At 50.7% G+C, this 62,156-nt stretch overlaps 3 protein-coding genes across 3 annotated transcripts; 2 read left to right on the plus strand and 1 right to left on the minus strand.

The window, feature by feature from the left end:
• Positions 1–3,425: 3,425 nt before the first annotated feature.
• On the minus strand, positions 3,426–16,471 carry LOC119113595 (exocyst complex component 7). The gene is made up of 17 exons (XM_037237886.1): positions 16,204–16,471; positions 15,340–15,433; positions 13,982–14,147; positions 12,841–12,924; positions 12,081–12,209; positions 11,227–11,331; positions 10,204–10,345; positions 9,852–9,942; positions 9,307–9,478; positions 8,594–8,778; positions 7,991–8,170; positions 7,465–7,584; positions 6,293–6,456; positions 5,248–5,409; positions 4,904–5,015; positions 4,292–4,425; positions 3,426–3,723 (listed from the first exon to the last, which is right to left on the minus strand). Exons 2-17 carry the CDS (start codon positions 15,397–15,399, stop codon positions 3,621–3,623), a joined length of 2,109 nt encoding a protein of 702 aa, XP_037093781.1. The 5' UTR covers positions 15,400–15,433; positions 16,204–16,471; the 3' UTR covers positions 3,426–3,620.
• A 7,623-nt stretch (positions 16,472–24,094) lies between these two features.
• On the plus strand, positions 24,095–41,641 carry orb (polyadenylation element binding protein orb). The gene is made up of 9 exons (XM_037237887.1): positions 24,095–24,118; positions 25,587–25,749; positions 34,618–34,712; positions 35,287–35,462; positions 37,264–37,453; positions 37,750–37,998; positions 38,498–38,663; positions 39,213–39,340; positions 41,396–41,641. The coding sequence occupies exons 1-9, from the start codon at positions 24,095–24,097 to the stop codon at positions 41,591–41,593; spliced, it is 1,389 nt and encodes a 462-aa protein (XP_037093782.1). The 3' UTR covers positions 41,594–41,641.
• Positions 41,642–43,837: 2,196 nt separating this feature from the next.
• Positions 43,838–50,852, plus strand: LOC119113598 (uncharacterized). The gene is made up of 8 exons (XM_037237888.1): positions 43,838–44,047; positions 46,140–46,278; positions 46,642–47,354; positions 47,829–48,010; positions 48,459–48,647; positions 49,087–50,350; positions 50,481–50,505; positions 50,754–50,852. The coding sequence occupies exons 2-8, from the start codon at positions 46,147–46,149 to the stop codon at positions 50,850–50,852; spliced, it is 2,604 nt and encodes an 867-aa protein (XP_037093783.1). The 5' UTR covers positions 43,838–44,047; positions 46,140–46,146.
• Positions 50,853–62,156: the final 11,304 nt, after the last annotated feature.

Genomic DNA, 62,156 nt, shown 5'->3' on the forward strand with positions numbered 1-62,156 from the left:
CCTCAGGGATTTGGGCACAGTGACATGTGTGGCAATCTCAACGGACAAAAAAGTATCTTTTTCCTGCTGGCAGTGGTAAGAACAAAACATTTCTATTTTTTGCCTTTTATTTTTTAGATAGTCATGAGAACCGGGTTTGGTATTTCACTTTTGTCTGAGGCGAAGCGGTCGGCTGGGCTTTCCGAGCAGTTACACGCCGTGTATGCCAAGAGCCGAGTTCCCTGCCGGTCAGCCCAAACACAGGAGTGATGCCAGTAAATGAGAGCATTTTTCAACGGATTTCAGTACCCGTACCTGGTCAGGGAGCCAGGAGATGCTTCAGCGCAGACGATGCTCTTGATGCTGACCCGGGTCAGAGACGCCGGTGGGTCGCGGCCGCCTCTAATGCCTCGGTCTTGTTCATGCAAGAGGGACGGGTCTAACACCAGGTTCTTCTGCAGCGCCCAGCCACTGCCAAGAGGTCCAAGGAACGGGAGGCCAGGATGACTGTCGGGCGTTGAGAGATTGAATGAGTGATGATGAGTTGGAGTTTTAGGGCGCACAACGGTAAATGGTCATGCAGCGCCCATAGCTGGAGGAGGGGTGTGCGGGGGGGAGGGGCAGATTGAAGGCCTCGGACACGCCCGTCTCAGTTCGTATTCACCTGCAGGTGATCTCCGTACCCAAACATACAGGTTCAAAGAGCGTTACTCCAATATAACCCTTTGCCATGCGCTGATCTTAATGAAGCATTGTGCGTGTATGGCGAAGATGCCGCAGTGATGAAGTCGACAACAGCTGGATTGTGAGCGCGCTCGCAGAGCCGGTTTCGAACTGCAAATTCAAGCCAAAATAACCAGCAACAAGACCAAAACTGTCTTGTGGCAAAAGGGGGCGATGACCTTACCGCCAATGCAGCGGTGACAGCATCAATAACGCTCGCATCGTGAATTGCATTGAACACCAACCGCCCGCGACGCCACGTAGTTGCTGTCGCTTTGCCAGCGTTGATCTGCCGCGACAGCCGCAGCCCCAGCCGGTCCTTTCTCCCAGCCCTGCAGATGACCTTGAGCTACACTGACTGAAGCGCTGCAGCGGTGACCCACTGCAATGTTGCAGCAGGACCTCGCCCGTGCTCTCGATGCATACCACGCCCAAAGGGCAGCGACGCTTCCAAGGTTCGAACACACGATCGCGGGAGGTAAGCTGCTTCACTGGTCATGTTGCGCAACAGCCTGCTGCTCGGGTTTGGCAGATCAGCTTCTGCTCGGCTTTGGCAGATCAGCTTCTGTTCGGCTTTGGCAGATCAGCTTCCACCCGACTTCGGCAGATCAGCTTCCGCCCAACTTTGGCAGATCAGCTTCTGCTCGGCTTTGGCAGATCAGCTTCCGCCCGGCTTTGGCGGATCGGCTGCTGGCCGGCTTTGACAGACCAGCTGCAGCTCTCAATGTCTCAGCTTCATCTGAAGTAACGCTCTGCTCTATGCGGTAGGCTGCGGACCGTTCAGTCGGTTGGGAGAAGCACCTGCCTCTTTCGCTAGGAAAGCAAAGTGCGCGCCTTTCCCTCTCGTGCTGGTTGTCTTTCACGTTGCACTAGGTTTTGACTTTCGTTTACATTGACCACGTCTATGGATCTATGGCATTTTGAACTCTCCTTTAGTTCAGATGACCATATTGCCGGTCGACTTGAGGCTCCGCTGATGCTTTGCTATCGCTCCAAGCGAAACTGATTGTTGTTGTCACTGCGTGGTCTAAGATCAAGTTTCGGGTAAACCTGTTTTATGCCATGCAGATTCGTTAACTACGTCGTTAATAGGCCATCGGGCCACGCTCACGCCTGTGGACTATGCGTGACCGGGAACTTCAGTCGGAGTTTCACGCAATTGCGTGGAATGTGCGCAGTACTTCCCACAGGATACGGATACGCGCCGGTTTAACAGAATAAACCACCATCCTTGAAGTACGTCTTTCTCTTAGAGGTGCTGTTTCTCCGTGTCAAACACCTGGCAGAGCAAACATTTCGGAGGAAACAATACAGAAGCGTTATGGTCAAGTGGTCAGCTTGCCTTCCGTTCCCAAGTGGGACCCGGGTTGGAAACTCGGTGACACCACGGCCCCAAAACACCATTTGGACTTTGCAGCCGCTGGTGCCCCAAGAACGGGGCGCAACGGCGTGCGTTGCGTCACTTTGAAGCCAGGAAGTAACATCCGAAGAACGTGGTAGCTTCATTCTGCTTGCCTGCATGATACGTTATTAAGACAAAAGCAAAAGAAATGAGCGGTGTCGCCGCCGGCGCCAAGACCACTGATGCTGAAACCTGAACAGCTAAACTATTTCAGAGACGCCACATGCTTGAAGAAGCCGTCCAATGTTAACTGGGATGGTTGCACGTCTTTCGTTGAGCCTCTGATATCAGCCATCTCCTTTCAACGTAATTCTAATGCGATTCTTAAAACATGAGGGGCAGTTTTACCCAATCCAAAACGACACCGACAAACCTACCAGCGCATTTTATCTACCTTGGACTACATGCAAGACGTACGCTGCTTACAAACGTTTTTCATAACATTCTCAAAGTCGTGGCGAGAGCACAACGTGTTTGAAACGATGCCGAACGCTGCCACACGCTTCTTCTCTCCTATACGTTGTCAACAGGAAACAAAACAAAAATATGGTCGAACTCCTATGCCGATGCACCATAACAGTGCGTGGAATACGTACCCGGCCGTAAACAGCGGACAACGAACATACAATGCTGCTTCGTAAACTACGCTTCACTGTCAAAGACGGTAACAAATCGCTCATCTCCACCAGCAGATGCCATAAGAAACACAGAGAAGGCAACATCGTTAAATATAAATAACGGAAGGTCGCATGATGACGTCACAATCCAGCCGAGTCTCGCCAGAGCGACAGCGGACGAACTGCAGGTTTCGTCCACACTTTTGCCAAAGCGTCCACATTCAGCGGGATCCAAACGCAGCAGTCCCGGTACTGAGACGTCTGCGCTCGGCTGGCTGCCGGCGGACCTGGTGAGCAGAGACGCCGCCAGCGGAGGAGCCCGGAGCGCGGCCACACGCAGGACAAGACGCGACACCCGGCTCTCCGGCACGCTCAGCGCCGCCGGCCGCGTTACACTGGCCGGCGGACAGGCCGCAGCCGACTGTGGTACGCCGATTCCAGTGCACCGAGCCTCCGGGTCACACCGCCTGCCGCGGCGCTCGGCACCGGCCGGCCGCCGACTCCAGCGCACGCGGGTGGGCTCCTGACAGCCGGACGCCGACTCGAGCTGACCCCAGCGCACGCAGGTGGACTCCTGACAGCCGGCGGCCGACTCGAGCCGACCCCAGCGCACGCAGGTGGGCTCCTGACAGCTGGCGACCGACTCGAGCCGACTCCAGCGCACGCAGATGGACTCCTGACAGCCGGCGGCCGACTCGAGCCGACCCCAGCGCACGCAGGTGGGCTCCTGACAGCCGGCGGCCGACTCGAGCCGACTCCAGCGCACGCAGATGGACTCCTGACAGCCGGCGGCCGACTCGAGCCGACTCCAGCGCACGCAGGTGGGCTCCTGACAGCCGGCGGCCGACTCGAGCCGACTCCAGCGCACGCAGGTGGACTCCTGGCAGCTGGCGACCGACTTAGGCAGCTGTGTCAAAGAAGCTATCGATCATGGCTGAGATTTGCGCCGGCGTGTAGCGCACGTACTTGTCCTTGTTCTTGGAAAACGTCACGCTGCCGTATCTGGGGACGAACGGCATATATCAAAATCAGCACCAGCTCCGCCGTAATTTTTAGCAGGCAGTACTGTAACAGCTTGAATATGGATCTTACGGGCCACCCCACTGTCTCAAACTGTAGCACTTATGAGCACCCGACGACGGGCTGAAGAGATTAGCAATCATATCATTTTTGAGTGTTCTGAAAGAGCGCGAGAATTAAGAGCTTTGCTCCTGGTTGACTAGTTAAAATATACACAGGAGCAAGGGGCAAAACCGTCCCTTTTATCGAAAGGACACGTCCATCTGGAAGTGGCACAAAGGTCAGACTGTCCACCAAAGGCCACATTTTTGGGGAGGGGGAGGCCGCTATGCCCTTGCCGTGTACACACAGAACGGAAAAAGACGCAACCACCCGTTAGATTCTAGGTTTTGTAGCGTATGCGAATATCGCTTTTCGTAAACATTATGCAATATTTTGGGAACCAAGGCGTCATATAGTAAGCACGACACCGCACAGATAGTAAACGCGTCATAAGAACTCATCCCTGCGAATTTAGTTCGTGGGCATATGGTTCAGCCGTGGACCTCACCTGTCGTAAAAGCTGGCGTACTTCGGCAGCACGAACTCCTTGTTGTCACGCTTGAGCGACTCGCGCAGCTGAACGTCGGGTATGGAGTACTCGCGCTGCAGTCGACACAGCTCCTCCATCTCACGGTTAAACGCCTGCGGACAGGCGGCGGCGGCCTGTGCACTGCTGCAACAGCGACGGCTGGCGTGCGCGGCTCAGGGGGCGGCCGCGTTACCGATCGTTAAAGAGCATCGTCGTCAACGCTCACTTCGCGCTCGGATTTCTATAACAAAACGTTCTGCGCATTAACTGGCTTTCACCTAGATCCTACGCGATCCTATTAAACAGCCACGCAGCGGCCGCGCTGCTTAGCTCTCCGCTACGCCCTTTCACTTGTCACTCGTGACGGCTACTCAGGATATTGCAGAACTTGCTGCACAAAGCCAGCCCGCCGTTAAGCCCCTGTGTGGCAGAAGATCCCACGGTAATCTGCGCCGTTTCGCGTTAGAGTCGTATGCGGTATAGACTGCGGAATGAACGTGCCGTGGAGTGGCATGCGGTAGGGGGTAGTACGCGAGGTCGTGTCGCGAGGTCGTTCTCTATCACAGTTGTATGGCGACGTGTCAAACTCACGGCAAACTTCTCCTTGATAGCTTGCTTCTCTTTGTCCGAGAGTTTGTCGATGTCCAGACGGAAGGACGGGATGTCCTCGGTAAACGTCATGGCCTGCAGCACGCGGCTCCAGCTGCCGACACGGAGGTCACGAGGTCAGTCGGAGGTTACGGGGTCAAAGTGGGCCATGAGGTCAGACAGAGTCGAGGGACAAGCCATCCCACTTGCGTGACGCGGTGCCTTTCTGAATGGAGTCTGAAATTGTGTACTTTAGCTGTACCCCAACCCAAATGACACATTTTAACCGACCACTTGCACCCCGCAAACACGCCACAGGATGTCGCTGGGCCTCTCGAGCGCCCCACCTCTGGGAGTAGAGCCGCTTCTGTTCCATAATCAGCGTGCTGTAGGCGCCTTCAGCACCAGGCTCAGAGAGCGAGACCAGCTCGAGCAGGCCCGAGTGCTGCGTACACCGCAGGATGTAGTGGTAGTTGTTCAGCCGGAAGACCGCCCGCAGATACGGGTCACTGTCGGCACGGTCAGGTCAGGTCAGCACTGAGAATCTGCGGCCAGGCCATGACACGGAGCTGTGGGCGGACCAGATGACACAAGGTCGATTAAGGCGGGGTGAGGTCAAGTTACGGCCACTGAAACCAACGCGGGTCAGACTGACTTCGATCAAGGTTAAGTGACTGGTCAGTTGAGCTGTCTTTCATCCACATAGTATACACACAGCACAAACCATTCGTCAAATATCAGAATATCATACCTTCAGTGATTCGCCAGAGGGCCATGTCAACATTCCCAGAAAGAGCATTCAGCGCGGCACAGAGGAGTTAAACGGGGCGTACGTCACACCTTGGAAGCGAATCCTAACTCAAAAGTGAGTAGTGGCACAAACATCGTCACATCGGAGACCCGGGTTTCAATGCTGCCCGTGACTAAATTTTGACCGATCACCTCGGTGCGAGTTAGTCACGCTACCCGTCCCGGCATTGGCGTAATAATTGAGGATGGGTGCAGCATGTTGTGAACATTGCAAGCTATGACTTTTGGAGGTTGCGAGCTTGGATGTCATGGACTGCGCCAATGGGTAAAGAAGTGAACGCATTTTGGATGTCATCAACGCTGGATGCTGCGATTTGGGATGACATGAGAACTGGGCGCCACGATCTTGAACGTTTTCATGGTTCCCCGAAATGATCATTAATTGCACTTAACTTATTGGATAATTAATTCCCCATCCATTCAATTCGATATTACAGCGTTATTGGATTTGTCGATCAACAGCCGCGGGGCCATACCACGGCGATCCATCGGGGACGACCGCGCCGCCTGTGCCCGTCCCACGAAGACACACGCCTGTCATGGACACCAACGTTCACGAGCCAAGACCGTGTGCGGACCCACCTGTACTGTTCGGAGGCGTTCGCCAAGGACTGGCCCAGCGCCGAGAGCACCTTCTTGATGTAGACGCCGAGCAGCGCCTTGTTCTTGTCGACGCGCGACGTGGTGACGATGTCGTAGTTGGCGTGCTGGCACAGCATCCAGCCCACCGTGTCCGTGTATTCCACCTGACACACCAGCCGGTCAGTATCACAGCCAGGGTCGAGGGCACAGCTAGGGGCAGGATCAGAGATGCAGCTGGTCAGGTCAGGGTCACTAATGGCCAGATCTCAGTAGTGACAAGTCTGATCAGTGCCCGGGTCGAGGCCACGCCTGGGGCGAGGGTCCGGGCCAGGTCCGATCAGAGCAGAAGTCGGGGACGCGGATGGGGTAAGGGTCCGGATCAGGTCTGATTAGAGCCCAGGTCGGAGCCACGGCTGTGTTAGGGGTCCGAGTCAGGTCTGATCAGAGCCTGGGTCCGGGTCAGGTCTGATCAGAGCCCAGGTCGGAATCACGTCTGGGGTGAGGGTCCGAGACAGGTCTGATCAAAGCCCAGGTCTGGGTCACGTCTGGGGCGGGGGTCCAAGTCAGGTCTGAGCAGAACCTGAGTCGGGGACACGGCTGGATCGAGGGTCCGAGTCAGGCCTGATCAGAGCCCAGGTCGAGATCACGGCAGGGGTGAGGGCCCAGGTCAGGTTCAGATTATCGGCAGCGCCCGTGACAACACAAGTACAGTCAGTCTGCCCGCCCCTGATCGGCACATGTTGCGCAGGGCATCAAACACAGCCCGACCAGCCAGGCCGCCAGCCAAATCAGACTCATAATGTCTCCTCGGGCGTCATACACTGGCTGGATGATACGCCGAAGACCTCTGGGCAAAGGAAACAGTTTTGCTTAGCAATGACTTACAGTCAGGGTCACACCCGGCATGGTAACTGTGACATTTATAAACAAAGAAGAAAAAAACGACCAGATAATAACTGTATCACCAGCACACCGCTGCTGTCCTTCACTGCTGTGAAATGTTCACTTAGTCAGTCACTGTTGGCAAATGTCGACTTAGTCAGTCACTACTTCACATGTTAATGCTGTCAGTCAACCCGTTGTCAGACATCATAATTGAAATCTCCCGCCGTCACAGCCCGGCGTCAGCGGTGACGATCGAACATCAGCCGCCGCCGCCGCCCGCCGCGCACCAGCTGGTCGCAGAACATGACGACGTTGGAGGCGCGCTGGTGGACGGTGCCGTCGCGGGGCAGCTGCCGATCCGGGTCGTTCATCACCCACTCCATGAAGTCGTCCAGCGACTTGACGCACTGCGCAGGAGGGGCGTCCGGTGAGGCGGAACACACGCCAACAGACAGAGGGGCTGCAGCCGGCTATCCGCAGGCCAGGTTGGTACGCACGGGTGGTGAATCACAACGTCCTCCCGGTGTACCCCACCACGGTACCCAGCCGTGCAGGGCATCCATCTCTCGCTATATAAGACGACTCCTCAGACTGATTACACATCCCCATATAATGGTCCGCCTGGAATTATGATGATTACATCGGTCACTCCTCATGAGCCTCTCACCGAGGTTATCACAGAAACTAAAAGCTCCGCCGCCAGTCGGACTCGACCTCATGACATCAAGCCGCAGCGCAGATTTCCAGCCAGTTGAGTCGTGCCGGTTGCCCTAGCCCTTTTCGAGCCCGGCTCCGACCTGCACCGGCCCTCACCGTCTGGTGGAGGACGTCCACGATGCCTGAGATGCGGTTGCGCACGGTGGGATCGCAGCCCTGCAGGGTGCGTTCAAAGTCGCCCCGCATCGCCATCAGGTGCGACACCAACGGGAAGAGGTTGAGCACCGGCGCGAAGTCCTGGCGCGCGATGCTGCGCCGCGCCCGGCCCGCCATCGCCTGCGGGCATCCCCGGTCACCGGGTCAGCTGAGGGCGTCACGTGTGTGGCGCTCATGGGAACACGGTCGGCCGAAGGGGTTAAGTACGCACCAGTTACAGGTCACAGCGTCACCTGAGGGGGTCACGTGTGCGGCGGTCACGGGTCGCCGTGCCAGTTCATAGCTTAGCAGTGCTCAGCCAGTACAGGAAACAGCTTTAAAACACCGCTGGTGGCCTAAGGCGTGATGACGCCGAAAATCTGGCGTCGCGTCTGAAGCCATGACCACCCGTTTCTCCTGCCCGATGTCTGCTGATACCCGAGGAATACATCCGCACCCGTCTCTGCCTCTCTAAAGGATCTTTGGCCTCACAAACGCCCCACTAACGGTGGTCTACGACAGCTACACTGTCGCCGCCGCGGGGCGACACCAGACCGGACCCACCTCCCCATCGCGGACCACCAGATCGAGCGCGTCCTGGATGATGGCCTGGAAGACGCGCTTCAGCTGGTGCTGCGGCACCAGCGGCGTCAGCTGCGCCAGCTCGTAGCTGAAGAGGCGCAACAGCGCCGACGTCGTGGTCAGGTACGCGTCCACCTCGTGCTCGTCAATCAGGTCTTCCAAGTGGTCTGTCGGGGCGAAGGGGCCACGCTATTTTTGGGCACTATCTAACTGTTAATATCATAAGTCACCTCACACCATGGTGGCAAACGTCTGTGAAAATTAATCGAGCCGCGGAACTTCCGATCCAAAGCCAACAGCCTGCCCGCTCGGCCACTCACGCCGCCGTCTGCGCGCGGAGAAGCCAAGTTAAGACATGATTATGTGGGAGGACGTCTGCAAACAGACCCAAGGACAAGAAATAACACGCAGGGTCACCTCCAATTCGCCTATTACAGCGCTTTACGCTTATTACGCTGAGCATTGCAGCTGGCCTCGCAGTCCACGTAACCTCGCCCCGGCCCGCTGCGGATGTCACTCCCCCCCTTCCCGCGACACTGACCCTGCTGGGTGCGGGACGGAGCGGTGCTCAGCTGCACACCGGCCTGCTGTGGGTGCCCCTTTCCTCCGATACTGGCCCTGCTGGGTGCGGGACGGAGCGGTGCTCAGCTGCACACCGGCCTGCTGTGGGTGCCACCCCCTCCCCCGACGCTGACCCTGCTGGGTGCGGGATGGAGCGGTGCCCAGCTGCACCCCAGCCTGCGACAGTGACTTGTGTGCCCGCTGCAGCATCCGGTTGGCCTTCTTCTCCAGCCGGCTGGCGATCCTGCGCGGCGCGCGCGGCCGGCCCCCGCCCAGCGGCGTCAGGTCCGCGCGCGACCGCGACATCTGTGACAGGCCACCCGGGCCGGTCATCACTCATGACGTCAGGTCCGCGCGTGACCGCGACATCTGTGACAGGCTACCCGGGCCGGTCATCACTCATGACGTCATCCTGTTGTCAGTCTAACCCCTGCCAATGCTGGGTCAGGTCACATCGGGACACCTGCAGAGCGACACCGATTCCCGACACGCGGAGACATGCACCTCTTCCGCTTGGTCTGCACCGCTCGAGCTACGAGTCTGTACCGTCACGGAAAGACCGGCTAAACCGTACCGGGTCGTGTGACGTCACAAGCTCAGGGCCAAGGTCCGACGGTCGGCCGCGGCTAGGCCACCGAGGCTGACCGTGTGACTGCGCTACATGTGACCCCGGACTGACCTGGCCGAGACCGGCCGGCGACTGCGTGTCGCTCGACTTGGCGCTGGTGTTGCTGCGGGACTTGTGGTGCTTCTTTAGCGCTTGGATCGTCCTGCCGGCCGGGCCGGGGCAGGGCGGCAGCGGTCACAAGCGGGGTCGTGGCAGGGGGCAGGGGACGGCGCCGGTCGAGGTCAAGCAGCGTGGCAGCGCATGGCAGAGCGGCGACACGGAGCCGGCCCATTTACATAGCCCCTCTCCCCCCCCCCCCCCGACGTAATGCGAGACACTGAGATGAACAACCCATCAACCGAAGAAAACGAATTCGTCAGAGCTGATGGGGCGGCCGGCTGCTCGGCCGAACCACGTGACCCACCGGACGATGATGCCGGCACGCAGGCGGGCGTACGAGCTCATGTAGGCGTCGCTGTTGTGGCTGGAGAGCCAGTTGGCGATCAGCCGCACGTCCAGCATCACGTTCTCGGGGATGTCGAACACGTAGCTCTCCGACGGCGGTCCTGCCGGCCGGTCGGGCTCGGTTGACGGCCGGGTTGGGCCAGGGCGGCCGCGCCAGCCGCGCGGTCCTGGCGCACGCGCCCCGCCGCTGCGGTCAGGCGGCGCCACTGTCTCGGCTTCTGGTACCGGGCCGCGGGGTCACGTGAGCGCATGAGGTCGGTCGCACGTGGCCATTGCGCAGAGGGAAGTCCCACGCCCGCCACAGCACGACGCTTCATCGGCCTGGCGTTCGCGATTGCCGCCAGCAGCAGACCGGCCGCGACTCAGTCCTCTTCACGCGCAACACATCCCTGATCAAGGCGGCGGGGCAGTACTCCACCGCACCTGCCAGTTTGTCGCACATCACTACACATAGCGCCCACCTCTACAGCGGCCAAGCGAGTGCGTGGCCGACTTCTGCCAGCACCCAGCGCAGTGTGACAATATTTCACCACTCTGCAGCAGGGCGTTGATGTCTTTCATACTACTGGACCCCCGGCTCGGCGTTTATGCTTATTGCTCCTCCCCTTGCTCAGGATAGGCCAATTACAGCTCGTGGCCCACTGCCTCTTTGTCCTCCCTCGCTGAGGACTGGCCAATCACATCTTGGGGTTCACTGCCTTTTTCTCCTCCCCTCGCTGAGGATTGGCCAATCAGCATCGAGCCGGACAGCGGTTAACCCGGCATCTAACAGCCTCGAACTTGACAAAACGGACGGAAATTTCAGAATGCCAGGGATCAGGGCAAGACAATGGAGCAAACCACACGTTGTGCGGGGAGGGGGCATAATAGGCGTCGGAAGCGTCAGGACAGGACATTATATCACATTCTTGACACCCAACAGGACGGGTTTTGGGCCCTTGACCTTCGACCCGGCCGACCCCTGGCCATACCGAGGTCCTACCTTGACCGTCGTCCTTCTCCAGCAGGTCCAGAACTGCCACCGGCTGCAGCTGCTTGCTGTACTTGGACACCAGGTCGTTGAACTCCTTGTTCAGCAGCTCCATACCTGTACATGATCTCAGCATGAGGAGGCTCGTGCGGCGTCGAGCACTGGACACGGCATTTCGGACGTGCCATACATTGGCGAAGGGTGCCCGGTAATGAGGCACACATGCAGCTGGTTGCTCTTCAGCGCACGCCAAGCCATTCCCGCCCCCACGCTCGAGTGAACCGAAGTGACACCGCCCTTTCCTGAGCACCCTGCCATCGCGCCACATAAGCAATGAGCACGTAAAGGAAGAAAAATACAGAAGAAACAACATATCAGTTGCTTTCACCGCCAGCAGAGTGCAGAGGTACCCCAAAGCCGGTGATGCCAGCGCCCTTGGCCGGTCGTGATACGCAGCTGTCTTCACTTTACAGCGCCTTCAACCACCTATCATGGACCTTTGCGTCCCAATTTTTCATGGCGACTGCGGCGTAGGACGCATGAGAAAACATTCCACCGCAAGTCCCGAAGTCAACAGCTGGCGGCCATCAGTAATGCGTTGTACTACAAACCGACGCCGTCTGGATCAATAGGGAAAGATAGCGACTGAGCGAGAAAGTGCCGCAAAGTGGCAATGCAGGATGCAAATAAATCTGCTTTCTTTATCTGTTCTGCTCCTTAACGTGCTTGTACAAGACACTTGGGGCAAAGAGACATTCTGGACACACCACGCGCATTTAACGGTGGTGGTAACGCCGATGAGAACTATTGACATCACTAACGACACCCGTGACAACGGCAGGGTACGGAGAAGGGGAGGGACCGACCCGTGGTGAAGAGCAGCATGACGTTCTCCAGCTCCACCGACTGCGAGTTGTTGGACTGGAAGAACGTGAGCGCGTCCTGCAGCCGCGCCATGGCCATCAGGTACGTCTCCGTGTTGGTCGCGGCCGGACCTGCCCGTCAGGTCACGCGTCAGGTCAGCGCGAGGTCAAACCACGGGTCTGGTCAGGGGTTATATAAACTATCTTGTAATGGGCCAGGACAGTGATCAAGTAAGGGCTGGCTAGGGGACTAGGGACTAGACTGATTGGAGACTAGGTCAAGGCTAGGTTATGGATGAGGCTCCACCAGGGGATCAGCACAAGAGACAGAGCAAGCTGGGTCAGTGGTGCACGTGGGGGTCAGGGAAGCTGTCTGGTGACTGGGACTAGGGAGCTCACAGACACAACACAAAAGAGGTCAGACTTAGGGCAGGGTTAGGCTCACATCATAAGTTAGTGCACAGGTCAGCTCAGGGGTCGGGTCAAGGGCCAGGTCAAGGTCAGGGCAGGAGCCAGTCAGGTCAGGGGGTCAGACCATGCTCGGGTCAGGAGTCCGGTCAGGGGTCAGCACATCAGATCATTGGTGTGGTCGCGACCCAAACCAGTGGCAATGATTCACCCTCCCACCGAGGTAGCTGGGGTGCATGGTCGGACACAGCACCTCGACAGACGCCGTGAGGCGCCAGTGCTGCCGCCGGGCGTCCGCACACAACAAAACGAGCCCCGACACGTCATAAAACACTTGCACGCTGCCAACTGTTACCATTGCGGATGATCGGGTCCACTTCTTTGCTGACGTTGTAGTACGATATGACGTGATCGAAACGACTCAGCGTTTTCTCAACGTCTGAAACAGGACAACAGTTACATGCGCACGCGTCGATAGCTCTGTCGGTTAGAGCGTCGCCTCTCGATTCCATGACGGGGCGAGCGCCAGTCGCTTTAGGCGCTCGCTATTGGCCCCTGAGTGGTAGGGCCTCTGGCAGGTGGCAGCCCCACCCTGAAGGTAAGGTGGTGGAAGCGCTGGACAGACCATACCAAACATCGCGAAATGCTCAATTTTCGCCGTAACATTCCGTCCTTGGCACGGAATTTCATAACTAAATAGTGGGGATCGAGCACGACAGCCAATGCTTAGCGTCGACTTTGATCTCAGAAACTCATCCAATCAAAGGGTTCGGATTATTATATAATGCGCTTGCTACCATCGGCCATGCGCTGCTTACAGTGTTTGCGCAGCAAGCACTGCGTCAACGCTGATTCTAGAAATCCATCCAGCTAAAACGTTCAAACCTCTTTAAAAAACAAAAACAAAACATGCACATTCATGCAGGAAAGGAGCCATCTTTTAAGACGATCCCCATGATTACCTTATAAAAATGACACACCTGTCAGTGCAAGCCAATGCCAATTCCACGACAGTGATCCCATTTGATGTACTGAATTGTATGCATTTCCCAAACACACCTTTTGTGCACATATGTCAATGTCATGGCTGTACAGCGTCACAATCCCCCTCACGCACATACACACACAGTGCATCCTCGGATGTCCCCTCTGCAACCTGCCCTGTCCTGCCCTGCCCTGCCCTGTCCTGTCCTGTCCTGTCCTGTCCTGTCCTGCCCTGTCCTGCCCTGCCCTGCCCTGCCCTGCCCTGCCCTGTCCTGTCCTGTCCTGTCCTGTCCTGCCCTGCCCTGCCCTGCCCTGCCCTGCCCTGCCCTGCCCTGCCACCCACCCCAGACAGTGCCACCTACTCTGCTTGCGTTGCTGCAGGTTGCCTGTCCCATGGTAGATGGACAGCACACCCCACCCCGGACAGCGCCACCTACTTTGCTTGCGTCGCTGCAGGCTGCCCGTCTCATGGTAGACAGGCAGCACCCCCCAGCCCGCACAGCGCCACCTACTCTGCTTGCGTCGCTGCAGGTTGCCCGTCTCGTGGTAGACGGGCAGCACGGTCTGCTCGAGGCTGGCCAGCCGCCGCTCGAACGAGTCCAGAATGCCAGTCATGCCCTGCGTCAGCTGGTCGCTGGCGCGCAGCACCTCACGCACCTTCTCCATCCGCTCCAGCTCCTGACGGCGGCCACGACCGTGGCGTGGTGACGCGGCGACGCGGAGACACCAGCACTTCCCAGCACGTCCTTAGATGGTATGGTGAGGCCGTGACATGGTGACAGAATGATCGACAGAGGTACCTGCTTTGTTGTAACATTGTAAATGATGGAAATATGTCCAACACATGCACTCTGTTGTATGCAAACCCTGCCACTCACAGAGGCACCAATCCACACTTAACCACAACCAGGTTTCTATGAAAATGCCTTTGGTACAAGGATTTCTGGAATAAGTTTTTAGAGGTCAAAGACCTGAATAACACCATTGCTTTATTGGAAAAAGAACATACTGCCACATTGTCCCATGGGCGACAAGATGCCACAGTGTAGGCTGACTGTTGTCCCCCCTCACAGCAGCATATTCTGGATATGTCCACAGATGGGGTAAGCCCTATGTAAGGTGTAGGATTTTCCCAACAAAGATGGGGGATCCACAATGAGCAGTTGCAATGTGGCCTTGTATGACACTGACAGCATTTGATTTCAGAAGTTGGAGCATTTCAGGAAAACTGTCCAGCTACCAAACCAGAATAGAGCTTACAAATTAAGCCATTTGGACAGAGTGTAGTCTATGCTTGACAAGAGCTTGGATCGCAATGTTCAAGCGAGTGCCTTATGTATCAAACTTAATAAACAAACATAATATTTTTAGAGAAATAAAAAACTCCTTTACAGGAGGGCTCATGAGGAATATTGAAACAAAATGCTGCTATTTAATTCTTATTTAATAATTAATTGGCTGAAACACAGAAACATCTGACAGAAAGACAAATGCAAAAAGAGCACAGGCACAATGCAATGTGCCCACAATTGGGTGTGCATGCATCCAAAATGCTAATTGTTTCACGTTTGGAAAGGATGTGTTATGATGGAAAAAGGTGAGACTACCAAATCTGAACATTGTTCACATTCTTCCTATGGAAAAGATGAGTAAAAAGTAAGCAATGTCTTTTATAGGCTAATACTGAAGCTGCAATGTAAAAATTATGCTGCCACAAGTTCAATCCTCATAACAGCTAGAACTGTAAATCTTGCAGCGCTTATAAATCCATACCACGTCAATGCAATGACAGAACAAAACTGTGGGGCCATGCTTTTCATTAAGAGTTGTGGATGTAACATATTGAGCATTCTCCCCCAACCACACAAACCTTTTGCAGTTTGACTGCATGGAGATTGGCTGATATTGCTGTCTCTGATGTCTCCATCATTGCCACAATTTCTGGTGAGCTTCAGAAATACAATCTGCAATAAATGAGCAAATGTGACTTCACACTTTACCTCACCTGTAATGATAACAGGAAGTCAATGTTTTCATTACATGATGGGAAATTGACATGGATGAAATTGACATGGATGATTTGTTTGAGAACTGGGTGGGCACTGTCTAGTGCCCTGTTGGTGGGATACTTATAAGTGACAAGGCTACCTGACAAACATAAATGAGTCAAGCAGCCTGAATACCAAGGGAACCAACAGACCTGGCTACTGGCCATTGACTGCAAAAATCACTGCAGTCCCTCTAGCTTTTTGAATGAGCTTTTGTGCATGCACATCCACATATTAGCTTGCTTAGTTGAATTTTGAGCAAATTTCAGATTCTGTCAGGTGCAAGTCCATTGGTCTATACTGATATCCCAGTTAATTTGAAATTTGTTCATCAGATGAATTTTGATTATATTCTATTCCCTTTTGGTCCCAAATATATGGGACTTGCAGCACAAGGAACCTTCAATGATAAAACTGCTTAGGTACACAAATAGAAAAACTACTGAAGAATAAAAATGCATTAACTGATAGCTGTCTGTGACTGGCCCCAATGGGCATGCCCTACAGAACCAGATAAGTACACCATTACATGCACTCCCCCACATCATTTAGATTTTGTAAGCATATCACCACAAGTGACCATCCAAGAACAATGCTTTGAGAAGTTCAGAGTTCTATAGCCAAAAAGGGTTCCCAGCCAAAGATCTATATTATGCAAGTAACACAATTAAGCTTCAAGGAGTTACCTTTGTCCTGTGAATTACTGGGCACAGATGTTTGGTAACTATGTTCCATCCATGTCTTTATTGTTATATGCAATGTCACATAGTCCTATAAATTATGACCAAAATGCCTCAAAGAAATTCATTTGGACCTCGCCCCAACAACCAGGCTGGGTTGATGCAACGTCCACTGCCGCGTAAAAATGATTCGCCTATCTAAATCCTCCTGGAATAAGTGGGCATTCGGCCCAAGGTTGTGCCCTCCCTAGAAACGAACCTAGGTATTAAACACCAATGTGTGTGCTCACAATACCATATACATATCGCCCCACCGCCCTCCCAACCCACACCACCTCTGCGTTGACTCCTCTGACTCCACCCAGCCTTGCTTGTGCATGGGTCGAGATGAACAACATTGGTTCGTCACAGTTGCGCCAGTGATGATACGAAGTTGTAATGGACAAAATTACAAAATAGGTCATCAATTTAAGCTAATTAAATGCTTTGTAAAGCAGCAGTCAGGAAGATGGCGTCACAGATGATTTCCACAATACCAAACATGCATTGTCCGCGTATAGCACACGCACAATAACCGTTTGAACCGACTCGTGAACGTGCCCGGCTGACGGACACGATATAGATTGTCTTGATTTATAGGGATGCAGGATTATCGCTCTCTTAAATCGGTTGGTGAGAGCCGATAAACTTGAACTGGCCTTCCCGAAAGCTGATTTATTCCCGGATTCCGATTCCTTTAATCTGCGTCTCGAAGTCGACTTCATCTTCAGATAAAAATGTTCAGTGCATTCTACTTTTTGTCATGCCGAGGGTTCCGTGCCCATGTTTGAAACCGATGTGAAGCTGCATTTTCAACAATAGCTTAGAATATGATGCATTCAAAGAACAAAATCTTAGAAAGCCGACCGGCTGTGATTGACGTAAGTAGGTGTCGTGTTTCGTGCATAAATGTTGGCCCCAGATGTAAAAAGGCGGTTTTATACAGAATGACATGACCTGACATGTTCACGTGAGAGGCTATCAAAATACGCATACACTGTCAGGATGAACCTGGCTGTATGCCGCTGAAAATGGGCTGCGCGCCGTTCTCAATAGAAATAAAGGTAATTGAAAAACAAAGAAGGTTAAGGCTGATGACTGCACGGCCACCCGAAACTTGAAGAGGTAGCGCACCCAACGTTTTGACCCGTGTTAAAAGTAAGTTCAACGAGAAAGGTCTTGAATTCCTGGTGTTTTGACGCAATGAGGAGGGAGTTTTAAGGTTAAAAAATCGACCTTCATTATAACAGGAGGTTGCGGTTGACGACGTTATAGATAAGACATTTGCTGTACTGAGAAAGCCCGGGGCTTGGAAGCTGAGCTGATGGTCACATTTCTTCGGAAAAAGGTCGACACCATGCCATTATTTCTTACGCTCTGGGGCACACCGCACAAGATGTAATTACATTGCTCGACACCATTTTTTGCTACAACCAGGCGGAAGATGTACGGCCGCAACGAGACCACTTCAGGCGATCGAGGGACATCCCTGAATGGGATGTCCCACGGCCGTTGGCACAGACCGCTTCAGGCGATCGAGGGACATCCCTGACTGGGATGTCCCACGGCCGTTGGCACAGACCACTTCAGGCGATCGAGGGACATCCCTGACTGGGATGGCCCGCGGCCGTTGGCACAGACCACTTCAGGCGATCGAGGGACATCCCAGTCAAGGATGGCCCGCGGCCGTTGGCACCGACCACTTCAGGCGATCGAGAGACATCCCTGACTGGGATGGCCCGCGGCCGTTGGCACAGACCGCTTCAGGCGATCGAGGGGCATCCCTGACTGGGGTGGCCCGCGGCCGTTGGCACAGACCACTTCAGGCGATCGAGGGACATCCCTGACTGGGATGTCTCACGGCCGTTGGCACAGACCGCTTCAGGCGATCGAGGGACACCCCTGACTGGGATGGCCCGCGGCTGGTGGCTCAGACCGCTTCAGACGATCGGGGGACACCCCTGACCGGGATGGCCCGCGGCCGGTGGCAGAGGCCGCGCTGATGGCGAGCTGACGCGACAGAGCAGGGTGTGCCGTGCCGTGCATTGCGACACACTATGCTTTTCCCTGCAACATGCGGCCGTTCACAAGGCATTTTACGATCAGATAGAGAGGACAGGGCTTTCGCCACAAGTCGTACTTCGTGTGGACGCTCATTCCAGAAATACATACAATCAAAAGGCTAGGAATAAATCTTTTAAAATGATATGACTGCCTCCACCATGACGCATTACAATTCGGTACACACCAGGTCTGTACTTAAACACCAGACGAGAACAATAGCCCAACAATTAATCTCCGCGTGGTACAAAATCCTGGTATTTATTAGCGGCGCTGCCGGCACCAGGTAGTTTTGTGGTGTCTTGCTTGGGCCTTGCGAGTTTCGCGTGTAACCATCACCGGCATTCAGGCTTTCGATGATTTAAATGCGGGTCCAAATGCTCTGACATGAGCAAAGTGCCATAAATACCGTGCAGGCAGGTATCACCCCATTAGTCCGTCTAGGACTGATTCGGTACCAGCTGTCGTTAGGCGCCGTTGCGCCGAAATCTTGCAAACCCGTTAGCCACATGTGGACGTTAGAATGACCACAATTTAAGCCGAATGAAAAGCTGTGGTGTTTAAGTGCTGAAATCACCACGCCGAGTCTAAATGCTGAAACACGGGTGCTGGAAAGCTTAGCTTATTCTTTTCTCGTCAGCAACGCATTTCAGTGCGTTGATTTCATTGCGTTTTGGGCAATGGGCCATATGTTAGGAGAGAAGGACACAACTCTATTCAAATTTCCAGGTCCGGACAAAATCCGTAAGAGACAGATGGTAAAAATGGTCATGAGACCGGAAACTGTCATGGTTCTAGAAAGTGCGAGGCATGAAATAGCCGGTGTACATACCACACGACAGGCATGTCAAGATAAGCTATCTTCGTCACGCAACTTTAGCTGTTACTTGCGACACAACCACGCGTAACGGTACACACATCGTGACAAGGAAAATATGCAGCCAGCTGGGGTTATCCAGATCATCGTATGTCTTCAAACCACAAAACACCATCTTCTGCTTCTTCCTGCACTGGTGCACACTAACTCCCCCCCCCACGTGTTCGACTGCCCGAGCCAAAATTGGAACACTGCACTGCCGCTATGCGAAAATTTGAGAAAATTAGAATGGTAGCTATGTCTTAATGAATTCGCCTTCCAGGGAATCTGTAATTAAAGCTGCGATTTCATTGGTTCATTGGCAATGGAATCTCAGTTATTTCGTTTTCAAAGGGGGTTTGCACAATTCCACGTTCACCACCGAAAGTTGTTTTGGTCACCGGAGTGGTTAAAATTGGCATGTGGATTCTCACCATCAGGTCCAGCGCGCATCCAGGCGCACACTCGCGGACGTAACAGATCGAATAGTCCATGTGCAGAGGCGATGGGTCACCGTTCAATGGCAGAAGGCATCCGGGCTGGGTCGTCGCTCCGAACGCAGAAAACCAAACAACCGCGTAACAACCGGATTGACCAACCGAGCCGCAGGCAAAATATCAAATCGGCCTTCTGGTAGTCGACTTTCATTCAATGGATGGGTTGAACTGGCTCGGGCGATCCAGCCGAAATGAGAAGTCTAAACGACGACAATGACAAGTTCGCGGATGTTGCGCAAGAGCAATCTGTCTCGCCGACCAGGACGGATGACAGCTGTTGACGAGGTGTCCGGTTGAATGATTGGCGGAGTTTCTGTCTACATTTTCGAGTTCTGTGATCCCGAAGGAATCGTATGTGTGATGTCATGGATGCTTTGTTGGTTGTTTGTAGGATGGTAAGCAATGTATCGGCTGAGTTTGATTACCAGGGTTTTGAAAAAAGTTCATATGGAAAAGTAATTATGCATTGAGCACGTAAACAATGCTCGTGAGCTTATGTACGTCAGGTATGAAGTTCGCATGTCAGGAGCACTTACGTAAAGGCTCATATGGCAGGAGTACGTATGTAAAAGTTTGTATGGCAGAAGCATATGTGAAAATATTATGTATATATATATATATATATATATATATATATAACATATAGTTTTCCATAGGTTGTGTGCAAAAGTTGATAAGCATATTATTGTATGTTATTAAATACGCACGTAAGGTATTGATATTAAGAAGACTGCCAGGAGGAAAAAAGACTGAAGCATCGCACATGCCCATAAACAACTGTATGTAGTAAAGGTCCGTAATGGATAAAATTATCCCCACAAAAGCGCATATTTACAAGTTTGTAAGCACAGGTAATAAAGTAGCAAGTGTGTACAAATATTACTTCTATAAGGAGGGTCCACAGACGGATCGACCATCCGGGTACCAAATGACATACCGTGAGTTCTCAGATTTAGCTATAAAATGATCTCTACGAGATGACTTAAGGCACAGGTTTCACTGTGTAATTTCTAGCTCTATACGGCGTGTATTTAAAAGTGATGGCCTCTGGGCAATATTTGGTCGGTTGCAGACGGAGTCCTAACCACAGCGGGAAAATTTAATCAGGTAAAGCAAGCGTCTTGTCCTACCTAGATCATGGTTAACTTTACATAAGGGATCGTTTCCTATGTGTCACTTACACTACTGCCCGTCGTATTCCACAATGCAGCTGACACCTGCCGCGACCGTCAGCTCGCGTCAGTGGCGTGGTCAGCTGGCGTCAGGGGCGAGGTCAGGCGGCGGCAGGCGGAGTGCTCAGCAGAGGCGTCGTCAGGGTGAGAGGTAGAATGAAAGCATGTTTTTGCTTTTTAACACGCGCCCAGCTGGCCAGTTGAATACCACTCCCTCAGGTGTGGGGGGGGGGGGGGGGGGGGAGGGGGAGGGAGGCACACTAACACACCGAGATCTCAGACACTAAGAAAGCTGGAGACACTTATTTTACAGGGTGTATTGATTTTTACGTAAACTTACTTGTGTCAAAATTTGAGGGTTTTAAGTAATGGTCTTCGGGTCAATTGAGGTCAAACAGGTCAAACTCTAGATATGTGCTGAAAGTGATAAAAAAAGCCTTTGGAAGAGGCGAAATTGTCCCCCACCAGAGCACATGCTAAGCTTCGAATAGCCCTGGTAGGGAGAAATTTAACACCACAATTATCCATAACAGAATTCCCTTGCTTATAAGCAGCAAACCGCCGTTGTACCATACTTACGTATTTTTAAACACTTTTTAACACCCGCGCGAGCAACCGGTTACTTACCACGCGCTCCGGCGCGGGCGGGAGGTGGGGGCCAATTGGACTCCAGTGATCTAAGAATAAAACGAGCTGTATACAACATTCGCAAGGTTGGTTGGCCTGCGTGTGAACTCCCTTTTATGTAAATTTTAAGTTCCTTCATTGCGACATTTGGGTCAAATAAGATAACACAATGTCGAAATTCAGATTGGTGCACGAAGTGCCCCTACACTTCCTCATGCAGCCGCCTAGAGCCTAAATACCTGTTGTTAGCAAAATGTCACTATTGGTTATTTCAGATCAATGATATTGCTTGACCTTTAGAAGGGCATGGCAACCAAAATCTGCGGATTTTGTTTTGTTTTGTTTTGTTTTGATAAGCATCAAGGATTGCGCTAAGCAGTTTATTGCCAAAAACAAGATGTTGATCTGGGTCATTTGGGGTCAGAGACGTACTCTGACCTTTGATAAACCCACGAGAGGTGCCTGCTGCAGTCTCTGCTTTAAACATTTGAAACGAGCGTCATAGACTATCCCATAAAGCCCAATACCCCATACTCCAGTACAAAGCCGCTTGGTTTTGACCTTAGACTGACCTTCATATCTGTCCCAAGGTCAATAGTTTTTTGTTGCAACCCTGAATTAAATTGCCTAATTGTCTTAGAAGCTATATCAGAGATGCACGGCTTGGTCGTATTTCGTTGAAGTATCAGCTCGAACGATTCCCCAGAAATTGCCCCCACTGTTAGCCACGGCCTGGTTTTGACCTGCCCTAAGTCAGCGACCTTACAGGGTATATCTGAATTTGCATACCAAAAGTTCTGCTCTTCAATTGCTACAGCTACGTAAAGTTTGGCGTGACTTATCCGTTATCCCTATTTATAATCCATTCGGAAATTGTTCTAGGAAACCTTAGGGGTGGACTCAAATTATCCCCACTCTCCACCTAAGCGCATGTCAAATCTCTGTAGGGCATTGTTTGCAGAAAATCGCTCATAAGAGGTAAGCCGCTAGGAAAGAAACGTTTAAGACTTTTAAAAAGTTTTGAAAAGTCTCGCACGGTGATCCTTTGTGAAAACGGCTATCACGAGCTTTTTGACGTTACGAGGTTAAGACCCTAACGTACTTTATCGTGACAATCTTAAGGCATACGAAACTCAAGCCGGCGAAAATTGTCATGCGGGCTTTTCCATACCTACCTTTGTCCTCAACTCGACTATCAACGTTCCGGTTGCAAACCTGTTGCCAAAAATTGTTTTACCGGGCGATATACCACGCGGCGTCGGCAGGACGTTGCCTGAACAAGCCAGCGCCGTGTAACTAGCTGCTCTACTCTGAAGGTGCAGGGACATTACGGCACACGACGATGACGCACCTCAGGCCCTGTCCCTGTTCACTGGGCAACACACCTTACGGGCGAGTGTGCCGCAGTGTGATGAAAATGGTGCTGCCACTGGCATCCAATTGTGGACCCAGCAGGTCCAGACGACACCTGACGCACGCGTGGCGGCTAGGCGACCGTCACGCAGCTGGTTGATTCGGAGACACACCAAAAACACGCGAGGACTTGCGGGAACGCATGCGAAATGATGGTCTACTGCGTATCACTTGGGTACGATTAGATTACCGTGCATCTGCTTACGAGTTCAACATGATATCTAAACAATTAAATAATTCACATATGTGCTCTCTATATTGAGCTTTACCTAATAAATATAAGATCAAGTCCAACTGTAAGCGGTCTATCTTTTCTTTCTGCACCAGGTGCAAGTCATTTTGGCACGAAGCCGATTTGTGTGCGTTAAACTTCCACGCGCATCCCTAGGTGTCCCGCGGGGCCAGTTAAAAGTAAAACAGAATTGAAATTCACGTAAAAGGGACGACAGACTTATTTTTCCGTGCAGAGTGATCTGCTTTTTACCATATGCGTAGAATCAGCACGGAAGAAAGTCGTCTAATCATGAGAGATTTACACGTTACCGCAATCTTTGCCTGATATCCAACTGCCATTGCATAATGAATGTATTTGTCGCCAGCCTCGCAGACAAATATGGATATAAATACAGCGGGACTCAAACGAGCCATGGACAATTGGAAGCATGCCGCCAAGCCGTTGCACGCAAATGATGGCAGCAGGTACCTGCAGTTGAATCTGAAACCCACATTGCAGGCATACACGCTTCACAAGCACGCTATATATGCACACAAAGAACGACCATGGCGGGTCTTTTGGGAGCAGGTTATTGTATGTATGCCGCACGATACCAAGTACAGCTGATCACTGAATGAACACTGATACCAGGCTTTCATCGGAATTGCCAATCTCTATCGATGCCTTGGTATTTATTCATGTAGGTAACAACCACGGTCCTAGCGGATGCCGCCGCAAAACCCGCCTCAGCTAACGTTTGTTACTAGTCAGCTGGCTAACACATGGCCGCGGGTTCCTAACAACCAATCACGTCCGTTTCCGTCGGGCCGTGTCTAGCCGCAGCGTCGGTAAGGTGACCGCCCCCGGCAATGAGACGACCCCAGGTCAGGGGTCAACAAGGGCGCCCGGTCAGTTGTGACTTGGGCCTGGTGGAGGGTGGTTTATCATGCTTCAGTGAAATTTTAAGCTTGCAATACCGTATTATTGTTTTTAATCGTTCTTAAGCAGATAATCAAGCATGAACGCTATGGAGCAACTGCGGGTAAGTTACCTGCAGTCTTGCGTGATTCGATGCCACGAATTTGCTTACATCCAAGTTAGGTTAGAAGGACCATGCAATTTTTATGACACGATGTTCATCGAAAACGTATATAATCCACGGCTACCATAGCAGGCCTGCTTCCTAGTTATGGTTAGTGTCATTATAATTTCCTTGCGTACATCGAACAGACTGAAAACGGCGTGAGCTCTGCCCACGTACCTTTTTGAAGGCTAGGCATGGAGGATGGAATTTCCGCGAAAATTTTATTGAGAATGTTTCACTGTGCAAGGCCCCAGACTCGTTGCTCTTTTATGATGACGTTTATTTCTGTGCTGGTGCTGTTGCTGCGGCTGATGAACATCTCTGAAACTGCATCCTAGTAAGGTCTAGCTGAGGGTTGTCCCTTTGCTTATGTCACAATTCTTTGTTTTAAAGGCCAACCGTGTCAAATGTTTTTCTGCATTCCGCCGGATCAATCCGGAGATGATGCCAACTAGTTTCTTTTGCACTCTTGGTTCCCACACGTGGACGACTTTAAGCCTCATATACGACCGTGGGTTTTTGACAGCTACGTTCGATCTTCACGGCCACGTCAGCTTAGCTGTCGTCGAATGTTATACACTGCCATCGAAATTGGAAAACTGCCCTGGCCCCTCGCAAGGCGAAAATGATGTGTAATTTACCAGCCGTTTAGACTTGTTATCTGCGTCTGGTCGGGACACCTGGAAACGTCAGATCAATCACTCTCGTTCCTCTGACGCATGGGCCTAGATCATAAATAACGTTGCGCATTTTGGCAGCCTTTCATCCCTTGGTTAGGCACTGGTTACGTGCAGCAATCTCCTCCACTGTTTCCTCTGTTAGAACTTTCTCCTTTAGATTATTTCATACTTATTCGCGGTCCGCATCAGGGTTTAGTTACGCCGTACAACCGTGTTACGCTCCGATTACGCTACATCAAGGCCCCTTCTCACTTACACGCGTAGTGCAATTCATGGACGGCTCCTATAAAGGCCGTCCACTGGTTGTGTAAGAATTTGGTGGCTGACTCGCTGTCGCCTTTTCGAGCCTCTGTGTGCCATTGCTTTTGGATCTGAGCTGACGTGCTGAGCAGCTGGGTATTGCCAGACTTTTCACCATGCTTTTGCGAGCCATGGGAATGTAAAGCAACGAATGCACTCGGTAGCAAAGTGCTACTGAGATAGTTTTCAAAATTCACACAACTGACGTTGTAACGTTGCATTTTAGAATACCTCTAAAAACTATAACGCACCGTTAAAGTCACAAAACTACGCAGAGCTACAACACATGCCTTCGTGAGCGTTGTTTGTGACCAATGCCTTCCATTACTATCGTCTTACTCGGTTTCAATCGCTCAACACATTTTACGTTGACATCTGTCTTTGCGCTCATGTAAATGCAAGTATTCTGGAGCTTGCAGAAGCCATATCTGTTTGGTATTCCGCAGAGCAACTACCTGTTCCCTGAGTCGCAAGATGGCCGCTCCACCGTCAGCGATATCAGCAATAGCAACAATTTGGAGACCTTTCAGAAGATAAACCAGATGCTGGAGAACTCTCTGGATCTCAGCAACCTGGGGGGTGACATCCGGCGACGAGGGATTTCCAACGGTAAGGTTTTAAACCTACTAGACATCCACCTTCAAACCTCTGGTTTTATGCAGCGAAATCCCGCGATCAGTCTACACAGCTATTTGGTGCGGTCTGCAGCTTAGATAAACTGAATAAATAACGACAATCTTGTTCATATTTATTGGCTGTTTGTGGGTCGGTATGCTCGGTATTTGCTGGCTGCGTTCGGATCATTTATGTAGTATGTGCCGGCTGTTGGCAGGTTCATCTTTTCATTGCGTTATTACTTTTGTAGCATTCCGCCAAGCATGGTATTTCGCCGCAGCACTATGAGAAACAATTATTCCAGATGAGTTATGCAATATCTAACTTACAAATACGTAGGCGATTGACACTAAGTCGTAGGAATGTTCACCGTAACTAGTGATGTGCTCGCGGCGCTTCGATCAACGAGCTGGGTGACAAAGTGACAGACACAGAGCAACCCGGCAGTCCTTGAAGGGATATTCCTGGCTTATCGCGCACTGTGGAAATCGAGCGCTCGTCTCGCACAAGCTCGTCACGCACACGCAACGCGCACTGTGCTGTTAAATCTTCGGCGACGGAAGTTCAGTGCTTGGTGATACCTGGTTTGGACTGCATTGAGTGTATGATGCGATGAAGATTTTATCTGAATGCTCGAAAATTATCGGCAGTGGCGTGGTCTTCAGAACCAGTTCGCTGAGGTTTCAACATGCTGGCTAAGGTGGCGGTAAACAATACTGTCATCTATATTGACATTGTTTTCATTACATTTCATTCGTTTCATTTCATACATTTTGTTGCATTTCATTGATACGATGACCGATCAGTGCAACTGTATCGCAAATGTCTGCCTAGGGTGGTTCAGTTTAGGTTTCAAGGCCGATGTATAGTAAGAGCCAGACAGTTGCCATGTGATGCGTCGGGCTTCCATCGACTGAAATCTTGAACTTCCCGGAAAATTGTTAGAGTTAAAATTCTAGTGCACCAATACTGTTATACATACATGCATCTTGATAAAGTTAAACCTGGATCATATATTGTGGCACTTCTTGTTTGAAAAATCGAGGTCACTGTCGTTCGCTGGTCGACTATGGATTACTTCAGAAGTCATCCATTCATGCTTACATTAGCAGTAAATAGGGTCGCTTTAACTTAAACCAGCCTTGCACTGCGAACAAACTCAGGACCAAAGCTGCCTGATATCGACGGAAACCATTGGCGAGGCTTCAGCATTACTGGGACATGTCTGGTTTGAGAGACAGCTCTTTCTGCACACGCTGAATCCCATGCCTCAGTCCAGAAGCTTGGGCTCAAACACCGCCCACAACAGGTACCGACCATTCTTAATTTGGCCTGATGGTTCCGCGTTAAGTTTTAAACACACCTTGCGTGCTTTGCAAAGGCCTAGAAAACTTACGATCGCCTCATTTTCAAGTGCATTTTTGTAGGAAACCGATAACTATTGCTGCCTCTCCGCATCCACGGACCACCCGTACGTGGACGAAAACGTCGCGGCCATGCCAGATGGTGAGGGATTTGACTTCAAAGGATCTAACTCGTGCATATGTTCTCAGTACTATGTGCGTGATATTTAGCGTAACGGCAGTCGTTCGTGCAGACCCGGCAATTCCTGACATCGCAGTCGATCAATGTGGCGGCGTACCGAATTGAGTCGTTGGCTAACAACCTTCAGCTTCAGGATGAGCACAGCCCGAAGTCTTCAGCACAGCCGATATAGTCGTTATTTAACACATCGGTTAACCAGCGCCTTCTGGTATATTGAAGGCCATTAACGGGGTATCCGACTTTCTCAGGACTAGTTACGTCTAATAACACTGGGCAGTACCACCGCAGCACCATCAAAACACACAGGGATACAATTATAATTATTTTCGACTCCGAATTATGCTGCCAACGCTTTCTAACGGAACTACACTGCTCCCGTGCAGTCGCGACCAGTCATCATGACAAACACCGTGCACACCTCTACTGGTGCGAATAAAAGAACGTTTGTGATTGGCCCAGCGAGCAAGGGCCTGTTGCCGAGGAGCACATTGACTGAACTTTGATTAGTTCATTACATTGATCATGTGGTACTCCCATTCCCAAAGCCAAGGTGAGCATCGAAAAGAGCCATTGTGGCAAACGCCATAGGGGAGAAGTCAAAGCCACGGTAAAAGGTGTCGTTAAATTCACGGGATAACATCGCTATGTCCGCATATGTCTTTGCCTGGTGAATCAGGCTTTTGGCGAATTTGTTCGTGTTGACACGTCAGTGTGTTCAAACAGTATGGAACACACAAACTGGAAAAGCAAGCCAAATGAAATGAATTGCCTTCATAGTAGAGGGCAGGAATTGCAATGAGATTCCTCCCGCAGAGCCAGCTACTTCAATTCGAAATTTTGAGCTTTTCGAATGGATTTCGATACCTTGTTTTGGTGATCCAATCGTACGCATCTGGTGTAACAAAAAGTGTGCAAGTACATAAAGGTTGGATACTCTCTTTCACCAGGAGGAGATCGAGCAGATGCACTTCCTTTATCGTATATAAATGATAGTAGTGTCTTAGTGCAGTACAGGTATGACTTGGTGCACGTATATACATATATGGCTTAGTGTCTTAGTAGAGCACAGTCTGACTGAGGAGATGGATGGGGATAAACAAGACAAGATCCCGTATCTGCAGGTAAAGGTGAGGCAAAGACGTGCGAAATTAGGTGACGGCAGAACACTGCATTACTGCATTCGCAGCAAGACAGTTCAGTCATTAAGCTATATGGGGAGGGAGGGGGGGGGGGGGGGGAGCGTCCTGTCAGGTATGAAAGTACACCGCTTTGTCAATGTCTTTTTCCTTAGTCGATGGAACTCAAAGACCGATATTTTTATCGGAAGGCATTGACTGTGTCTGTGCCTGCTTGGTCAGGAAGCGCTGACTGTCTGTGCCTGCCTGGTCAGGAAGCGCTGACTGTCTGTGCCTGCTTGGTCAGGAGGGACTGATTGTGTCTGTACCTGTTTGGTCAGGATGGCTGACTTTGTCTGCACGCGTTTTTCAGACACGTTGAACTGCCGCTCCGCCAGCCTGGAGGTGCGACGCCGGTCGACACAGAACAGCGGTATGTTTCGTCAACCATTCTTCCGTAATCACTCATGTTTTGGGCCCCGTGTCCGCGGCGTGGTCTCTGCGCTCTAAACCTGAAGGAGAAGCGGTGGATATCCCGTCATAAAAGGTTATTTGGATCCTCCTTACGTGTCTTGGAACAATGAGGCTGGGCTGCAAACCCACTATACAGATTGTTAAACCTTTCATGACGCAGCATGGAGGGGATGAGCATTGCAACTTCGTCAAATTGGGACTTCCAACACGCTCAACGGACCGAGCTCGCTCAAGCTCGAGGTTTCACTACACTTAGTCCGCGCTCAGGTCCGCGCAAATGTCCGCAAATGAAAACTACAGAAGGGCATTCAGCCCACTGACCTTACAGGTTGCACCCAAAACACACTTCAGCCTTACGTCTCACCTGTCGCATTTGTTTGCTCGGAACACGAAATTGCCAACGTGCATTTTGTGCGTGAAACGCTGTTTTCGGGGTTGTGACCGCACGGATTAACACGCGCCCGGGTGGACGGTTGGGTGCCCTTCGCTCGCATGGGGATAGGTCAGTTTGGCCCCTGATATTTGGGAACTTAGAAAGCTAGAAACAGCAAATTCACGGTGTGTTGGCCTGTACGTGAACTCGCTTAGGCCAAAGTTTGAGGTTTCTAGGTCATGACCTTCGGATTAAATAAGGTCAAAAGTGTACAACTACCAAATCGCACAAGACTGCTTTGAGTGTGTCATTTGAATAAACGACAACAATTACGCCAGGCGGTGCGCTCCTAAAAACCGAAATGTTGACCTGGGTTGTTTTTAGTCAGTTATCTATTTTGGCCTTTAAGAAGTCCATGGGAAGTGTATGATATGGTTTCTGTTATCAATAAATTGGAAATGGCACCAGAATTTACCCCGTACAGCAGGCCCCAGAGTAACAAAACGGGCTGGTTCTGACCTTGGTCTGACCTTCATACCTGACCCTAGGCCAGAGGAATTTGTCCATTCAATGGGTTTGTGGGCTAAAAAGTATCTCAGATGTACGATTTGCCTAATACTCCGTTGTTGCATTAGATTTAACGATTGTCTAAAAAATTGGCTTCCCTGGATCCATTGCCAGACTTAGCCTGTCACAGGTCAGCGACCATACGAGGCACATCCAAATTTTAATACTAAGCGATCCGTTATTCAATTTCCTACAGCTATGCAAAATATGGCCCTGCTACGCGCGCTGTTGGGAAACCGCTTCATTCCGGAACGACCTTTGGGAGGTGGTCAAATTCACCACCCCACCCAAGCGCGCGTTGAATTAAGCAGCCTGGAAAATAATTGCTTTAAGTTTTTGACTCCAAGGTGCAATTCATGGCGTTGTTAGGTGTATCGCGCCCTGAAGTGTGCGCAGATACTCTCCCGCCATTTCATTCAAGCGAGACGTTACCATCGAGGCGCATGATTCGCTGAAGCAAGGCTATAATAACATTTCAAAGTGAATAAATCGCAATTCGTTTCACCATACGACCTTGACACAGTCCGCACCTGACAAAGTTTTAGGGATTCCTCGCCAGGTACGCTTCACGCGGGAGCGTGGAGTAACTTGTACTGAGTAAGGGAGTCCAATGCTCGTCCGTGGGTTCGCCAGGGGCCTTCTTATTGCTCATACATGGGTCCGATTTTTCCCATATTTTACGCACGTTTGGTGTTCTGGTGAACCAAAAGCAATCCCAAACCAGAAAACACCACCGAGACTGAACTTGAATCACTACGTCTATCGAAGGATACCAGGTCTGTGTTTGTAGCTGGCAGCCTTCCAGAGCAGGGTGGCACACCGGCCTCTCGTCCTGTTCCCGCCGGGGCGGACTGCCGGTTATCCGGCCGCGTCCTGGCGCCATATTTGCGACCAGTTGATTTCGCGCCGGATGTATTGCCTTGCGACGCCTGGCGGCAAAGTCCGACACTGCTCTCCGGGCTGTTTTCAAATGTCATCATTAGGAACTGCCCTCCGATCTGACTTTTGGCCCAGGGTGCGCGCGCGGTGGACGGGCGGAAAACCAGCCATAAAACGGCGTCGACAGTGGGCAGTCTCTTTGAAGCCGAAGATCTTTCCGCCTGGTGCCGACCGCTCGCTAAGATGGATCTGGACGTTCTGTTTGAAATTTACCTACGCGGTGATTCGTCGCTGAGCAACTTTTTCCGTTGCATAACTCTCAGTAACCTGAGGATTTCCTGGATTCGAAAGCTGTCTGGTAAGTGGATAGCTGATACATTTGGTGTGTAATTTGTTCCTTTAAAAGTATTTTTCATATCCGCGCATGCCACTTTTGTGTCTCGTTCCTTTATTGTCGTGTTATTCCACGCTGCACGTTGCGAAAGTTCGAGAAAGCTTTGCACCGAACACTAGTTGTCGGCAATAGATGTCCTTCTTTCATGTCTGCAATTTATTCCTTATTTCTAAGACGCCGTGCATCGAGGATTTCCTCAAAATAAAATCAAAACTCAGAAAATAGTATTCATAATGCGCATGTCGTATATCTCTTTTTACTTTTTGGACATACTTTGGACATGCTTTGGACATGCCTCGGACACTTTTACACATCGTCATATTACTATCGCACACTTTGGACACATATTGGGCACATATTGGGCACATATTGGGCACATATTGGGCACATATTGGGCACATATTGGGCACATATTGGGCACATATTGGGCACATCTTGGGCACATCTTGGGCACATCTTGGGCACATCTTGGGCACATCTTGGGGATTCTTTTGACATACTTTTGGCACACTTGGGCATACGTTGGGCATACGTTGGGCATACGTTGGACATACGTTGGGCATACGTTGGGCATACGTTGGGCATACGTTGGGCATACGTTGGGCATACGTTGGGCATACGTTGGGCATACATTGGACATACATTGGACAGTTTGGACATAAAACCCCGCGTGCGCTTTGAGTGCGCGTATTTTTTATGCACGTCCTTATTTGAAAATTGAGCGGGCTTTACGTGCGCTTACTCGGCGCCACGCGCGTTCACGTTCACGTACATGCTCGATCAGGGAGCTAAAATCGCTTTTAAATGGGTGGGGTGGGGGTGGAAAATTCCATCGCAAAAAGACCGTGCGGGAATGAAAAAAAAATCAATTCACAAAAGATGGAGCTTACGAGCTTGTGACTGATGCTTCAGCAAACAAAGACATCTTTTTCAAGTTGTTATGGACGTGATATCGGAAACCTGACAAAACTATTTTGTTTAACATCTTAGGCCATTAAAGTGAAGCAGAATACATGAAAGCATAGTAATTTCATGGCAGTGTAATGAACATAACAAACTGCCAACACCAATAATTTGATGCTGCGCTGAACACTTCCCTTCCACAGCACTTTAAACACAAAACAAAGCAAAGGAATTCAATAACAAAATGACAATAGAAAATTCAACAAGCATACAACATTCAAACAAAAAACCTTGGACTCATACATATCAGCCCATCACCAGGTTAAACGCAATGGACATATCGCTGGATTCTGTTGAGATGGGTTCAGAGAAAACGAACATTTTGTCACTGTTTCTTATAAAATACCAATGATTATTTCCATGAAAGAAGCCTCGCTACGTCTAGCCTAAAAAGGCTTACTTCATCTCACCCTGTCTAACCTGTTTGTATCACAGCAACAGTTGTGAGTTACGGATTCTCCTACAATTCCTGTTGCCACTTACCATGCACTTAACCAACTTAACCCAAGTTATGTAGAACATCTCATATGTTCTCTCTCATCTCATGCCCATATGCTGAACATCTCAACGCGTCTATCTAACAGCACTTGTGGTAGCAACATGATAAAGCTAATCTTTGGCTGATTTAAACTTACATTTTCATTCAGTTCATTTGTGTACGCTTGTTGACATCAGAAAAAGTCGACAACGCACAAATCAAAACACTTTAAATCATTTTCAACAATTTATTCTGATTGCCACGATTAACCTTTGTCAAGGACAATAAGGGGTATGCTCCACAAAACAATCTCTCTTTCTTCTGCAAAAGTAACATAACTTTTAGATGACCATACCAGTATTGCTGCTTGCCTTTTTATCTGCAGCGAAGGCATCTAATAAGGCTTATTCATTCATATTTTAGGACACTGTTTGAGATGCTTGCTTCAAATTTTAAATGGGGTGGTTCGACTACTTGTTACATACTATTCAACTCATTTTATAATTGCTATGCAGCTTAGAGCATCCCTGTGTTAAAAATATAGTGCATATATACGGTACAGTGATTTGCCAGTCAGCAAACCATGACAACTATAGAAAATATCTGGTTAAAGCAGCCATGAAGCGCCACTTCGAGAAATTTGGGGCAAATAATCAAGAATATGGAACAACATAAACCCATTACATGCATTGTAGCATCATAATTTGTCTTATGACAAAACAAGATGGATTAAAACAGAAAATAGCAAAATCTGGTTATCAATCATGTGTTAAAATAGGTGCGGTAAGCAATTACTTGATCCACAGCAGACTTAATGGATTCTTCCTGCCCCCCCCCCCCCCAAAAACAAAGTCAGCACCTTTTGCATGATCTGCTGGCAGACAGTCATCCCACCCCCCCCCCCCCCCCCCCCCAAATATAAATATCAATCATGCCCACCAACCTACGAGATTAAAATGCGAGACAAGTAGGAAGTGTGCATGATAAACATCTCCAGAGGGCAGCATTTTGCCATCAAACGCTTCTATGTTAGCTGCGCCAGGTCTGCCCCAAAGCTCCGTATGGCAGCACTAGGATAGCCTTGTCAGATGGCCTGGTGAGTTAGATACACTCGAAAGGCTTAGATTTATCATTATTGAGCACCACCATAAGCCAAGAAAACGGTTGACAGAGGGTTTAACAGGGCACAGATGTCGGTTAAAAGAAGTTCCGTGCTTCAGATTGTCTCCTTCATTCTCTGTGAATTGTTCGCTCTTAGGTGCACTCTTGGGCTTTCAGTAAAATTCTCTACCAGGCCTTGCTGGTGTTTGCACCAGGCTCTGCTTTCGTGGTGTGGTGGTGAGACAAAAAAGGGGATGCGTGAAAACCGTGCATTTGGCACACAGCTGCCGGTTGTGCTGCATGTTGTAAACAAACCAAACTTAATGCGTGCGAGCGGCTGGGGTCGTTGGGGTTCTTGGGCTTGGAGGTACCTGGCGCCCTTACTCTGTGCATACATAGACATGATTCAGATGTAGGTGAGGCAGGACATAGCCATAGGTGTCCAGGTTCTGTGGGGCCTTGTTTATGCTTGGTGGTTTCATGTGAGCTCGGTTTTGGATGCCATCTGAAAACCTCAGAAAGGGAAATAGGGTTTGGCATGTGCGATTAGACAATGTCGGGCAGGAATGAAAAATTCACTTCAAATATGGGAAGGAGTGAAATTCCTCCTCACAGGGTGCTGCTTTACACCCAAAGCCAGCAATTCTAGGACACTGCGCTCGACGCGGCACACTTCGCCGGCACGCGCATTTTGAATGCACAAACTGTTTGTGCACTGCACATTGATGGTGCGCGCACCCAATTTGGCACCCAATCTGTAAGCACGCACGCTTGATCGGCACGCACACTGTGCGTTCAGCGGATTAGATGAGATCAGATGAGTTTGCTGTGAGGGTTCGCTGTCCCGATGTGTGCCGGGTCACAGAGTGCCGCCCTGACGCTCGCCTGGGTGCCACATGACCCTTGTAGCCTGCGTGCCCTAAAGCCCAAATCACCACCGCGTGACTGTCACCCGCCTCATGTTACGTTACAGATGCATCTATGACGCTCGACGGCTTGATGAATACGTACTCTCCCGACAACGTCTTCAAGGAAAATTACCGGACGCCAACGTCGAAATCTATCGACGTAAGTTTAAGCTTGAAATTTTGTTCTATCTCGTATCCATAGGCGCCGGAAACAAGATGGCTTAGGCCGCAGCGTATGCTTTTCCGTGTCTGCTTCTGTGGTGCAACTGATAAAAGGTTGCATCAACAAGCGTTCAGTGTTATCTTCCCCTTAAATACACATCCTCCTAAATGAAGCTGACGAATGCGAGGTGTGACGGTGCCGAAATTAGCTGACGAATGCGAGGTGTGACGGTGCCGAAATTAGCTGACGAATGCGAGGTGTGACGGTGCCGAAATTAGCTGACGAATGCGAGGTGTGACGGTGCCGAAATTAGGCTGACGAATGCGAGGTGTGACGGTGCCGAAATTAGGCTGACGAATGCGAGGTGTGACGGTGCCGAGGCACACGTTGATCAGCTGGTCTTCTAAAAACATCTTCAACATGTGACTGAACACAATCAACGCAGCTTTTCATGGACAGCAACATGCAATAATCGCCGAGCTGTGCCTTGCCCGCTTCTACGATACCGGCGACGCCAGTACGCGCGCGGGTGCTGACCGCTGGCCCCTGCGTCCTGACCGTGTGCCCGCAGCTGGACCAGCTGCAGGAGTGGAACCCCAGCAAGCTGCTGTACAACTTCAGCGGCACCCCGTCGCCGACGCTGCGCCCGATCCGAGGCTCGCGCTCCTCCTACTCCGGCACGGCCGACACGGGCAGCCCGACGCTGGAGCAGGCCATCCTGATGGGCTGCCGCGACTTCCGCAGCCCGTCGCCGGCTGACTCGGACACGAGCGGCGTCGGCACGGTCACCGGCAGCGACGGCTCCATGCTCTCCGACCTCATGGTGAGAGGACGGGCCAGCGAGCGGGTCTGACGCAGCTCAGGCGAGCGACGTCGGGGAGGGAGAGGAGTCGGGAGGCGGTGTTGGAGGATTGGGAGATCAGGGAGGGAGAGGAGTTCGAGAAAGCTGGTCATTTGTATCGAGTTGGGCAGTCGGCGACTCTTGACCATAACATCTTCACGAGACCATACAAGACGCATAGCATCGCAGATGCCTGGAGCCAGCCGACGCTGCCTTTCGACTGAATATATATATATATATATATATATATATATATATATATATTGTAGGATAATGACACTATTTTTACATGTTACTGACCCCGACGTTGATGTGCATGGTACAGAAGACCCAGTGCGATTCATGACTTACGCTCACAAAAGATGAGAAACCTTGACGAAAGAAAACAATAATCTTCTTGCACTACATTTGTGCGCACCTTGCCGCACGCTCGGGTGGGGTAGGGTGTGTGTGGCGGGGGGGGGGGGGGGGACGGGACACGGGGCACGGGCCAAATTAACCCCCCGAAGGTTTTTCCAGAATGATTTTGGAACAGCGCGGCAAGCTGTAGAGAACTGAATAGCGATTTTTGAATTAGATTTGCTCTGTGAGGTCGCTGACTTATGACAGGTCAGTCAGGCGATGACTGTCAGCGAAGGGGATTGCGAGGGAGCGCTAGGTCTGATGCAACAACAGAGTGTTAGATGGAGCCATCATATATCAGTTTCTTAGGCAATAGGCCAGTTGAAGTTATAATTTTAACCGACCTTACCGACTAGCGGTGAGGTATGGTGAAGTATGGAGGTGAGGTCAAACCAAAGTCGGAACCAGCCCGTCCTTTTATTCGAGTATGCTTTACGATGTAGTTTCTGGTGCTAAATAAAGACTGGTACCACAGCAGGCATGTTCCATGAACTTTAAAAGGTCCGAGGAAGTCTCCAGCCTAAGATGACCCAGGTCCACGTTTCATTTCCAGGAGAATGCCGCCCAGTACAATCCATAGCGCTTATTTGAATGACAAAAGGAACACTTTCGTAGACATCTGGTCACCTTGACCTTAAAAGGTTAAAAAGGTCGCTGACTTTAATTGAACACCATTTAATTCAAATTGGAGTAGGTATCTAGGTTGACGGCAGTTGCATAAGGTCTGCAGGCACTTGAGACACCAATCTGGCGTTTCACTTCGTTTGACCTCATTCGATCCAAATATTATAGCCTAGGAATCTCAAATTTCGGCACAAGTGCAAGCACAGGCTAACAAACCTGTGAATTTGGTGTCTAACTATCTTAGTTTTTTGGGATCTCAGTGAAGAGGGCAGTCCAATTGACGCCTCACCCGAGCGAGCGGTATTTGACCGACCACCCAAGCGCATGTTAAGACTAACTATAATTACTTCGCGCTAGCTGACCTTTGCCCGGCTTTACGCCAGGCCGCCCGGACAAGACCATAAACCAATTTGTATTTTTGTCTACCGTTGCTAAGGAACACGGGAGCCATGTTTCTCTGACCTTTGACCAACCAACAAACTCTTCCTCTCTATTTCACCCGCAGAACAGCCTCAACATCGGTTACGGCAGCCGCAGCGGCGGCGGCAACGGCGGCGGGGCAGGCACCGGCAGCGGCGGCGGCGGCGGCGGCGGCGGCGGCCTGCAGGCTCCCGGCGGCGCGCCGGTCAGTCTGCAGTCCCTGCTGCGGCCGCGGCGGCCGCCGCTGCCGGCCGAGTTCGACCTGTCGCCGGCGGCGGCCCACTTCTCGCCGCGCCTGGCCGTGCCGCCGGCCGCGCCCGTGCGGGACCAACGCGCCATCGAGCAGGCGGCCAAACAGCACCGCAGCGCCGCCTCGCTGTACGACGCCACCTACACCTGGTCCGGCCAGCTGCCTCGCAAGGTGCACAGAAACCCCGTCTACTCCTGCAAGGTACGCTGCACGCGGTTGAGTGGCGCGTGCGAAGGGGGCTGGGAGGGGCCCATGGTCTTGGGTCCGTCGGGAAGGCGACTGTGAGACCAGGGGAAGGGCGAATAAGTGCATAGGGAGCCAAGTCCTGGCTGTGGGAAGCGATGCAACTGGTGGCATTGGCATTGGTGATTGGTGGCATTGGTGATTGGTGGCGTTAGCGATTGGTGGCGTTGGCGTTTTGCAATGTTGGTGATTGGCAGTATTGGTGATTGGCAGCATTGGCGGCTGGCGTCGTTGACAGTGTGCACATCGGGCAGGTGTTCCTGGGTGGTGTGCCATGGGACATCACTGAATCTGCCCTGGCCTTCGCCTTCAGGCCGTTTGGTCCCATTCGGGTCGAATGGCCTGGCAAGGATAGCAATGGCAACCCTCCCAAGGGCTACGTCTACGTGTTATTCGAGTCTGAAAAACAGGTCAAGGCCATGCTGGAAGCGTGCACGTACGACTTGGGCAACAGCGGCAACTGCTACTTCAAAATTTCGTCTAGGCGTATGAGGTCCAAGGAGGTGAGAAGTATGAAGTGAGGGAATTGGACGGGCAAATGCGATGAGGTACTGTTTTTACTGATTTTGGGAACCACTTACGTAGCACACTTAAAAAGGCGCTCTTTAGTTTAAGTGTTCTGTATTGTGGTAGTTGCTATGGTTTCGCTTTCCTTGTAGTTTCCCTCACAACTTAAAAACTTAAAGGCTGGCGCAGTAGACTAGTTTAACAAAAATTGTCGCACTTGTCACACTGTGCGCTGCTCGTATGCTCATTGTCTAAACCTCATTGTCTAAACCAGAGTGCCAACGGTGTAAAATGCCTCTCCGTGGGCTTACTCTCGAGCTGCCGCTCCTCCAACGCACAGCGCTGCTCGCACCGTGCCGCCTATGCCCCCCCCCCCCCTCCCACCGTACCCACTCAGCCACGCCCTCTGCTCCTGTCGTCTGCGCGCCGCGCCGCGTCGGCCGCCTGCCGTGCCGCTGCCTCGTGTGACCGGCCGCCACGCACCGCCGGCGGCAGGTACAGGTGATTCCCTGGGTGATCGCGGACAGCAACTACGTGCGCTGTCCGTCGCAGCGGCTCGACTCTCAGATGACGGTGTTCGTGGGCGCCCTGCACGGCATGCTAACGGCCGAGGCCCTGGCGCGCATCATGAACGACCTGTTCGGCGGCGTCGTCTACGCAGGTCAGCAGTCTGGCGTGAAGTCTGAATTGGTTTTAAATAGGGTAGGAGGATTTGGAGTGTTATTAGGATACATCAGTTTTTTTGGTTGGGGATTGGTGGGGGTTGAGTGATTTGTTGGGAGATTTGTTGAGGATATCGTAGGGGGTGGGTTTGAGGATGGGTTTGAGAATGGGTTTGAGGTGGGGCCTATGTTGGCCTTAAATCCAACCCTTACCATTAATCCGGTGAGGGTTGGATTCAGGATGAAAATCAGCCCAAACTCTGAGCCGTATTAGAGTTCAGTCATCTTTGAATAACTGTTGAGTAGGGATTGAGCGGTGGTTGAGAGGTTGCGGGTTTGGGGTCGGCTTTTGGGGATTTTGGGCGCATCTGAGTCTTGGCTGGGTTTGAGGATAGGTGACTCATCGTAGTGCTTCTATAGCTTTCCGTAAATGCTGTTTTTTTCATCGCTATACGTTTCCTAATGCTCTAATTCTTCTTTTGTTTTGATTGTTTGCTCTTGTCTCGCATCTCTAATCCTCATTTTACATATGTTACGTTGGTCTGCAGGTATAGACACGGACAAGCACAAGTACCCGATTGGGTCCGGCAGGGTGACTTTCAGCAACCAGAAGTCCTTCATGAAGGCCGTGGGGGCAGCGTTCGTCGAGATCAAGGCGCTCAAGTTCACGAAGAAGGTGGTCAATGCGGCAGTGACTGGGGGGGGGGGGGGGGGGGCAAAAGTTTTTTGTTTCGATGCCCGGTCCTCAAAGACTGGCTTAACCGGTAATCATACAACGGACTTTATCAGCCATCATTGTGCACTTGTGACTGAAGGTCGTAGCGCCACGTGACCTGAAAAATTGTTATGGTATTTGGTTGGTGACACAATACCAACTCCACGTCACGGGGTCACGTCTGGCGCCCAGTCCTCTATACCGGTAGCGAACTATCGCTGAGCCTCCCGTGTCTGGTGTCGCCACATTACATATGTCTATCCGGATTTGATGGTGACTTGATAGTTTCCTACCTCTGACGGCCTGACACTCCCTCCAGTCTCCGCTACATGGCATGGTCCGCTGGGTCCCTCCCATGTGTCTCGTTTCTGGGGATCTGAAACTCCCGCGCCGCCCAGTGAGCGGACACTTTCTTTTCACCCTCGGCTGGTGCATGGTCAGATGTTTCCAGTCGCTGGCACTGACCTAACAAGTGCTCCAGGTCCTGAGATAGCGACCTGATGCGCATAGCTCCAGTTCGTGATAGTACCAACGACATTCCTCCCGTCTCTGATGGAATCCTGCCTTTGCTAACCGTCCCTGACGGAGCACTGGCTCTGTGTTAGCGACCTCTGGCAGCCTGACGCTGATCTGGTAGGGCACCGGACACGGTAGCCCGTATCTGACTGTAATCGGCATCTCGTATTCTATCGATAGTGACTGGACATCGTTTTCTGTGTCATGTGTCGGATAAGTGGCCTGACAATCCTCCGTCCCCGGTATGCCACTAATGACAGCGGACCATTAGCGCTCATCGGAACCTGCGGCGCTTTAATTGCCTGCAACGGCTCTCTTTGTTTGTTTCCCGGTACAAATGACACTGAACAACTCTCAAATTCACGATGAACGTCAAAATGCAATGTTTTTTATGCTTGACTTTTGACCGCAAGGTTTTTGGAAATAGGGAGGTATATCGCGTGACCGAAAAAGATCTAAAACGTGGTACAGCATATCTCCGAGAAAAAAGCCCGTGCTGTCTGCCACAATTCAACGACAATTGTGATTGCAGAAATAACTGACAACTCTTGTGGCCGAAAATTGCTTTCCCAACTCCAGGAGAATTGTACTTGACCATGGTTTGAGTTAGTTGCCGCCATGTAGATGCGCCATCACATACACGGCTGCATGCATGCATGCACATATATGCATAGCGTTTCATTGCATAACATTGTGCGCATGCAATACACTATGTGCATAATGCATGCATTTTCATTACATTTTACAGATGTATAACGTATGCATATGCATAGCATATGAATATGCATGACGGACGCGAATGTGTAGCATTGTGCATATGCATGACGTACCCAGCAATTGGTAACTATGCGTTATTGTATTCCTTAAGTCCCGAATCCTGCTCCGTCACATCTGGGCGTGGCCGCGAATGCGGTGGCCTGGTCTGTGTCATTTGGCATGACGCTACCCTCGGACCTGACGAATGCGATGGCCTGGTCTGTGTCAGTTGGCATGGCGCTCCCCTCGGACCTGACGAATGCGATGGCCTGGTCTGTGTCAGTTGGCATGAAGCTATCCTCGGACCTGACGAATGCGATGGCCTGGTCTGTGTCAGTCGCCATGACGCTACCCTCATACCTGACGAATGCGATGGCCTGGTCTGTGTCAGTTGGCATGACTCTTCCCTCGGACCTGACAAATGCGATGGCCTGGTCTGTCAGTCGGCGTGACGCTGCCCTCGGATCTGACGAATGCGATGGCCTGGTCTGTGTCAGTTGGCATGACGTTCCCCTCGGACCAGACGATTTGACACTCCTTCCCCGTTTCTGATGACGACCGAAAGCTACGCTGTCTCGCCCATGGGGAGCTGCCAGTCTGCCTCTATCTGTCCGGCGGCGGCCCAACACCAGGTGTGCAGTCTCTGCGGACTATGCGACATCCCATCCCACCACTGGCGGCGACGGCGACCTGGTGTTGGCCGTGACCCGACCTCGACCTGACGCGACCTCGGCCCGGTTGCAGGTGCAGATCGACCCGTACCTGGAGGACTCGCTGTGTTCGGTGTGCGCCACGCAGCAGGGGCCCTACTTCTGCCGCGACCTCTCTTGCTTCAAGTACTTCTGCCGCGTCTGCTGGACCTGGCGCCACTCGAGCGACGCGCACCGCGGCCACAAGCCGCTGATGCGCAACTCGCGCACGTCGGTGGGCGCGCGTGTCTGAGCGTCGGCCGCTGCCGGGTCAGCCCGGCACCGGCGCCTGCCGGGGCCGCCACACGCCGGCTGGCGGGCCGCGCCGCCGCCGCCGCCCGGCGCCGGGCGCCGCGGCGCCCCGGCGCGGCACGGCCGGCGGCGCGGCCCGCGGCAGGGACCCCTCTCCCTGACGCACAACCAACCACACACCCCCTCCACAAGACCCAACGACGCACGTCCCTCCCGTCGGCCAGGTTGGTTTGAGAACCAAACGCGTTGATTTTCGTTCGCGCAAGAAGCTTTAAGTTTGCTGATATTCTGGTGTCGGTAGTGCTACCTGGCGGTAAATTAGGTTATGGAATGGTTTATTTGACGTGGATCGCTACTAACCTAAATATTATGCAAACAAAGCGAACTGGCGTCGAGCGATGTTCACATAAAAATGAAAAAATATATAAAAACAAAACAGCTATATCTCGCCCCGACTTCATTTGTTTTCAGCGTTCTGCATTGGAGTGAATTGTTTTGTGCCAGATTGTTCTTATTTTACACCCTCCCTAGGCTTAGGCAAAACTCCTTTTTGAAGAGCCAATGACTTCGCGCGAAACCGGACAAGCCAGCTGATCATGTTTACTGCAACACTTGCGTGTGTATATATTTATTTACTATTTCTCTGAGCCTTTAACGATACCCTAGTCTTCTTTGTGACGTGTCTGTGACTGTGTGCGAACTGTAAAGCAATGTGACGTTTGGAAATAAATACCGCTGAGGAAAATCAGCTTTTTAAATGCCGGCGTAAGTAAATTGCAAGCTTTGCGCCCTAAACCTGCTCATCAACAATCTGAACGTGTTCTCGCGTCTGGAAATCGCGACCTTTGAAAGCCATTTGGTCTGCCAAAGAGTAAACAGTGGTAGTGATCTGATTTGCCCAAGAGTAAGCTATGGTAGTGATTTAGTCTGTCCAGAAGTGAGCCGATTGGTTTCCAAAGATCATCCGGTCTACGTGCCTGAAAGACCGAACTCTCTCCCATACGAACTATGTGAATGTTTCGCAATACGACTGCTTCTAATCATTCAACCAAAAAAAAAAAAAAACTGCCAGAAACGCCAAATTCACATGGCAGGCAAGGTTCTCTGCAAGCTTATTAGCGTCACTTATTAGGGTAGTGAGGTCTTTCCGTCAAATGAGAACAAAAGCCAAACTAGATCGGTTTTCCAAATGATGCAGACACCCTCGCGCGGCCAGCCTTAACCTAAAGGCGAGATGTCGCACGTAATCTTATCGGGTCGGTGACATAACATGACATGAAATCCTGCCGACATAAAAATCAAGAATTACCGAAGTGACATGCTACTCAAGCAGAAGGTTAGTCCAGGTCATTTTAGGTCGGTGACCTTTGATCTGCATGGTGTTAGAACAACACGTTTGTTGAAATCCTGGTGGATGTCAAAAATACACCCACAAAGGAAGTTTTACAGTAAAAGCTGTTGGGTTCGTACCTTGGTCTGAGCTTCATGCCTGACTCAAACTTAATGAAGTTAGTTGCAATCCTTATCGAATCGTCAAATGCATTTCAGAGTTCAAACAGTTGTCGTAACACCTCCCCGTCGCAGCGCCTTAAAATATATCCTAAGACTTGCGTTCGTTGACAGGCATGGCCTTACTTTGACCAGCTACGGCAGGCAAAATCAAGAGGCAAACCAACGGTTTTTTCGTAAAATGGGACATCTGACCATCTAAGACTCCACAGATTTTAGTGTCGATACGACGCACGGTTCTGGAGTTGTCTTGAAACGCCGCTGGGAGCGGGGTCAAAACGACTCCCACTGTCTTGTGTTGATTTTTACACACTATGTAATTCAAAACATTACAAACACACACCATAATTCAAACAAGTGCTTGTGCTAAGCTTTACTACGGGGGTGTTTAAAAAAGTCCGTAACGTTCTAATGTAATTGAAAAAGGCGAAAAGCAGCCAAGCTTGAGGTGTTCAAAGTTTGCTTGGGTTGAACACGTGTAATTTGAAATCGCAATTTCACGCCGGGTGTAGGACAGATGAAGTTTCGCGCTACAAGAGCTTTTTCATCGTCGCCATGCGATAGAAATATGGATGTCCCCTGACCCTTAACTCATTATTCCTTAGCCTTGCGCTGCCCTAAGAACCGAGACAGTTGCTTAAATTTCTGTCGGAGGATCTCGTAAAGCAATTTCCACGAGCGATTTGAATTAGATCTTGGCATCGCTCATTCTGGCTCAGGCCCGAAAGATAAAATGAAGACAAAGTGCGCCATGATTTCAATTGAGGTTTTAAATGTCATTTGCCACATTTGGTGAAGTTTAATTGGTTATGCATTAACCTGTGTTTTAAATGTAACCAATGCTTGCCGCATGCCCTATTGGGCATAACATCAAGCGATGCTTCCCATCGCGTTAGGTGCAATGCGTGGAACATCGGGCACCTGAGTAATATGGATTATAACAATAGTAAGTGGCCCAATAACATATTTGAACCGCTCGGTGCGTGATGACAGGAGTGTTAGTTTTCATGCATGATTAGTGGACAGCAGCAAGCCGCCTCCTTCCACTAAGTAATGAGGAGGAAGTTAGCAAGTTGCTATCTATAGGTTGCTATAGCAGTGATAGGTCATGGTCAATGGATAAACCTCAGAGAATATAAATATTGTGACGGAGTTAGCTTTTTCTTATATGTTTTTGGAATCTTTCAGTTAGAAGTACACACTACTTAGCACGCAAAGGGCAATTTTGGCTCGCTGATTGAGTTTCTACCAATGCTTGAAAGCTGTTAACGAAGTATATCATTGAGCTGTACCAACTAATTTATTCCGCGATCTGAAATGCAGATTCGTACACCAGCGTTTGTTACACGAGTAAAAAAGGATGGTAGCCAACAATTTTCACCCTAAGGTACCCTGGTTCGCCGGTTTCCATTAAGCGGGCTGGTAGTGGGTGATCCCATGCCGTTAAAAAGCCGAAAGGTGCAGTCTTGCGGAAACTAACAGTAAATTGCCTTCAACGAGATCTCGCGATTGGTAAGCAGTCTCATGTTGTTCATTGATCCAGCTAAGCCAAACTCGAGGTCAAATTTTCTTGAGAATCAAACTATTTAAGCTTCGCATGCTCATGTGTACGAAATCATGCAGCGTAAATATATGGATCATATAAAGGCGCGTTCTTTGTTAAATTACGAGTAGAATGGCTGGTAGTTTTAGTTGCTTCGAGCCTTAATTTGCAATGAGGGGCTTCGTTAAGTGGCAGCCCTCCTCCCGCGGTCCGCGAAATCGTTGCTTGCCACCCCCTACCCCACCGGCCTAGGATCGTCCTTCAGCGCTGCTAAATAACCGTCATTCCTCCGAAATCAGAAAGGCTACTAACACGTTTTTGGCGTCAACACACGGGCAATGGATGCACGAGAAGCCGCCTAAGATTTGAGCGCGACTGCACAACATGTCATACTGGTATCCTCAGAAAACCTTAAAGTGGGAGGCGTCGCATGCCCCCCGCCCCTCCCCCTCCTGTCAGCACAAGTATGTTGTTCAGAAAGAACTAGCGGCCTGGTGTGAAGTTACTAACACATTTCAATGCAATTTACTCGTTAGGACACTGCGAAAGGCGCTCACCAGGCAATACATGTGCCAAGCTCGGAGCATGCTTAACACGCGCCCGGGTGCCGGTTAGACACCCTTCGCTCGGGTGGGGGGTCAATTTGCCCCCCTGAGATCTTGGAACTAAGGGAGCTTGAGACACCAAGCTCACAGACTGTATTAACCTGTACGTATACTCACTTAGGTCAAAGTTTGAGGTTCTTAGGTCATGACTTTTGGGTCAAATAAGGTCAAACAAGGTCAAATTCCAGATTGGTCTCCAAAGGGCCCCTAGATACTAGGCAACTGTTGTAAGACAATTTTATCACGCTCAGTTAAGGTCACTGACCTTGTTTGACCTTGTTACACGCGCCCGGGTGGCCAGTTGGATACCCTTTGCACGAGTGGGGGGTATACGATCGCCGTATAGCATTCTTATAAAAACTTCACTTTTCGGAAAACCAGAAACACAAGTGGCAATTTTTGTCAAGACATGTACAATGAATGCCCTCCATAAAGTGCTGAAAATTTGAATGAAATTGCTGTACAACGGGGATATGTTCTCAAAAAACCTCAGGGGGTCGCATCGAACAGCCTCCCCTCCTGCCAGGACAAGGGCAACCTACAAAGGTCTTGAATACGGCTTCCCGGAAGGATCAAAAGACCTTAAGACAAAAAATATAAAAACGTTACTTTTCGGAAAACCAGAAACACAAGTGGCAATTTTTTTGTCAAGACACGTACAATAAATGCCTTTCATAAAGTGCAGAGGATTTGAACGAAATTGCACCACAAAACGGGGATATGTTCTCAAAAAACCTCAGGGGGCCGCATCGAACAGCCTCCCCTCCTACCAGGACAAGGGTAACCTAGAAAGCTCTTGAATACGGCTTCCCGGAAGACTCAAGAGCATTCTCCTGATCATCGCTATTACTCAGAACGATGGCTATTTGACACTTGGTGTTTCTTTCCAGATAATCAATGTTAAAGGAGCTCTGTGAATGCCTGAAAAAACTTCGGAAGGCCCAATTGTTTGCCCTTCTTTGTGCTGCTGGTGCGATATTTGTGCTGTTGAACGCTGGATGGCTGTACCAAAATCGCGAGGTAGTTGAGGTAAGACAAAAGATTCTTTGAAATTATGAAAGCTTAGTGGGGCAAACCATACGCTTCTCGCATGCGTAACCATAATGTGACGTTCACGGATATCGACGTGTACGCCTGCGATAATACAGGATGATTATAACTGGGCGCGCTCTTTCCGTTTGTACATACCACAAGTGTTAACATTTGCATTGGTCAAGCTTCGTGTTGGAAATTCACGCCGATAGGTCTGCGCGCTGTTAAACGTCATGCTTCGTTCCAAGGTGAAGTTGCGTTTGTTTTGCGATACAGACAACAGCATAAACTACCATCGAGCGCGAGCTGCAGTTCGAACGCAAACTGCGGATACTTCAGTCTACCTTATCTTTGTTCCAGGTATTCGACCACACGGGCTCCATGTCTCAGGAAACTCTTGAGATAATTCTTTGTCCCATGCCAAGGGTAACCACTGAAAAGATTGCGCATTTCGGCCTCGAGACGCAAGGATTTACGAACAATAATTTTATTCGCAAAGTTATCTGGCCTTGGATTCATCCCCACAATAATAACTCCACCAATACGAAAGCGAAAATATTTGTGACCATCCTTCACTGTCTGATTAGGTCGAGGCTGTTTAAAATCACTGATGCGATATACGATATGTTGGATGCTATGTTCTGGTATAAGGGATGCTTTCCTGCGGAGCTTGTCAACGGCAGCAAGGCTTTGCAAGATCAATTCATGTCACCTGAGTTTGTCCAGAACACAAAGCAAGCGTTTGAGGATAAACTCGGAATGTACCTGAAATCAATGTTTGGCTCTCGTGACAAAGAACGACTGGAAGATTATATGGAGCTTTTCCAACTCACCAAGGTACTGAAGCATCGTGACCTGACTATCACCGACCTGCTTAAATTCATCGGCTTAGACCTGCAGACTTATATCGATCAGAAGGTTCTCGACATTTCCCTTAAGGACGTCACCCGACCACAGCACATACTGGAGAAGGACACCATCAACACTCGAATGGCGTTCAAATGCTTCCGACACGTGCTACACAACAACAGTGAACCCGGCCACCAGAGATCCAAGATTACCTACTTCTTTCGGTAATATTTCAACTCAGCGAGATTTTGTTTCACGAGTGGTCCATGTGTCTAGCCTACCCTGGTGATATGTTAGGGAATTGCGAAATCGTAAAACAGCACGCCCACTCAAGCTAAAACTGTTACGATACTCTTGAGAATATCTCTTAAGTCTCAAGACGACTGTCTGACCGGGCTCACCAGTTGCGCTAAGAAGCAATGATCACATCTCAAACTTTTATCAATCTTCAATTTTGGGGGTCAAGATGCTAATTCTTTACAAAACTGGTGACATGCTCACGTACTAGCCCAATATCATCTTCTCACATCAGTAACCCTGATTGTCTCCAGACAATTTGGTTACGAGAGATGGATACTTACGTATTTCTGATCTGTGATAATACGCGCGGTCGACATGATTCGTGATGCTCTCTAGTCTGCCGACGACGGTCACTGCGGCTGTTTTTAAATCACATGCCTTCCTGTGCTCTTCGACAGAAACTACTGCCCCTGGGAGCCTTCCCATCTCTATCCGAAGGGCTCATACTGCATCACCATCAACGAAATGTACCTCACCATGCACGTCAACGCATTCAGCCAGTACACGGACGTGCCGGCGGTGCGGACGTTCGCGCCAATCCGCCTGCCCACCGACCAACCCAGCGTAGTGCACGTGGCGGGTGAGCCGACGACCCCTGGCGGCACAGCCGCCGGCGTCGGACGCACTGCTGTGGGGGGGGGGGGGGGGGGGGCGACGCTCGCAAAGAGTGACACGACCGCGTCAGACTGCCCGCAAAACTCTGGCCGATGGCGAGCGATTGTCGCTTCCGGCTCTCACGTGCGGCCCGGGCTTGAATCCAGGTTGCGTCATGGCCCCTCAGCACTAATGTGGTAGCTGCAGCCGCTGCCACTCCATTCAAGAGTACACAGCCGCGTGCACCGTGTCCCTGTTCTAAAGGCATACCATACAAACTGAGTGAGCCGCCTGCGTGGCTGGTATGATTGCTGATTGTACGTGTGGCGCCTGATCCGTTTGCTGCACTATATGGAGTGGTCCAAAGGCAGCGTTTGTTGGAATGTCAACTGCTCCCTGCATCAGGACATTCGAGCGTTTGCGCTTGCTTTCAGCCAGGAAGCTGGTGCATACTCGACGAATGTGTAAAAGCTATCCACGTGGGGAATCGAAGGTCACCTGCGTGGAGGACTGCCTCTTCCGCATAATTTTGGAGAACATCACCTGTGCTGTGCCATGGATAAACCGGCTTCAAATGCGCTTCAAAAATCTATACACGTTACCAACCTGCGTAACACAAAGCGGTAAGGAACATGCCCTGCGCATGTGCAGACGTGACGCGGGTTAGTAAGTAATGTCATACATGACGCTGATATTGCTGGTCAAATGTCTGTTTTGTTATGGGCGTATGATGAAATATGTATGTTCGGAGTGCAACGACTGGCACGAATAGTTGTCCATTGCCGTGACATGCACGACTTCCCCACTTCGGTGTCATCAGTGTTAAAAGGATCGAGCTTCCGTACTGCTTACCTTTGTTTAAGAACCACAGCCTGCCAAGCGTTGCAAACTTATCACAGTAAGGGGCAACCCATTCCACACGAATCAGCAGCTAAATCCTTAACAAAATAGGAGTTGGGAGTGCTGGTAAGTCAGGTCAGATGATGAGTATTTCCGTCAGCCTGACCTGAAGTCAAAAGGGATGCGCACCAACATGCACTCATGATGACTTCCTCCGTGCAGACGCCAACTGGACAAGGTCGGTGGTGGTGAAGTGGTTCGACTCGACGCCAGACGACGCGTGCCAGCGCCTGTGCGCGCCAGACTGCCAGGAGCTCATCATCAGCCCGACTGTGCGCAGCAACTTGGCAGGCGACAGGCCCCAGCTGGTGGTGCTGCTGTCAGACCAGCTGCCCGTGTTCAGAGAGATGGTCACGTACGACATGGGCCAGCTGCTGGTCGAGGCGACGGCCATCCTCGGCTTCCTTCTGGGCGTGTCGCTGGTGGCGTGTTGTGACTGGCTGCTGGGCGCGTCACTGTGGCTGACCGGCCGGCTGCCGCTGCTGCCCGCCCTGCCGCCCATCGTGAAGCGTGAGCTCCACACCGGCGGCATCTGGCGCCGTGTGCCGTGCGGTTCGTGCGGCAAACGACGGCCGGACAGTGGCGGAAGCGACGAGCAGCGCGGCCCGGCCGCCGCCCGGTCCGAGCCCGACGGCCCCGCCTTCCCGGCCATCGCCGTGCGCACGAGCGTCTTCAGCACAGTCATGCAGGTGCTGGGGCTGCTTGACCGTTACGTTGAGCCGCAGCGGCGGCAGGAGCCAGGTCAGGGTCACCTAGAGTGGGCGTTCACTATGGGGCGCGCAGAGAGGAGGCGGCTGCCGCTGCTGGAGAAGCTGCCGAGGAATAGTCCATTGGTCGACGACGAGGACAAGGAGCACGCTGAGACGCCAGAACACCGTCTGCTGGACACCGAAATGCTCGCGATGTTCGTGGCGCCCACGGGGCGTAACAAGCGGGCGCACACGCTCTTCCAAGCTGTTGGGGTCACTAAGGGCAGTAGTCAGTACAATATGGACGGATGGGAAGAACATGAAAAAAGGCACGGAAGCGACGCCTCAGCACCGGACCATTTCCCGCATGATGCACAGTATGACCCACATCACGACCCACAGTATGACCCACGATATGACTCACAGTATGACCCACAATATGACCCACAGTATGACCGACACAGTTACCCATCCTCTCATCCTCACTATGGCTCAGCACTAGATCCGCAGCCAAGGACACTGCCAGAGGCAACACCAGACACGGCACCAGCGCCAGGGCCGCCATCGGCCCCAGCGTCAACGCCACCGTCAGGCTCAGTGCCGGCTCCAAGGGCGGCAGGTAGCCAGACGGCCCCCGAGCAAGCCAAGTCCACACTGCCGAAAATCGACGCGCCCAACCGGTCTGGCAGCCCCACCAGTCCGAGGGGCCGAGAGCCGTCACTGGCCGGGACGAGCGGGCCCCGACAACAGCGGGGACCGTCGCTGGCCGAGCCGAGCGGGTCCCGACAGCGGGAGCCGTCGCTGGCCGAGCCGAGCGGGCCCCAACAGCGGGGGCCGTCGCTGGCCGAGCCGAGCGGGTCCCGACAGCGGGAAGCGTCGCTGGCCGAGCCGAGTGGGCCCCGACAGCGGGGGCCGTCGCTGGCCGAGCCGAGCGGACCCCGACAGCGGGGACCGTCGCTGGCCGAGCCGAGCGGGCCCCGACAGCGGGGGCCGTCGCTAGCCGAGCCGAGCGGGCCCCGACAGCGGGAACCGTCGGTGGCCGAGCCGAGCGGGCCCCGACAGCGGGAACCGTCGCTGGCCGAGCCGAGCGGACCCCGACAGCGGGAACCGTCGGTGGCCGAGCCGAGCGGGCCCCGACAGCGGGAGCCGTCGCTGGCGCAGAACCAGAGTCAGACGCTCCCAGCCGAGCCGCCGGAGCCGGCAGACGAAGGCGCCGGCGCATCTAAGAAGGAGGACTAGCTGCCCGGCTTTAATGAAGAGGCGGGAGTAGTGGCCCAGGCGCAAGTGGTGTGGTGGCGGTCAGTGCCGAGGTGACCCCAGGCGCAGGCGGTGTGGTGGCGATCAGTGCTGAGAGCGGGAGCGAGTGCTTGTGAACAGCGCCATGTCACTTGGAATGAGAGAAACGGAAACTTGGGCTCGTGAGGAGAGCCTAGGCGAAAGCCCAAATGGTCGAATCTGCTCCACTTCTACGTGCATAGATTAAGGTCATGACCCCTTATCGTGATGCGGTCACTTCTGCGTTTGACCTACTTGGGTCGAGTGCTTTTAAGACAGACATGTAAGCATGTTTTGCATGCTTACATGTCTGTCTTTTGTTGTAAGCATGCAGACATATTTTCTGTAGATATGTAAGCCTGTAAGCCTGTAAATACAAACTGTTACAAGTGATGTTATCACAAAAATATCTGCAACTCAAACAGACTGACGGTACATACTTATATGACATGTCCCATTACAAATGCTTAAGACATTGCACACCTTGAGACAGCTTTAAAAGCCCCAGGGTCTCTGACTATCCGTTTGCTCTTAGTTCGGACATAATCAAGTAGAGAAGGAGGCAGTAGTTGCACTCAGCAGAGCTGTGGCAGTCAAATTGAAAGTGCAGGGCTCAGCCATGGAACCTCCCGTCTCGCATTAGATGAAAAGACCCAGGGGAGCCATATAACACTACTTGACAAGTTAAGCCTATTGGAAAGTTTGCAGGCCCATAGGTAAGACAAGAGTAATAGCCTTACTCCTCAGATAAAAATCCGGGGAATAGAGATATAGATGCGTTGGTATTTCCGCAACATGCGAAACGAATAGCAGAAGCCGGCGAGCAACAGCTTTTACGGGTCTCCAACGTTCAGGGCATTAAACATTGAGCGACCGCAAGGCAGCACTACGATTCAGCGCATATCTAATAGGAATGCGAAAAAATATGTGTACGTACAAACGAATTGAAGCAAGCAGGCATCCCGCATTACGCTTCATCAAACGTGCAAGCAGTTAAGAAAACAATGATCACACATCACGCATCAGTTATACATACGTTCGACTTCGGCTAAATAGGCATCGCGCATCTCGCGTTCGGCATCGCCCATGCATATAAACGATTTTAAGCTCGACGCATCATACATACAGGCACATATCACGTTGGCAAAGTCGGCCATGATGCACAATTTACGCTTGATTTCGTAAACAACATTTTTTTGCGTACAAGTCCCTTGCAGCTCAAACTTACATCAAAGCCCCCCAAAAATGCCTATTGCCACCCGGGTACTTAGGCTTGAATATTTTTTCCAGAGACTTTTTAGCTTATTGTCGTTCTTCCAAACTATGCGTACGCGCAGTTTTAATTTTCTAACGATATGTTTGATTTCCTAAGCCCCCTATGCTCCCTAAAACAAATGCTCGTCTATGCAAGGTAGCGTTAAGAACCCGTCTTCCGATAGGACATGACATGGGCATGCCTCCTACCGCCCATTCCCCCTGCGCTCTAGGTTTTTTTTTTCTTCTTCCGAAATTCTACCAAAAAGTCGCTGAGAATATTCATTGCCAAACAGCAAAGTCCAAATTTCGTGTGTTCTCTTTCTTTCTTTTTCACCACTTAATGAATTGTTTAGACCCCTACGGAACATGCTGTGAGTTATATTGTGCTTAGTGGAAGTTGGATGTACAGATTCGCAGTGCAGAATTATACCAGAGCAGGTGGGCTTGATAAAGAGCTCTGTTTCAAACGATGTGCGATCACTAGTGTATCCAAATGACGTTGGACAGTGTGGCAGGGGAAAGGAGGAACAGCCGCACAACGTTGGAAAGAGAGCTCTTTAAAAAGCCCACCAACTGTGACATATTTCTGTACTGCAAATCGCGTATCAAACTTCCCCTAAACACAGTATAATTCGCAACATGCCCCATAGGGCTCTAAACAAGTCACCAAGTAGTGAAAAGGAAAACAAGAGTGTAAACAAAAGGTAGACTTTGCTGTTGGGCAATGGATATTCTCCACGACTTTGAAGGTAGAATATTGTAAGACTTAAAATAATCTAGAGCGCAGGGGGAATGGGTGGTAGGGGCGAGAGCACGTTTTATCGGACGACGGTTCCTTAACGCTACTTTACATAGATGAGCACATGCCTCGGAAGATCAGATATATAATTAGAAAATCAAAGCTGTGCGTGCGCATAGCTTAAAGGAACGAAAATAAGCTAGAAAGTCTCAGGTTGAATTCCTCTGTCCCGATGCCTATGTGTCCGCGTGGCAATAGACATAATTTATGCAGGTCAGGGCTGCAAGGGGTTTGCATGAAAAAAGCGATTTACAAAATCAAGTGTAAACTGTGTGAGAAAGATGGGAGAGACACAATCTATGTCGGGGAGCCCATGCGCCCTATCTGTTTGAGACGTAATGAACACCCGCGATACGCTGAAAACAAAAGAGGAAATACCCCTTTCGTGGGCAGTTTCTTGGCTGAAAACGGACAGGCTGGAATTCCGGGAGGCCATATGCCCCTTTAAAGCTCAAAGTCATCTGCAGAGCACTGAACCACCCAAAGAGCGATATAAGTAGATCTGTTCTTATAAAACTTGGCGACCAAACAATAAATTTTCTGCGAAGAAAGAAGCTATTCTTACCGACTAATCCATGTGCATAATGTTCCTCGCAAATGCACTTGCAAACGTACGTGAGTTTGCAGGCTGTTAACAGAGCTACGACCAAAAACTTTCTTGGTTCTGCTAAGCCGGCCTCATGGGATAACAAATATATTTTGTCTTGATCTCGTGCCTCAATTAAATACTTGTTCAGCTAAATGAATTTACGACCAGTATCATGAACTGTCTGTTTGGAAACTGAAATAAAACAGAGCAGGATGACTGTCTGCATGCGATAATAGAGCTTTGCCATGTGTTTACATCAGGCTTATGCAGTCAAAACGGCCGTAACCGCTGTAATCAGAAGCATACCTATAGGCTGCATAACATAAAAAAATCCGTGGTACTTGTCCTGAGTTCAAACGACTCGATCACATTCTTGTAAAGACGAAAGCTTTCGACGGTGTGTACTTTGAACAGAAAAAGCATGAACAGTCTTGGTTTCCGGTTGCCTCATTGCCAGACTCATTTCATCACATTGTCTCAATCGTCACCTTGTCCTCATCACATTACCTCAGTGCTAACAACTGTATCGCTGAGTACAGACGGCGTAAGCGGGTCTTATTTACATTGCCCACTGACGAACCCGAGACGTGCTCGAAACCGGCTGTACAAAGCAACATGACCATTTAGCCCCATGTCTGCACTAAACGTTACAGTTCTTGACTTTGAAGTGTTCCACATTTTGCAGCGTTTTAAATGAGATAGCCATCTTGAGGATTATTTGGTGCAGCACAGCACAGCAGCAGCAGCATAACATAACATAACAGATCTAAAACTCGCTAGTTTCTGTGCTACAGGTGCGCAAAGATGTACAAACTTTTCCGTGCAGAATATTTCGAGGTTATTCAGGCAAGGTTGACGCCATAGAACCGTCATTCAAACCCTGCTGCCACCATACTGGCCATGCGTCGTTTAAGAACAGTAAGAATACAACGTCCCACCGTTGATATCTGGCGTTCATGAGCACGATTTCCAAATATAATGCACGCCAACTGGCTCTCAATCGATGTTGAGCAAGCTGTGCCAGTTTCAATCACAAATGACGTTTCGTGCTAAATGATATGAGAAGTTGGGCATGGGTGTTAGATATTACGGAAATAAGACTTGTAATTCAATAACTTAGACCTAACTATGCTTAACACTTAACTTCACTATATTTCCGCAGACATGGCCTTGTAAGGCGAGTTTTGAAAGTTATATTGTATGTTTAGCCATTTAAATAATTCAAAGTTTAAGAGGAATCCAAAAAATAGGACGTTCATTGAAACACTTCATGTAAAAGTTTGTTTTTGTATCAAAGCATTTCAACAGGCTGGACCATCTCAACCTCGCCGACGTTTCGCACCTTGCGAAAAGCAGGACACTCGATGACGAAAATAAGGTGAACAGATGTCAAACATAAATAAAGGTAAATGGGCCTACAAGTGCATACGAAGCTGTGTGCTGAGGCCCATATCGAGCATGTACCCCTGTATGTAGTTTTGTCGTGATGCCCGCTCAGCCCCAGTATTTATAACGATCAACAGTCTCTGAGAGGGCCTGCTATCGATGAAAAGAACGGACAAATATACGATTTTCTGTTTAAGCAGGTAAGTTCATATTGCTAGATGGTGCCGAATGCATGGAGACTCAGCGAGACAAAGTCATAGTCCTAGCTGTGTAGCCATTGCCTTTTACTCCGCGTGCCTTACGCCTTTAGTCCGCCGCATTGACTCTAGCCGATCGCCCGGGGCGCATTTTCGCCTGGGGGCCGCGGCCGGACCCCCATCTGTCGGATCACTCTGACGGCGTGTCTACAGGGCGGAGAGGGCCCGTCCCGTACCGTCACGGTCCGACACACCACCCACCAGCGGGCCGAGAGGGCCGGTCACGCACCGCCGGGCCCTGACAGGCCGTTCGCCAGCAGTCCTGAGCTACATGCAGCGCGCCCGCCCCGTCAGGGCGCGCGCCGGGGCCGCGGCCGGTGTCCAGACAGCACTGCTGCCGTCGCTGGACCCAGGCACGCCGCATCAGGAGTCACAGGCGCGCCCGTGTGCCACATCAGGAGTCGCAGTCGACCAAGGTGTCACATTAGGAGTCACAGGCACGCCGAGGTGCCACATCAGAAATCACAGGCGCGCCAAGGTGCCCCATCAGGAGTCGCAGGCGCGCCCAGGTGCCACTTCAGGAGTCACAGGCGGCCAATGTGCCACATCAGCAGCCCCAGACGGCCAAGGTGTCACATCAGCGGCCACAGGCGGCCCAGGTGTCACATCAACAGCCACAGGCGGCCAATGTGCCACATCAGAAGTCACAGACGCGCCCAGGTGTCACATCAGGAGTCAAAGGCGCGCCCAGATATCACATCAGAGGTCACAGACGGCCAAGGTGCCACTTTAGGAACCGGGCGTATGCAGTATTTCGTCATGAGGTGACTTTCTAAACCTGTACGCTGTTCTTCTGATAAAGATACTTTATGTACGTGAATGGCAAGCAAGAAGAGGGCGCATGACCTTGTGACCCCTTGAATACGTTCTTTGATGGCCATTGCTGGCACGAGTCCCGATATCGAGACGACGCACTTCATATCAGCGTGAGAAGCCACAACCGAATGTCTACTTTCCTCTCATGTGTTTACACTATCGAACGAACGTCCAGGCTTTTTAGGTGGTGGATGCCCGCTCAGAGCATGCCTGAGCTGCAATACGTTAGCTACGGGCGTTGTGGGAAAGATCAGGCCAGAACCTCAGAATGGCCAGAATGTCGCTAAATGAATGTCGCTACAGTCGCTACATGACGTTCCATCATACATGGCATTGAATGCAGGTAGCGGTATATCTCGCGTAATGTCATGCAAGTGCACTTTAATGCAAGAAATGCTTTGCCGCGACTCACCCAGCAGCGTCTATCCCAAAACTTCAGGAAAACTTAGGCGCGCATTGACGTTTAAACAACTGAGCAACTGCACATTACATCTACAGCCCCTTCCCGCCTAAACTTAACATTTTTGATGCGGCTCAGCTGAATGTAGGGGGGTCGTGTTACGCCCATGTGCTATTGACAGTTAGAGCGTTATGAAACATCGTGTCGCTGTGCCTTCACAGCCATCATCACATTTCATTGCACGTCCGTAGTGTGATGTAATTGTCTGACGCCTCAATTGACGCGATACTTGTGGCAGATTCCATTCATTTGGAGTAAATATTACGCACAGGGGCGTCTTTGAAACTCTGGGAGAGGAACGCAAGACGCAGGAGCGTCTTGCGCTAAACAACTACTCGTGGAGCTCCGCTTCATTTGAAACACCGAGCACTTCTGCGCAGGGAGCAGCTCAGCGAAAAGAGTAGTGCCTTGCCGCGTCTCACCCAGAACATACACATGCTAAGAATATCTTTCACCTTGAGTGTTCACCTATATTGAGTAAGGTATAGCCTTTTGCGCAGCGTCTCTCAGTGGAAAACCGCTGGCAAAACGTCTCCATTAAGGCTCCTTTGAGCGGGCACCTGTTTTCGAAAGTGACGTTTCTTCGCGAGGAACACCTCTATCGCGACCACTCTTCATTAACTTAATCTACAACTTTCATCGAAATGCACATTGATTCGCATCGTCATTTGCCACCTTACAGAACTCTTCGATATTTCATCATCGGACGTCAAAGTGGATCATTAAAACTTGTCCAGCCGGCCCAGGGCAAGTCATTGAGTTAAGCTCCAATTTGGTGCCGCGTAAAAAGCCAAAATTGGAGGTCGGACTAAAAGTCTGAGCCCCACATACGATGCGGGAAAAATTGGAATTACGTGACACGGGATTATATTGAATTCCTTTCAGAATGGAGGGCTCAGGACCATGCGATTGACATTATTGGCGTTCTGTCCGGATGGGTTGGAAATCTGCTTACCGAAGGCGTGCGTATGGGTTCTTTTTACTGCTAATTTTTGTGTTGTACCATTTCCAGACTACCTTCATCCCGGGGCGCAGTGTATCAGTGTAACTATGCATAGTTCCTTTGTACGGTAGTGGTGTAACTCGATCTGCCGCTTGGTGATCAAGTTATGCTTAACTGTGCGCTAACGTACGATACTTTATCATTAAGGTATTAGTGATGACTGAATGATTATCTTCATTCACCAATAATCAAAATATCGCTTTGCGAAAGCTGAAGAAGGATAATCGGGTCCTCAGCTGAAGCGATGGTCCAGATCGCCAAAACGGCGGGACTGTTATGCACGTGCATCCATATGTTTTGCCCGCATCACATCAGCCTTGAAAGAGTGCCTTAATCTGCGGGATGACTCACTGTTTTTTTTCCAAACGAGGACTGATAAGGGGGCCGACCTCCAAATTAGCAGCAATAGAGGCTAGCAGAAAAACATAAGACATGCCATATCACTAAGTCTTGATGGTTGTTGACCTTTGTGCTGTGTAAGGCAGGCATAAGAACAGAGGGATCACTAGATGTGTTTGCCACGTGCTGCCTCTCGTGCTGACGCATTCATTGACCTTGCTGCGGAGAACGCTGTATACCAACATACAGCCAGCGTACATACAACCCAACGAACACATTATGCAGGTGATATCGTTGGTTGGGACTTCCTTCTGGTAATTTCACACATTCCAAGCAATCAATCAACACATGACAATAGTACTGTCATTAACATAGTCACAGATTATTTGTTAGCTGTTAAGTTTAGTCAATTGTCACAATTATGTGCTGATCATGCAGTCTGCTCCCGAGTCACAGTCAGAGCTACTGGCGAACCGTTATTGGAGTGCAGTCGGCGCTGGACACCTTTACCCTCAAGATCAGGGGGAAGACCGCACGACGCGCCGAGTTTGCCGCTACCGATCGGAAACAAAAACAATGTTGGAATCAGTCACGTTCACCGGTTTCTGCCTGGTTAGGAAATCGTGGTGCCAACTCCCGCAAAACCTCTGCCCAATATCTTGATTAGAACGCAGTTTTTTATTACAGCTGGGTACTGGCAATACCGTCAACTGAGGTTCATAAACTGCACGAGATGTGGTGCTCTAGTGACGTTTCTATGACGTCATTCATATATGCCATTGGCCATAATCCTACCGTCTGTGCAAACTCACTTAAATCAAGCTAGGAAGCTTTTCAGGCAAAGAGGGCAAAGGGCGTCAGTCAAAGAGGATTTCAGTCGCAAAAGGGCATGACCGTGGATTCCACCAAATGGCATCCAACTGGCTATCTTGGTTCAAACTAGAGCACTTTGCGGAATGAATTTGCAGGATCCGCTCCAGTGAAGTCGGGCTAATCCAGAGCCAATCCATTTGCCAATCTGCCCTTTCCAGATTCCTCAAACCAATCCGGTCCGGTCGGCCTCATAAAAAATACATCAAATAAATCCGTGCCGATGTGCAACCACACAAAAGACATTTTGAATTCGCCATCAATGCAGTTTTGCATGAATACTTCCTTGTTTTAACAGGAAGGCTCACTATATCATTAATCATATCACGACTGCTTTTGAAATAATTTACAAGCACCAACACATCGTAGGAGCGAGATCGCTTCTGCCTACAATCACCTAAAGGCATCACGACAATAACATTTTCAGACCTCAGGTTAAGTGCAACATATTTACACAGGCCACCAGACAGTTTAAGCGTCACCCAGTCACAAGCGACACCCAGTGCACCAGGTTACTGGAAGACGACATGACCATTTTTTGACATACATTAATTGGGGAGGGGGAGGGGGGCAGTGGGTGAGCAAATAATCGTGGGGATGCAATATCTTAGTTCTAGCAGACACCTGGAAATGCTCAGCTAAAGCGGCACACTTAACCTGAAGCCGGTGCTTAACTCATAAACTTGACTGACTAACCAGAAAAACAGAGATTGTAGCATAGTTATGTACTAAGCTTTTAAACTTTCTCAAAAATGGGCCTGCATTTCAAAGCTCTGTGGTGTGCTTTCTATCTACAAAACACGTAACTGGCCTGTTTTCAATTCTGAAATACGATGCCACTCAATGGGTTGACACCGCATTCGGGTGGGATTGTTGACAAGATCAGAAGGGATAGCAGCTCCGTTATGATAAGACATGGTATTAGATCATTACAAGTGCTGCCTCACTTGCATTGCTAAGCGACAGAGCGTCTATGGATGACTTGTGCTTGCCTTGTTCGGATGTGTTCCATACCACCCCTGGCATTCCCTGTCTGACCCGAACTCTGGCTGCCACAATGCCTGACAAGGACCGGGTGTGATGTGCTGACTAGCCGGGACGTTTAAGTAATGGCCACCCGTTCCCACTGCGGTTGGACCGTTGCTACCCACTCCAAAAGGTCAAGAAGACCGCGCTTGCTACAGCTGCAAATACCAGCTATGCGTCATCTCGTCATTGCCATTTTTCAATGCAGCAATGTTTCTGTGTTGTCAGACTCTTCAGTTACTCCAAACCACTCCCTGTAAAACCAACAACAATGCTGCGAGCAGTAAGCTTTGCTGAAATCCTGCCGAATTTCGTGGATCCTCTTATCGTGCCCGTTACAAAGTATTCTTCAATCGATGTACGTGGTTTCCCTAGCCTTTGCTCGAAGCAATGAATTCGGTTAATGCATTTAATCGTCAGTATGGCTCACCTTTCTCGCCGCAACGAGTGAATGAATAAATGAATGAAAGCTGGCGGACGCCGGCAACATAGGGCGTGTGTGCCTTTCGTCGTTTTACTTAATTTACTGGCCGCCGACGACTAGGCGATCAACAGGTGGCATTTGCGCGACGCGAAGATGTGGTGGTGCGACGTTTAGGTAAAGTCGATGAGTGAACGTGGCGGTTCACACAATGCCCCAAAAATGTTTGCTAAAAAATGTAAATTTAGCTACGCCCCTGGCTACAGTTTCGACTACGGAGCGTTGTTTTTGACGCCGCTTTTCAAAATGCCGACATTCCCGGCTTCCCGCGTATCACATTAACTCGTGTTCCGTCGCGTTAACATAAATTGACGACGGTACGTCGGTTGACACTTTGGAAATTCGATTCGCGCCTTCACTTACTCTGGCTGCCGAGATGCAGCATGAAACGTGAAAAACGTGAAGCAGGCCAAATCCACCGTAGCCCCTCCTGGGCACGTGCCATGTGACACGTGCTACTGCCAATCTCGCACCACGCGATTCCCCGTTCAGTTAGCCACCTAAGCGTGTAAATTTCTTGTCGGTCCGACCACCAGTTGCCGAGATGAGGCCACGGTTCCGAACGGCTGCTTTTCGACTTTGACGTCGGGTAGATTTTCGGGCAGCCCTTGCAAAGCCAATGGCCTTAAAACGATCCTCCCGCCACGTGCCACACCTGAACCCCGGACCCCAGCGGCTCGCGATCTACCCGTGGAAAACCGTTTCATGCGCTACAAATGGACGCGTCGTGGACGTTTCGGTACGTAAATTTGGACGCTACATGTCGTGTCCAAATTTCACCAGTCAGGGACTCACCGTTCAAACCGTGGGAGGCGTTACGCAAAACGGGACGGAGGTAAAGGATATATATACATATATATATATATATATATATATATATAAATATGTGCGTGGATACAACTACATACACATATAAACATACCTCACATGCACTACGCTTCTGGCACATTTCACATTGATGGCCGCTGGTTGCTTGGAGCTCAGAGCCAAACAGATAAGTGTTTTGTGAAAACTTGTCTTGCACTGTTCGCTTCTCCGAGGTGCTGGGAGATATCGTAAGCGGCATTCGGTTGGAGCTGAGTTTCACAAACGCCGTTCAGGGTCTGAAAACGTCATAGTAGAGAAAATAGTAGTTATGTTGCGTGCTCTGTATTTCTTGCATGAGAATACCGACTGCAGTTGGTTGGTGCCAAATGGCCGTTGCTTCCGGGTCCCCACCCGACCTACCATCGGTCTTACCACATCGTTGCCAGGCAATGCATCAGCACATCCAACAACAGACGTCCAGGCACGCAGCCAGCATGAGGCCTGAGGAGCTGAAAGGCTGCTCACGACATCCCTTTGGAAACATGGTAGTGCGTGTTGGAAAGATATCATGCTGCCAGGCTGCCCTTGAAACATGACTGTCGTAAAGGAGAGTTGTCGGTCGGTAAAAGGCAAAGGTAAAGCTAGAGAGCAAAGGTAAAGGTCGTAAAAGTCGTAAAGGTAAAGCTAGAGGAAAGCTAAGGTCGTGAAGGTCAAGCTAGAGAAAAGTGGAACGCTGTAACACACCATTTATGTACTGAATCACAATTATACGCCAAAAATGCAGGATTTACGCCAAAATTACACGAATTTATGTTCGAGAAACTGGCTACTGGGGTAATTCGATGGGATAGCACAATTGCCAACGCTCAACGTTGACAGCAGCTGCTGAGAAATAAGCCGCAGGTCACGCCCTGCGCCTCTGTGATGTAAACAAGGCTTATGTCAGTACTTTGCCGGGAAATGAAATGTTTGAGTACATTGAATGCCTGAACAGGCGTTATAGAACCGGTGCGAGCTAGAAGCCGTGTTGACCGCAAGTTATTGTCCATCACGGCTCTCTAGAATCCATTCCGCCCGCCGATACGGCTTTTTAAGGTTTTTGAATTCACTCCAGTCCGGTCTCGTTTACACATATATTTTCCAAAGAATCGAACTTAATATGTATTCAAGCCCATCAT

This window comes from Pollicipes pollicipes, unplaced genomic scaffold, assembly GCF_011947565.3.
Source record: "Pollicipes pollicipes isolate AB1234 unplaced genomic scaffold, Ppol_2.1 Scaffold_7262;HRSCAF=8765_pilon_pilon_pilon, whole genome shotgun sequence".
Lineage (NCBI taxonomy): Eukaryota > Metazoa > Arthropoda > Thecostraca > Pollicipedomorpha > Pollicipedidae > Pollicipes > Pollicipes pollicipes.

Coding starts and splice junctions, on each gene's coding strand:
- orb (XM_037237887.1), top strand. CDS start 24,095: ATGAACGCTATGGAGCAACTGCGG. Junction 37,454..37,749: donor ACCCCGTCTACTCCTGCAAG/GTACGCTGCACG, acceptor CACATCGGGCAG/GTGTTCCTGGGTGGTGTGCC. Junction 39,341..41,395: donor CGCTCAAGTTCACGAAGAAG/GTGGTCAATGCG, acceptor GCCCGGTTGCAG/GTGCAGATCGACCCGTACCT.
- LOC119113598 (XM_037237888.1), top strand. CDS start 46,147: ATGTTAAAGGAGCTCTGTGAATGCCTGAAAAAACTTCGGAAGGCCCAA. Junction 48,648..49,086: donor AACCTGCGTAACACAAAGCG/GTAAGGAACATG, acceptor TCCTCCGTGCAG/ACGCCAACTGGACAAGGTCG. Junction 50,351..50,480: donor TCACTGGCCGGGACGAGCGG/GCCCCGACAACA, acceptor GGGTCCCGACAG/CGGGAAGCGTCGCTGGCCGA.
- LOC119113595 (XM_037237886.1), bottom strand. CDS start 15,399: ATGATGGAGACATCAGAGACAGCAATATCAGCCAATCTCCATGCAGTC. Junction 11,332..12,080: donor CATGCTGCTCTTCACCACGG/GTCGGTCCCTCC, acceptor GATCATGTACAG/GTATGGAGCTGCTGAACAAG. Junction 6,457..7,464: donor TCATGTTCTGCGACCAGCTG/GTGCGCGGCGGG, acceptor CTGGTGTGTCAG/GTGGAATACACGGACACGGT.